The sequence below is a fragment of the Coffea arabica genome, chromosome 5e, assembly GCF_036785885.1.
Source record: "Coffea arabica cultivar ET-39 chromosome 5e, Coffea Arabica ET-39 HiFi, whole genome shotgun sequence".
NCBI lineage: Eukaryota > Viridiplantae > Streptophyta > Magnoliopsida > Gentianales > Rubiaceae > Coffea > Coffea arabica.
In genome coordinates this window covers 23,502,339-23,574,427 of record NC_092318.1, presented here as the reverse complement: position 1 = coordinate 23,574,427, position 72,089 = coordinate 23,502,339, and the positions used below count along the sequence as shown (strand labels likewise).

Sequence of the window (72,089 nt, the reverse complement as noted above, 5' to 3'; positions counted from 1 at the left end):
CTCATAAATTTGACCAAGAATCATGTAGAAGAATGTTGGCTAGGATGGGGATTAAAAATAAACTACATTTCAAATTTGTAAAAAATGAGGGTTTTTAGGATTTTGGTCAAGCTATGTAGTCACAATTTGAAGTCCCCTCACATAGAACTTTAATTAGAAACTGCCATAAGCTATTTTTTAAATGAGAAGAAAAGTTTGAAGAAATAAACTATATCCTTGCGTGTTTGTCTCACCACTGATGTTTGAACACCCATTCAAAATCTGAGTGATTTGAGTTTGACAGCACACTTTATTGATGATAAATGAAAATTACACAAAAAGATCTTAAGTTTTAATCTTATTACAAGTCCTGCAGGTGAAGTAATTGGTCAGATTGTAGAAAAATACTTACTTGATTGAAAAATTAGTAAAGTTCTTACTGTTACAGTAGATAATACTAGTTTAAATGACAATTGTTCACAATACTTGAGGAGAAGACTTGTTAATTGGAAAGGCATTGTCTTAACTGGGGAGTACTTGCATATGAGATGTGCTACCCATATCTTGAATTTGACTGTTAGGAAGAGATTGAAAGACTTGGAAGATTTTATTGTTAGGATCCAGTCTGTTGTGTGATATGTGAAGTCTTTACCTACTAAAGTTCAAAAATTCAAATCTTACATAGAAAAAGAAAGAATAGAGAGTAAAAGCCTTGTGTGCCTTGATGTTGAAACTAGGTAAAATTCCATTTTTTTTATGTTAGAGGCTGCTATAAAATTTTAGAAAGCATTTGAGTTATTAGAAACTGTGGAAAACAAATATGCGAAAGAATTAGCTCCAAAAAATGAGAATGAGTCTAATACTCATAAGGGTTCTAGGGTGATGGGTGTGCCAACTGAAACGGATTGGGAATAAGCGAAAATTTTGTTGCCTTAAATTTTTTTATGATTCTACTGTGAAATGTCAGGCTCACATTATGTGACAGAAAATGTATATATGAATGAAATCTATGGCATTGGTGGTCATCTTAATTCATTTCAAGAAAGTGATGGCATCAGTTTGTTAACCATGGTTGGTAATATGAAGAGAAAAAATATGACAAATATTAGGGTAATGTTGAAAGGATTAACATATTGATTTTGATTCTTGTTGTTCTTGATTCTTGACATAAACTAAATTATGTTTAATGGGCAATTGATGAGACATATGATTTTCAAAATGCTAAAATATTAAAAGTTAAGGTGGAAAAATGTGTCACATTCCCTATTTTTGATTTTTGACATTCCCTATTAAACGTTAGTTTTATATTTCATCACAAAAGCTTTACAGTAATTGGACAAAGGTCCAAACAAAAGAGACAACTGTCCCATGATGATCCTTGATGCGTTAGCATCTAAGATTGGGATTTACCCATTCTTCATCAAACCAGCTATTAAGAGCATGCAAGCTCAGTTTAATACTATCTAATTTTCCTGTATTAGCTAATGAAAAGGAGCACAGATGAAATAGGCTACTAATGGACTGAATATCCTCTATTAGTGTTGCCGACCGCCAGCTACTATGTCTTGAGTCCACAATGTATCCCTTCAGTTTGCTGTTGTCCAGCTCCACCTCTATGTTTCTCCAACCTTGATTAGCGACATTTATTAGAGCTAGTTTGATAGCTTCCACTTGATCTTGCAGTGAATCTCCTGACATTCTTTCTCTAAGTGCCCAAGCTGCATGTAGTTGGCCTGGGTATTCTGTAGTCGTAATTCCAATTCCCACTGTAGACTGACTTTTGTCTATTTGGGTATGGATCTTTAGCAGCATTCTCATGCACCCAGCTTCATGATTTTGTTCAGCCCGTTGTTGTACTCCTGTTTCCTGAATCATCCTTCTCTCATTCCTCCCTCTGTTAGCCTCTTCAAATTCCATCCACTCCATAGAAGCCTTTTCAATTATCTTGTGAGGTTCCTTATCCTTCTGATTGAACTCCCTATTGTTTCTGCCTTTCCATATTTGCCAGAGAATGTTGACTGTGAGGTTGATATGCTCATCGTTCCCTCTGATCATCTGAGCTTCTATCATAGCAGACCACCACTTTTGGAAGTTATTTGTTAGGTGCACTAAACCATCCCACTGAACTGGAGCCATCTCCCATATTTCCTTAGTTTTCTTACATTGAAGCAACATATGTTCTAAGGTTTCCACACTTTCTCCACAGCCTGCACGCATGGGATTTCCTTTGTTTGTTCTACTGAATATTAGCTCTCTACTGGGAGATCATCATGGAGACATTTCCAAATGAATACCTTCAGTTTTTGCTTCACATTCTGTTTCCATAGTGCTTTCCAGACAATAGTGGAGGTATCTTTGTTGCTTGGACCAGCCTCCTCTCCTGCATTTCCACCTTCCTATTCCCTTTCCTTCATCCATCTCTTGTATCCAGACCATTCTGAGCATGTATCCAGTAGTAGCTATCTTTTTTTCTTGTCACACTTATTGGTATGCTCATAATACTTTTAGCATCTTGAAGGCAGAATGTCTTAAAGATGAGAACTCTATTCCACCTGCTATTGGTGATCAATTCTGAGACCTGTTTCAGTTGGCATTCTTGTGGCTTAGCAGTTGTTGGTTTTCTATCTGGCCTGTTTGGGATCCAATTATCTTCCCAGATTCTTGTTCCTCTGCCATTACCAATCCTTCTCCTTATTCCTTCTAGTTTTTCCATTCTTATAGCTGAAATACTTTTCCAGACCCAAGAGGCATTATTGGGGACCTTACAATTGAAAAGAGACTGCTTGGGATAGTATTTCTCCTTCAACACCTTACTGACAAGCAAGTTTGGTTGAGTAATCAGCTTCCAAACTTGTTTTGCCAATATGGCTTTATTGAACATTTGCAGGTCTTTGAATCCCAATACCCCAGCTTCTTTATCCTTTGTCATCTTCTTCCACCCAATCCAGTGCATCTTTTCCTTTCCCTCTGCCTCCCCCCACCAATAATTAGCCATTTTGGAACTAATCTCTCTACATGGCTTGGAGTTCAGTCTAAAGCAAGACATGGTATATATAGGCATAGCCATTGCCTCTGCTTTGAGCATTATTTCCTTTCCTGCCTGACTCAATAATTTGTTCTTCCACCCTTGCAGTTTCTTGTCAATAGAATTCCTGATAAATCCAAACACTTGCTGTTTTGATTTGGTTATGATCATAGGCAGGCCTAAGTATTTACCCTGGCTAACTTGCTGCATTGATCCCATGACCTGACAGATTTCTTCCCTCACTATTTGGCTCGTGTTCTTGCTAAAGAAGACTGCTGATTTGTCTATGTTAATGAGCTGTCCTGTTGCCTCTTCGTACACCTTTAGGACTTTTCTAAGTTTATTAGCTTCCGGAGTACATGCTCTGCAAAACACTAGAGAATCGTCTGCAAAGAACAAGTGTGTAATTGCTGGAGCCCCTCTACCAATTTTACCTCTGTCAGCTTCTTTCCCTGCTTTGCTTTTTGTAGGAGATTTGAGAATCCCTCTGAACACAATATGAACAGATAGGGAGAGAGGGGATCATCTTGCCTTATGCCTCTGGTAGGGGTAATGTACTCCTTGTGTTCACCATTGATGTTGAAAGAGTATGTAACAGAACTAATGCAAGATAATATCCAACCTATCCAAGTGGAGCAAAATCCCATTTTTTCCATTATGGCTTTCAAGAATTTCCATTCCATCCTGTCATACGCTTTAGACATATCCAGTTTCACAGACATGAATCCAACTCTACCATGCCTTCTATTTTTGAGAAAATGCATTAACTCATGGGACAGGATGACATTATCTAGTATTTGTCTACCTGGAACAAATGCTGATTGATTTTTGCTGTTACAGTGACTGACGAAAGGCTTTAACCTGTTGACCAAAATTTTGGCTATAGCTTTATAGACCACTTGGCATAGGCTAATAGGTCTATATTGCTTAACTTCAATGGGACAATCAACTTTAGGGATCAAAGAAATGACTATATGGTTAATGGCTTTGAGCATGACACTGTGATGGAAAAAACCTTGGATTGCATTTACCAGATCCTATTTAATAATGCTCCAGAATTTTTGGAAAAACAAGGGAGACATACCCTCACTCCGAGAACCCTTATTAGGATCCATAGAGAAGAAGGCACCCTTGATTTCATCTTCTTTTACTTTTTTAGTCAATTCCTTGTTCATTTGGTTAGTTATGGTTATAGGAATCCCATCTAATATTTCTTCTAGATCCCTTAATTCTGAGGTCTTAAACAGATGATCATAGTAAGAAGTTGCCTCCTTTTCCACATCTTCTTCATTCACAGTCCATTCTCCATTAGACATTCTCAAATTCTATAGTCTATTCCTCTTCCTCCTACCCTTGACCATAGCATGGAAAAATTGAGTATTCTTATCCCCCTCTTTCAGCCATCTTAGTCTAGATTTCTGGTTCCAGTAAGCTTCTTCTTCATCATAGGCTGCTTTCAATTGTTTCTTAGCCTCCTGCATTTGTTGTTTCTTATTGTCAACATTTGGTGCCTTGATGTCCTCAATCTTCTTTTTTTTTGCATCCATTGATCCTTTCGAGTGAATTCCCTTTCTTGCTGCTGTTCCATTTCAATAGCTCGATTCTGTAGTTTTTGATCTTCTGAGTCACTTGATACCACCTTGTTCCTTCACTTGGAATGTTCCATGCATCCCTGACTACATTCTCCACCTTCTTGTGCTGAAGCCATCTTTTATCAAACTGAAATATTTTTTTCCTTTTCCTTTTTTCTTTTTGAGTTTCCAACATTAACATACTATGATCTGAGGCATTAGATTCAATGTGCTTGCAGCTAGCCTCATTAAAGCACTGGGACCATTCTAGTGTACATAATCCTTTATCAATTCTTTCTTTCACTTCTCCATCCCCGTACCAATTATTACACCATGTCTATGGCTTCCCCTCAAATCCAATGTCCAGAAGTTGATTATCATTTATGAGGCTCCTAAAATCCTGGAGACTCCTATCATCTCTAATCCTTCCACCCCATTTCTCATCATTAGATGGTATGTCATTAAAGTCTCCCATAATGATCCATTTTTTCCCCATACAACTTTTCTTCTACCTATGAGCTCCCATTGTCTCCTTCTTATCTGATAATCACTACTGGCATATATACTAATGAACCACCAACTCTCTTTCTTCTCCTCATCTTCAATCTTAGCCTCGATAATGAATGCAGTTCCTACTACTTCAGTTATTCTGGCTTCATTACTTCACAACAGTGCCATGCCCCCTGACCTGTTCATGGCCTCCACCACAAAAATGTTATCCATATTCAATTTTTTTTTACTTTTTCCATGTAATTTTTCCTATTTTTAGTTTCACTAAGAAAAATAATACTTGGGGAGAGGAGTTTGTTTTCCTCCTTCAAGTGGGGAACTGTCAAGGGGCTCCCAGCACCTTGGCAATTCCATACCAACACTCTCATTTTTAGTTGAGTGGCTAGATTGGGCTGGTCTCTTCCCCCCTAATACCACTAGCATTGCCCTCATCAGCACTATCAGTTTTGTTTCTCTTGGTTGGCTGATTAGTAGAGTCCAATTCAGACATGCTTTCATCCAGCATAAGAATCTTTCTTTTGGTATGGATACCAATCCCATTTTCCGAGTTCTGGATCTCTTTCAGTGGCCTCCTACCTCTTGCATACCTGTTGCTTAAGGTCCTTGTTTTCCTCTCCCTTTTTATTTCCACTTCTTTGGATTTGTTGGTTCCCTCATCCACCTACATATCTGTATTCATAGGTGAGACCTCATCCTATTTTTTACTATCCTCACCACTTCCCATGCTCCTTAGTTCTGAAGAGGTCCCCTCAGTTTTTGCCTCCTCTTCCTCTCTCTCTACTAGTCCAGTCATCTGATTTAACTCATTCCTCTCCACTTCTACTTCCCTAATCCTTTCAGTCATCTGAACATCCAAAGTGTCCCTATTAACCTGCTGAGCATCAAGGATACTCACACACGACAGTGATTTCTGGCCTTGCCTCAAGGTTCCCTCACTAGTACCCAGAGGTTTACCCCTGTTTGGTTCACTTATGGGAGAACTTGCCTCCTGCCCTATAGGTTTCCCTAGGCTTTTCTTGATCCACTCACCATTTTGGAACCCCCATACCTAGCTATCTGGGATGTAAGTACTGGAAGCATTGTATATTTTAGGTGAGCCTTTCCCAGATTGAGCTCTTAACCATGGCCCGTACTGATTTTCCTTTTGACCTTTGCTGATAATAACATTGTTCTTGCACTTCTTTTCACTGTGGCCAATAATCCCACACTTATAACAAAAGTTAGGGACTCTTTCATATCTGAAGCTTACCCATTTCAGAGCTCCATTCATCTTAACAGCTGTACCTCTTAACAATGGTTGGGTCATATCAGCTTTAACCAGGAGTTTAATGTGTTTCCCTTCCTTCCCCCCAAAATGAGATATCTGTGATAGCTCCACCTCTCCCTAGGGCGAACCCTAGGGTATCAGCGGGCTGCCTGCCCAACTCTCGCCAGGACTCAGTCGTTCAAAGAACTAATATCATCAATGAAACGAGGGAAACATCTTCCGATACAGGGAATTGAAACCCTAATTAACATATAATCACCAATCCAACGATCCAATTTAGTACATATATCATCACATGTCAACTTATCACTCCACACTCAAAATTACATAGCATAAGTCATACTTAAGAATTTAAGCTTACAAGTCTGCTTAAACAAGGTTACAACCTCAAAACGCAAGTACGATCAAAATAAAGCTAAGAAAGCTCTTGATCAAATCCCTTCCCGATCTGTTAAAGAAAACAAAGGGAGTGGGGTGAGCTAACGCCCAGTGAGGTTCCAAATAAGACAAGTAAACACATAGCCATGTAAGATCACAAAATAGCCAAATAAACACCATATAGTAAAATAACAGTTAAATCACAGTTCAATTCAAGGATACAGGTGGCTTCCAAAAGCCAAATCCACTTGAGCTTGATCATTACCGGTTCCGTTGACACTCCATCAACGTTTGCATTTACAGGATATAAAGTCCGTAGAACACCGCTTTCAGCAGTCTCCGTCCACCAATCAACCCCCCATCGGGCCGCACTCCATAAACAGTAGTTTGGTAATGCTCGAGTATACCAGGAATCCGAGTTTCCAATACTCAAGGATTCCAAAGAAACAGGATCAAATCGAGGATTTTACCACTGGTGGTGTTGGACAACACAACAAGCAAGCACAATGGCTATGCTTCACCAGGGACCTCCAAGCAACATTCGATTTCCAGTGTACAGTAAACAGTTCTCAAGGTTTATCGGTCTTCTCGACCAAGCCCTTGCTGGCTCGATACAACCAACTCACCTATGAGGTTGGGTACCCAAACAGTAGCAGTAGTTGATGGATATCACCCAAACAACTCAATCACAGGCATTCATGGAGATATCACATCTCATAATAATAGTATGTAGAGCTTCAGTGAAAAATAAGGGAGGACGGGTGCGATAAAGTACACACTCGCCTCCATTTTATAAAAACCGTATTTGGCTCCAACAGTTAACAATCAAGTATTTCAGATATTTCACATAATAGGTAGCAAGTAGTGGAACACTCACCTGTCCAGCAAAAGTAGTAATCAACGTTAAACATCTCAGTTACGGTTCCCCAAACCTAGGGCAACGAGTGAAATCGTTAACAATTAGATTCGTTCCTCACTAAATTATAGGTTCATTCAGAAACCAAGTGAGTAGTCTAATCTACTTAATCCGGCAAGCAAATGAGGTCTATACCATGATAAAAGTTCATGAGAAAACAAGTTTAGTGTGTACATGAAAGCTTAGCAAAAAAATGTTTCATTTAGGCTTAAGGTTTTCTTTTTCGGGTTGAATAGTCTTGCCCGGCAGTCTCGGGAAAATAGTTATAATTCACTGTAGGCAAGTCTGAATTAGATTCCGTTGATGGCATTGGAAACTAGATTTATATGGCTATATGTTTTTAGAAGAAACCATTTCCAAAATCCCAACGTAAGTGGTTCAAAATCAAGCAACCAAATGAATTTTCTGGACAGTCTCGGATGAACAGTAATAACCGGGCAGCCAACTTTCAAGACTCGCCACGAATCGCTCGGGACGAACCAGAAAATGAGCTTGGTACCATTTTAAAGCTCTAAGAGTCTTCTTTCAAATTCAACAAACGGCACTCAATTCTGATCATCGAGTAAATCGTTATGACCTTCACAAGATTGCTGGTCAGAAAATTTCTGGACCTAGTCCAGTTTTGCCTCCTTATTTATAACTCAAAATTCATCGAACCAAAATGGCTAATTTTTTGTAGACAACCTCCACACACATAACCCAACATATATCCCTCACATTTGTAGCCAAATTAAGCACAAAAATACCAAAACAAAACAGGGCAGCAAGCCCTTAAAATTATGGACAGCACCTTCACCAAAATCTTCTAACTTTCACCCCTTTTATGATTTTCACTCGTTTCACATAACAAGTATTAGATCTAACTCAAAAGAGGTTTAAAACATGTTAATACCTCATACACACACATGAACAAGGTGCAAACATGTCATCAAACACATGGTAGGCATACTTACTAACTCACTTACTACTTTTTTAGTTCGAGAGTTTTAACCACAATTCCTAGTTTAGGGCAACTTCTAGTTTGCCCTCACGGCATTAAGTACTTCATATAACACAATAAAACCAAAGATTAAGGATCACACACCTCATAAATAACCATGACCAAAGTGCAAACATTTCATCAAACACTTGGTAGGCATGCCACCTAACTCAACTACTCTTTGGTTTATTCCAAGAGATTACTCCAAATCTTAATCAAACAACTTGTAGTTTGCCATTAACACTTTGATGCACATGATATATTACCATAAAACTACCATTTAAAGTGTACTTACCTTTCTTGTAAGATGCTTGAGCCACCAAATCAATCCACCAAAAGTGAGAACTTCAAGCTTGAATCAAGCACTAGATTGGAGGAAAATTTCTCACTAACTCAAACTCTTTCTCTTTTGGTTTTTGCTCAAGTTTAAGCTAGGGTTAGAAAGCAAGATGTTGGAGCTCTCTCTCTTCCTTGCTAAGCCCTAAGAAATTCGGCCATAAGGAGTAGAAAATGGCCAAGTCCAACTTAAATTTGTCTCTTAACCCTTAGTCAACAAAATGCTTGGCTAGGATTTGGCCACACGGTCACTTCTTGTCCACAACTTCAATTAATCCTTTGACTAATTATGTTTCAACCCTTCCAAATGTACCAATACCTATTTAACACCACTAATATCTCACATAAAGTCCCAACCACAAATAAAAGCCACTTGGTACAATGTAAGTGGTGGAAAATAAAACTAACTAAAAATTGTTTTAGTTGAAGTGAAAGGATATGAAATGTAATGCATGGAAATTATTTTAATACATGTAGAATGCTATGCAAGGGTATATTATAAGTGGTGAAATAGTTAAAACTAACTCAAGAAAAATCGTTTTAATTTCTTAGAGTATACGATAACACATAGGGGATACAATGTTGGGGCTTATAATCCGTGGTTTCATTCTTAGAGTAAGGCATGTAGTTTAGAAAATTGTATTTTAAAGTGAGGGTTCTCACACTCTCTCCCCCTTTAAAGAATTTCGTCCTCGAAATTCTCTTCTTAGTTCAGGATATTTTGCACGAATGTCCTTTTTAATTTTTTTTTTCAGAGTATTGCATGATATCATTTGAAAAATCATATCTCAAGCTTCTTAAGTCCACAATTTATAAACTTTATACGGTCGAAAAAATAGATTCAAAGGGTTACAACTTTCTAGAAGGTTCCATTGTAAGATCCAATCCACAAGTCAGTCAAATTCCCACCTAAATTTTCAGTTCCACCCAGTAAAAGACAGAACATGTATGCGATTTTAGTCAATTTTGCAAAATCACAGATATTCATGGGAATTGAGAACAATACTGGACTTTTCACAGTTGATAGTACTCTGAATCTAGTTGAAAAAATAACAAACAAAACTCAATTCTTTTTTTTATCAAGATATAACAGGTTTCCTAAAACTGCCCAAGGTTTCCTGCGGACAAATTTTCAGCGGTACATCTTTTGTGTTTACTACTTTTTCAGCCAATTCAAGGCTTCATTCTTTCCAGAAAATAGCTTTAACTCAAGCGTATACATACCAAGCCAACATCTCACTACATCTCACTATATCAAGCATATAACCGTCGTCTACTCAAGTTTAGCAAAATGAAATTCGAAACTGAAATTCTTAATCACAAGCTAGAATTTTCTTTAGGCAAGTCATACCAAAGCTATCAGACGATGGTCAATACTTAAGCATGACGTGTGGTAGAAAATTCACCATAAAACTTTAAATTACCAAAACACTACTTCAACCCATGAAATTTTCCATAAAGCTGCCAAAAATACTACCTTAATCCACTAGTTTACCTATATTGGGAGTAGAGGAAAATTGCTAGCCAAAGTTATTTTGTAACCTCAAGAAAGATGGAAATTCAGGGCTTCTTCCTCAAAAATCACTCCACCAATACCTTGAAATCTTTCTTAGTTAACATTTCCATGGAGTAACTTTAGATTCAAGTACAAAATTGAGGTTGGAGTTGGAGGTCTCTCTTTGGTTTCTCTTCTCTCTTGGTTCGGCCAAGTAAGAGGGAAGATGAAGACAATTCGGTCAAATTGTTGATTTAATCAAGGTGAAAAATGTGACGCAAACCTTAATCTCGATAGAAAGAAGAGTTACAACATGGTTACTATTCTTGCTAGCTCTTTAACCCATACACTGTACATTAAATCATTTCTTCCCTTCGAGCGACAAACGATAAATTTTTAACTCAAAGACCAAAGTAGGGCAATAAACTCAGGGATAAGGATCCAATACTGCACCACCACCAATATTTCATAGCACTTATTAAAACAGCAGGTACCAAGTCCACTGTTCCTTAGGGAATACATCTTGCTATATAAAAATGTCACTATGCATAGTCCAATGATTATAACTTATCCAGGCAAAAACCTCATTAATGGCTATTCAACTAGGCAAATGTACTGGTACAAACTTATTCTGTACCTCTTCTGGAACCCCTTCATATTTCCTTTCAATCGTATGTTCTGATGCAATAGTTCAATGTTCTCTAGGTATTTTGGTTCCCATCATCTTTCCCAGTACTCGGTTCATCTCTTTTGAAACTCTATTTCTTTTTGAATAACCTCTATTTTCTTATGCAGATCAGTCACATTTGTCATCTCACTAATTCACTTATCTCGATAGTAGCTTGCCAGTAAATCAAAGGAGCAAAGTAAGTAACTAATTACAATTGGAAACTCTAGTCATATAACTTTTAAATTCATTCTCCTCCGATCATACCACAAGGAATTAAATGTAGCTATCCTCAAGTGAGATAAACAAGATAGTAGAATACAGGTAGGCTAATAGCTCAAAATACAATGCCACTCATTCTTATTCGGGAATTTCAATACGAGAGTATCCTTATCACTTATGCACATAGCAACCCTAAAGCGTACTTTATGTGTCGGAACTTCTACATCCTATCTCAAGCTCTTGCATACAGGTATAGAATCCAATTCTTTTCTCAAATTCCCATGCATAATTCCAAAACTCACGATCTCGCCATGATCATAATCGAGTCAAGTCCATACTTAGACATTAGTGGATAGGTATCAAGGAAGCATAGGAAAGAATGTCACAAGAGGAGTAGAAATATCCATATAGTTGTAATCAAACCGCCTCACATTCGAAATAAACACTTATCATGTCTTCACAGTCATGGGTGAAGGAAATAGGTCTTCAGTGCAAATTTCTTGACGTACAGTACAATCTAGCCACCGTCTATAGAAACCCTGTCAGACTATTTTGAGATTAGTCCATGATAGCTTCCGAGATTCATTCCCTCAATCAGTCCAATAACTAGGTCAAATATTAGGATCTTTCGTGCCTTGACTTTTGCCATTAAAACTTGTCTCAAGTGCAATCAAGATACAGACCCTTATTCTAGGGCTCTCCACTTTTTGTTATTCAAGTACAAGAATCCACAATAAGGTAATTCACAACTCGAGCCGGCCAGTCTCAAGAGTAAATCACACATATTAGAGATTCCTACCCGACGTACATATCTACCTTCCCCAAGTATCATGATAAAGGGTTTACGCTTATAACAGTCATGATTCATAGCTTACGCCCAAAAAGAGCACCTAGTCCTTTCCACTGACTCACATAATCAGAACAATAACACCACTTGGCCACAAGCTCACTTCGCGCAGAGACCACGCGAAGCAGCAAAATATCTTCCATTCTTTCAAACCAGTTCTCGGCAATTTCGGGATCTAGTTCTCCAAGAAATTTAGGAGGTGTGAACTTTTGAAACTGATTCAGGGCTGTATCTTCACTTACTTCAAGGTTCCTTTACTAGTTACCTGGTGTTTGACCTTGTTGGTCAACGAACGGGCCAGTAAACAGTAGATCAGTCATACGATTGATAGCTGTAGCTACCTGGTCTCCTACTCCACCTCCGGGTCTCTGGTTCTAATTGATTACAAATCTTTATTCCTCTTCTTGGTCCTGGACCTATTCTCCTTTATTACGCACTGGTCTAGAGTCCAAGTATTTTAACCAATGGGTAAGTACGTGTTGGTACATGACAGATGCTTATTCCTTTTCAAAAGTCAAATAAAATGAAATCGAAGTCACAATAAGCGAGTGAAAATATAAAGCAATTAAATGCCAATGCCGTAATAAAGTCGAGGTCAAAGTCACCATAACAGTCACAGTCCAATTCACAGTCACAGTCAAAGTCAAAGTATTATACATTCCAAGGCTCATAGTAGTTGTTTGTAAGATAACTAGACCAAAAGTATCAGGTACGAGACTCACAGATACAAATACAGTCATACAGTCATATCAAGCAAAAATCCAGTGCAAGTAGTCAAAAGAAAATTGTACAACCACCGAGTCACCACATCCCTTATCCTTTCTATGTATAGTAGTCAAAATCATCCAAAGTAGTAGCCTAGAGGTGTAGGCTTAGTTTGATGCGGGACTAGCTAACCCTTCTCCGGTCTGGGTAAGGTCAACACTTGCCTCGTCTCCAATGTTAGAGACTTCACCACTTAAGTCCACTGAAGTCCCCAAACAGGTCATCACAAACATTCAGGATTGACTCGGCTCTATTCCTCACTTTTATTGCCCCCTAAACGCGTTCCCGAGCTTCTCCAAGCTACAGACAAAGATTTACCAATCCTTTCATGGCCTTCAACCATATCATACCCGTGCTCCTTAATTCGATCGGCTTGCATTTTAGTAGTTTCCTTTAGTTGATTGACTTCAACTTTAAGCCTAGCATTGTCCCGGGCAAGCAACTTTCGCTCCTTCACAACGGCCAACACTACTCCATTAGAATAGGTAAAATTTGCAGACACTCACACCACTTGTAGTGATTAGATAAGCCCCAATAGGCTCTAGGCCTCCGTGCCTGATTTGATACTTAATCATCGGTAAGTCCCCACGGGATGGCTCGCCAACCGGTCTATTACTAGGGCCGCTAGATTCATCCAGGCAACACAAAGTGTAGATAAACTTAAGTACTCTTAAGGGAAAATAATCAAATATAATTCTCAAGTCGAAAATTCCTAACTCGCCCAAACCAATTCAAACCTAGGCTCAAAATTTTTTTTTTCCTTCCAGTGATCACTTAACTTTCAAACCAATCCCACAGTCCAACATCCTAAACTTTTATGTCTAGGATACTCTACAAAGATCTGAAGCCTAAGCTCTGATACCAACTGTGACAGCCCCACCTCTCCCTAGGGCGAACCCTAGGGTATCAGCTGGCTGCCTGCCCAGCTCTCGCCAGGACTAAGTCGTTCAAAGAACTAATATCATCAATGAAACGGAGGAAACATCTTCCGATGCAGGGAATTGAAACCCTAATTAACATATAATCACCAATCCAACGATCCAATTTAGTACATATATCATCACATTCAACTTACCACTCCACACTTAAAATTACATAGCATAAGTCATACTTAAGAATTTAAACTTACAAGTCTGCTTAAACAAGGTTACAACCTCAAAACGCAAGTACAATCAAAATAAAGCTAAGAAAGCTCTTGATCAAATCCCTTCCCGATCTGTTAAAGAAAACAAAGGGAGTGGGGTGAGCTAACGCCCAGTGAGGTTCTAAATAAGACAAGTAAACACATAGCCATGTAAGATCACAAAATAGCCAAATAAACACCATATAGTAAAATAACAGTTAAATCACAGTTCAATTCAAGGATACAGGTGGCTTCCAAAAGCCAAATCCACTTGAGCTTGATCATTACCGGTTCCGTTGACACTCCATCAACGTTTGCATTTACAGGATATAAAGTCCGTAGAACACCGCTTTCAGCAGTCTCCGTCCACCAATCAACCCCCCATCGGGCCGCACTCCATAAACAGTAGTTTGGTAATGCTCGAGTATACCAGGAATCCGAGTTTCCAATACTCAAGGATTCCAAAGAAACAGGATCAAATCGAGGATTTTACCACTGGTGGTGTTGGACAACACAACAAGCAAGCACAATGGCTATGCTTCACCAGGGACCTCCAAGCAACATTCGATTTCCAGTGTACAGTAAACAGTTCTCAAGGTTTATCGGTCTTCTCGACCAAGCCCTTGCTGGCTCGATACAACCAACTCACCTATGAGGTTGGGTACCCAAACAGTAGCAGTAGTTGATGGATATCACCCAAACAACTCAATCACAGGCATTCATGGAGATATCACATCTCATAATAATAGTATGTAGAGCTTCAGTGAAAAATAAGGGAGGACGGGTGCGATAAAGTACACACTCGCCTCCATTTTATAAAAACCGTATTTGGCTCCAACAGTTAACAATCAAGTATTTCAGATATTTCACATAATAGGTAGCAAGTAGTGGAACACTCACCTGTCCAGCAAAAGTAGTAATCAACGTTAAACATCTCAGTTACGGTTCCCCAAACCTAGGGCAACGAGTGAAATCGTTAACAATTAGATTCGTTCCTCACTAAATTATAGGTTCATTCAGAAACCAAGTGAGTAGTCTAATCTACTTAATCCGGCAAGCAAATGAGGTCTATACCATGATAAAAGTTCATGAGAAAACAAGTTTAGTGTGTACATGAAAGCTTAGCAAAAAAATGTTTCATTTAGGCTTAAGGTTTTCTTTTTCGGGTTGAATAGTCTTGCCCGGCAGTCTCGGGAAAATAGTTATAATTCACTGTAGGCAAGTCTGAATTAGATTCCGTTGATGGCATTGGAAACTAGATTTATATGGCTATATGTTTTTAGAAGAAACCATTTCCAAAATCCCAACGTAAGTGGTTCAAAATCAAGCAACCAAATGAATTTTCTGGACAGTCTCGGATGAACAGTAATAACCGGGCAGCCAACTTTCAAGACTCGCCACGAATCGCTCGGGACGAACCAGAAAATGAGCTTGGTACCATTTTAAAGCTCTAAGAGTCTTCTTTCAAATTCAACAAACGGCACTCAATTCTGATCATCGAGTAAATCGTTATGACCTTCACAAGATTGCTGGTCAGAAAATTTCTGGACCTAGTCCAGTTTTGCCTCCTTATTTATAACTCAAAATTCATCGAACCAAAATGGCTAATTTTTTGTAGACAACCTCCACACACATAACCCAACATATATCCCTCACATTTGTAGCCAAATTAAGCACAAAAATACCAAAACAAAACAGGGCAGCAAGCCCTTAAAATTATGGACAGCACCTTCACCAAAATCTTCTAACTTTCACCCCTTTTATGATTTTCACTCGTTTCACATAACAAGTATTAGATCTAACTCAAAAGAGGTTTAAAACATGTTAATACCTCATACACACACATGAACAAGGTGCAAACATGTCATCAAACACATGGTAGGCATACTTACTAACTCACTTACTACTTTTTTAGTTCGAGAGTTTTAACCACAATTCCTAGTTTAGGGCAACTTCTAGTTTGCCCTCACGGCATTAAGTACTTCATATAACACAATAAAACCAAAGATTAAGGATCACACACCTCATAAATAACCATGACCAAAGTGCAAACATTTCATCAAACACTTGGTAGGCATGCCACCTAACTCAACTACTCTTTGGTTTATTCCAAGAGATTACTCCAAATCTTAATCAAACAACTTGTAGTTTGCCATTAACACTTTGATGCACATGATATATTACCATAAAACTACCATTTAAAGTGTACTTACCTTTCTTGTAAGATGCTTGAGCCACCAAATCAATCCACCAAAAGTGAGAACTTCAAGCTTGAATCAAGCACTAGATTGGAGGAAAATTTCTCACTAACTCAAACTCTTTCTCTTTTGGTTTTTGCTCAAGTTTAAGCTAGGGTTAGAAAGCAAGATGTTGGAGCTCTCTCTCTTCCTTGCTAAGCCCTAAGAAATTCGGCCATAAGGAGTAGAAAATGGCCAAGTCCAACTTAAATTTGTCTCTTAACCCTTAGTCAACAAAATGCTTGGCTAGGATTTGGCCACACGGTCACTTCTTGTCCACAACTTCAATTAATCCTTTGACTAATTATGTTTCAACCCTTCCAAATGTACCAATACCTATTTAACACCACTAATATCTCACATAAAGTCCCAACCACAAATAAAAGCCACTTGGTACAATGTAAGTGGTGGAAAATAAAACTAACTAAAAATTGTTTTAGTTGAAGTGAAAGGATATGAAATGTAATGCATGGAAATTATTTTAATACATGTAGAATGCTATGCAAGGGTATATTATAAGTGGTGAAATAGTTAAAACTAACTCAAGAAAAATCGTTTTAATTTCTTAGAGTATACGATAACACATAGGGGATACAATGTTGGGGCTTATAATCCGTGGTTTCATTCTTAGAGTAAGGCATGTAGTTTAGAAAATTGTATTTTAAAGTGAGGGTTCTCACACTCTCTCCCCCTTTAAAGAATTTCGTCCTCGAAATTCTCTTCTTAGTTCAGGATATTTTGCACGAATGTCCTTTTTAATTTTTTTTTTCAGAGTATTGCATGATATCATTTGAAAAATCATATCTCAAGCTTCTTAAGTCCACAATTTATAAACTTTATACGGTCGAAAAAATAGATTCAAAGGGTTACAACTTTCTAGAAGGTTCCATTGTAAGATCCAATCCACAAGTCAGTCAAATTCCCACCTAAATTTTCAGTTCCACCCAGTAAAAGACAGAACATGTATGCGATTTTAGTCAATTTTGCAAAATCACAGATATTCATGGGAATTGAGAACAATACTGGACTTTTCACAGTACTGGGCAACTCCCTCCAGTTGGAACACGGCAAAAGTGACCTGCCTTTCGTCAGGGTAGTGTAGGGCCGCGAATATATCAACCATTTTCTCAAGCCACTTCTCAGCAACGTCGGGGTCGGGTCCCCCAATAAACGTTGGCGGGGAAAACTTTTGAAAACGTTCGAGAGCTCTATCCTCGCTCTCGACGTGGTTACCAGGGTTCCCGGGGTTAGGGTTTGGGTTTTGGCCCTGTTGTTGTACTACTTGTGCTAGTAGGTTTGTCATTTGCTGCATAGCGGCAGCTATCTGCACATTGGGGTCTATTTGGGATTCAGGATTGGGTCCAGTAGAGGTTTCCCCCGTTTCCCTAACCGGCGTGGGTTGTCTAGTTCCGCGCCCACGTCCCCGACCACTTCGTGTTCCTTCCATAAGTTTCACTCGGTCTAGGCAAGAATGCTAAACCAAAATAAGCACGATACATGTAAGTAACACTCAAAACTTTTATGATAACACACATTTATACATTCCAAACAAGATCAACGCATATATACAAGTCGGTCAAAATTAGGCCGCACACATACATACAGCCAGTTAAGTCAAGTACAAACATAGACGATCCACCGAGGAATGGCCTTTCTAGTTCACCAAATCCTTTCTAACCTAGGCCCTCATATCTTTCGTATCCGGGCGCAAGAATCCCATCTAAGATAATTCACAACTCGAGCCGGCCGGTCCCAAAAGTAAACCATCCTTATTAAAGATTCCTACCCGACATACATACCTAGCTTCCTCGAGTCCTATGATAATGATTCGTACACTTATCACATGCCCGGTTCATAACTTACGCTCAAACGAGCACTTAGACATATTCATGAAATTAGGACCACAACACCACTTGGCCCAGTCTCACTCCGCGCAGAGACCACGCGAAGTGGCTCTGATACCAATTGTAACAGCCCCACTTTCCCCTAAGGCGAACCAAAGGGGTTAGCGGACTGCCTGCCCAGCTCTCGCCAGGACTACGGATCAGATTAGAGCTATCTATTGCGATCCGGAACTTACAAAGGAGCGTAAACAGGTCAAAATGGTAAAATAACCCAAAATTAAAAAATGAAATCCGGAGTCGGTCATGAATAGTGACCGACCCGTCAGAACCCAACCGAAATAGCCAACAAACATTCACATCTGAACTTTAGCGTTTTCAAATCAAAATGACATACAAAAGTTTTCAAAAGTTAATATATACACACGGTTTGCCAAATCAAAAGAGAAAACGCCCCAAAAGTACACTTAGGGTTTTAATACATGAGCTATACAAAAGATATGTTCAACTAGCTCAATTTGGCAGCCATTTGTCAAATCCAGACCAAAAGGGTTTATTTTCCTGTAAGGAAAACAAAAGGAACGGAAAGGGGTGAGCTTGCGCTCAATGAGGTACCAAACAGATAGCATTAAAATCATGGCATTTCACATTTAACAAATCAGATACACATGTCAGATGTAAAGCAAAGGAACCAATGATTCAAATCAGAAGGATACGGGTGGCTCTCAGGAGCCAAATTTCCAGCACAATACTTGATCCAAACCGGTTGACTCTCCGTCAACGTATATAGAACCAATGCGTCCGTAGACCCCTCTTATCACCGAATTCCGTCCACCAAACACCCCTTTACCGGGCCCGCTCACCTCAAACGAACAAAATGGTAATACTCGAGTATACCCGGAATCAAGGGTCTCAATACCCAAAATCCCCGAACAGACTACCGTGGTTCGTTATCTAATCGTCCAGGCCCTTGCCGGCCCGACTCGAATAACTTAGCCACAGGATTGAGCTCATAGGTCATAGAAATCCGAACAGAAATCCGAACAGATGCAGACACAGATAACAGATTCAAATTTTTGCATAGTAAATTGGCATATGAGCAGACTAGAGAACGAGTGTGATAAAGTACACACTCGTCTCGAACAAATAAACAGATTGCAGAGCAGAAATCAAGTTAAATAGCAATGGAGGGGAGTGGTACACTCACCGGCTCAACTTCAAAAGTTTTCACTTCAGATTGGCCTTAATCGCCAAGAAACCCTAAAATAACCAAAATAAACCAATTGAAGGTTTTACTTCCAGAATCGAGTAAACAGAATGCACATGTGAGGCTCGACTACACGTCGTACGCCTTGCCAAATAAATACTAGTGCAAGAATGCAAAAAAAAACACGATTCCCTTGGAAACGAAACGGTAGCATGAAGACCTAGGCGCAAACAACCCAAAAGCCCTTTCATTTCTACCAAAAGGCAAATCCAACTTAAAAGAACCAAACGGCCTAGAAAATCGGGCAGCACTTCCCCTAAATTTCTTACTTTTCCAGCCATTAAGGCTTCATTATTTCCTCAAATTAGCCCCAACATTTCACACCAAAGGTCATCTCATTTCCCAAAAGCCGTACAGGGCTCAAAGTGGTACAAGTACAAAAGTTAGCTAGGAAACAACCAAAATGAAAGCAAGCCCTAAGAGAGACTCGACGACGAGTCATAAAACAATGCTGAACACAACCCCAATAGGGTCTCATATGCATAAATAAACATGGTAGCAAACCAGCAATTAATATATGACCTTAACTTAAGCCTTAATAGAAAAACCGTGTTTGATCTTATAATGCGGTAATGGCGTCAATTTCACTACGGTTATCGGTTGGGGGTGTAAGACCCACCGATTCGAAGCTATGAAACAGGGCTACAACAATGTAGAAGGGCACTCAATCCAGTTCCTAGCTTAACTAGGTCGAAAGTGCCAAATACTATACCAGAATTACCAAAACAGGTTTGCAAAACACAGAAAACTGTAATTACTATAACTCAGTCTATACAAGTCCAAATGCCAAAATTCCAAAGGCATATGATAGCTAAGACATCCAGTAACATTTCATCAGAAGACACCAACTTCAAAATCCAAACCAAATCCAGTCAAAATAGGCAATTACTATCGCAGTTCCGCACATTCTGTTCACCAAAAATAGCAACAGTAAAAACGGCATAACTCTCTCTATACTACTCCAAATTCCCTGAAATTTTGCAGGCACTTCTTACTCACCAATACCTACAACTTTCATGTTTTGAGCAAAGTCCAATTCGGCCTCTAGCTATGACCTAAAATTTCGGACAGAATAGGGGATTTAAGAACCCTAACTTTTCAATTTTCACACCAAATCCAAAATTGATTGCATTTAACCACAATTCACACTCACTAGAGTCATTTCCAACCATTACAATCCATCATACAAGCACCCAACATCAAGATCATATTAAACCAGAAAAATCATCAATAAAATGAAAAACTTCACCAAATCACTTCAAACCAAGATAAAACCAGAAATTTCAGCACTTCAAGCACTACTAAGCATAATTTAAGCTTCATAGGGTGTAAGAGGGTGTTCAAGCTTCACTTACCAAGAAACAAGAGAGAAGAGGCTGTTGAACACCTTAAACCTTCAACCAAGCTTCAATAAACAACTTACTAGCACTAGAAGGTAAGATTGTATGGAATGGAATTGGATGTAACCAATGTTTTTGGTTGATTTGCAACAAGTAGAAGCTTGAATGGTGAAGAAAGTTTCTTCCTTCCTTGCTCAAGGTGGCCGGCCAACAAGAGAAGAAAAATGGTGATTTTTTGTGCATTTTTTTGATATATAATCCTTTGGTCAAAAAAGTCAAAATTGGGAATAGTAATTCTTAAAAAAACTTCCAATGAGGAGGTGACACTTGTCACCTCCATAAATGCATTCTTATCTTTCTTTCCTCTCTCACATCAATCACTTCACACATTCTACTTATCACTTAACACCCGATAAATTTTAAACAGTATCCGAAACTTAACCTTATTGGCCGAATTTTTCCGAACTTTTCGCACTAGTGGGTCCCACGTCCACTATTTACTCTTAATTTTCTAAAAATTCTCCAATGCTAGAAAAATCATCTTAAAACTATAATTGCTCATAAAATCCACTAAGAAAATATTTCTAAACCAGAAAATGCAGAAAACATGCAATTAAAGGGAACTAAACCCTAAGAAAATAATTAGGGTTTTACGGGTTCTCACAAGTAACTTCAGATTCAAGTACAAAATTGAGGTTGGAGTTGGAGGTCTCTCTTTGGTTTCTCTTCTCTCTTGGTTCGGCCAAGTAAGAGGGAAGATGAAGACAATTCGGTCAAATTGTTGATTTAATCAAGGTGAAAAATGTGACGCAAACCTTAATCTCGATAGAAAGAAGAGTTACAACATGGTTACTATTCTTGCTAGCTCTTTAACCCATACACTGTAAATTAAATCATTTCTTCCCTTCGAGCGACAAACGATAAATTTTTAACTCAAAGACCAAAGTAGGGCAATAAACTCAGGGATAAGGATCCAATACTGCACCACCACCAATATTTCATAGCACTTATTAAAACAGCAGGTACCAAGTCCACTGTTCCTTAGGGAATACATCTTGCTATATAAAAATGTCACTATGCATAGTCCAATGATTATAACTTATCCAGGCAAAAACCTCATTAATGGCTATTCAACTAGGCAAATGTACTGGTACAAACTTATTCTGTACCTCTTCTGGAACCCCTTCATATTTCCTTTCAATCGTATGTTCTGATGCAATAGTTCAATGTTCTCTAGGTATTTTGGTTCCCATCATCTTTCCCAGTACTCAGTTCATCTCTTTTGAAACTCTATTTCTTTTTGAATAACCTCTATTTTCTTATGCAGATCAGTCACATTTGTCATCTCACTAATTCACTTATCTCGATAGTAGCTTGCCAGTAAATCAAAGGAGCAAAGTAAGTAACTAATTACAATTGGAAACTCTAGTCATATAACTTTTAAATTCATTCTCCTCCGATCATACCACAAGGAATTAAACGTAGCTATCCTCAAGTGAGATAAACAAGATAGTAGAATACAGGTAGGCTAATAGCTCAAAATACAATGCCACTCATTCTTATTCGGGAATTTCAATACGAGAGTATCCTTATCACTTATGCACATAGCAACCCTAAAGCGTACTTTATGTGTCGGAACTTCTACATCCTATCTCAAGCTCTTGCATACAGGTATAGAATCCAATTCTTTTCTCAAATTCCCATGCATAATTCCAAAACTCACGATCTCGCCATGATCATAATCGAGTCAAGTCCATACTTAGACATTAGTGGATAGGTATCAAGGAAGCATAGGAAAGAATGTCACAAGAGGAGTAGAAATATCCATATAGTTGTAATCAAACCGCCTCACATTCGAAATAAACACTTATCATGTCTTCACAGTCATGGGTGAAGGAAATAGGTCTTCAGTGCAAATTTCTTGACGTACAGTACAATCTAGCCACCGTCTATAGAAACCCTGTCAGACTATTTTGAGATTAGTCCATGATAGCTTCCGAGATTCATTCCCTCAATCAGTCCAATAACTAGGTCAAATATTAGGATCTTTCGTGCCTTGACTTTTGCCATTAAAACTTGTCTCAAGTGCAATCAAGATACAGACCCTTATTCTAGGGCTCTCCACTTTTTGTTATTCAAGTACAAGAATCCACAATAAGGTAATTCACAACTCGAGCCGGCCAGTCTCAAGAGTAAATCACACATATTAGAGATTCCTACCCGACGTACATATCTACCTTCCCCAAGTATCATGATAAAGGGTTTACGCTTATAACAGTCATGATTCATAGCTTACGCCCAAAAAGAGCACCTAGTCCTTTCCACTGACTCACATAATCAGAACAATAACACCACTTGGCCACAAGCTCACTTCGCGCAGAGACCACGCGAAGCAGCAAAATATCTTCCATTCTTTCAAACCAGTTCTCGGCAATTTCGGATCTAGTTCTCCAAGAAATTTAGGAGGTGTGAACTTTTGAAACTGATTCAGGGCTGTATCTTCACTTACTTCAAGGTTCCTTTACTAGTTACCTGGTGTTTGACCTTGTTGGTCAACGAACGGGCCAGTAAACAGTAGATCAGTCATACGATTGATAGCTGTAGCTACCTGGTCTCCTACTCCACCTCCGGGTCTCTGGTTCTAATTGATTACAAATCTTTATTCCTCTTCTTGGTCCTGGACCTATTCTCCTTTATTACGCACTGGTCTAGAGTCCAAGTATTTTAACCAATGGGTAAGTACGTGTTGGTACATGACAGATGCTTATTCCTTTTCAAAAGTCAAATAAAATGAAATCGAAGTCACAATAAGCGAGTGAAAATATAAAGCAATTAAATGCCAATGCCGTAATAAAGTCGAGGTCAAAGTCACCATAACAGTCACAGTCCAATTCACAGTCACAGTCAAAGTCAAAGTATTATACATTCCAAGGCTCATAGTAGTTGTTTGTAAGATAACTAGACCAAAAGTATCAGGTACGAGACTCACAGATACAAATACAGTCATACAGTCATATCAAGCAAAAATCCAGTGCAAGTAGTCAAAAGAAAATTGTACAACCACCGAGTCACCACATCCCTTATCCTTTCTATGTATAGTAGTCAAAATCATCCAAAGTAGTAGCCTAGAGGTGTAGGCTTAGTTTGATGCGGGACTAGCTAACCCTTCTCCGGTCTGGGTAAGGTCAACACTTGCCTCGTCTCCAATGTTAGAGACTTCACCACTTAAGTCCACTGAAGTCCCCAAACAGGTCATCACAAACATTCAGGATTGACTCGGCTCTATTCCTCACTTTTATTGCCCCCTAAACGCGTTCCCGAGCTTCTCCAAGCTACAGACAAAGATTTACCAATCCTTTCATGGCCTTCAACCATATCATACCCGTGCTCCTTAATTCGATCGGCTTGCATTTTAGTAGTTTCCTTTAGTTGATTGACTTCAACTTTAAGCCTAGCATTGTCCCGGGCAAGCAACTTTCGCTCCTTCACAACGGCCAACACTACTCCATTAGAATAGGTAAAATTTGCAGACACTCACACCACTTGTAGTGATTAGATAAGCCCCAATAGGCTCTAGGCCTCCGTGTCTGATTTGATACTTAATCATCGGTAAGTCCCCACGGGATGGCTCGCCAACCGGTCTATTACTAGGGCCGCTAGATTCATCCAGGCAACACAAAGTGTAGATAAACTTAAGTACTCTTAAGGGAAAATAATCAAATATAATTCTCAAGTCGAAAATTCCTAACTCGCCCAAACCAATTCAAACCTAGGCTCAAAAATTTTTTTTTCCTTCCAGTGATCACTTAACTTTCAAACCAATCCCACAGTCCAACATCCTAAACTTTTATGTCTAGGATACTCTACAAAGATCTGAAGCCTAAGCTCTGATACCAACTGTGACAGCCCCACCTCTCCCTAGGGCGAACCCTAGGGTATCAGCTGGCTGCCTGCCCAGCTCTCGCCAGGACTAAGTCGTTCAAAGAACTAATATCATCAATGAAACGGAGGAAACATCTTCCGATGCAGGGAATTGAAACCCTAATTAATATATAATCACCAATCCAACGATCCAATTTAGTACATATATCATCACATTCAACTTACCACTCCACACTCAAAATTACATAGCATAAGTCATACTTAAGAATTTAAACTTACAAGTCTGCTTAAACAAGGTTACAACCTCAAAACGCAAGTACAATCAAAATAAAGCTAAGAAAGCTCTTGATCAAATCCCTTCCCGATCTGTTAAAGAAAACAAAGGGAGTGGGGTGAGCTAACGCCCAGTGAGGTTCTAAATAAGACAAGTAAACACATAGCCATGTAAGATCACAAAATAGCCAAATAAACACCATATAGTAAAATAACAGTTAAATCACAGTTCAATTCAAGGATACAGGTGGCTTCCAAAAGCCAAATCCACTTGAGCTTGATCATTACCGGTTCCGTTGACACTCCATCAACGTTTGCATTTACAGGATATAAAGTCCGTAGAACACCGCTTTCAGCAGTCTCCGTCCACCAATCAACCCCCCATCGGGCCGCACTCCATAAACAGTAGTTTGGTAATGCTCGAGTATACCAGGAATCCGAGTTTCCAATACTCAAGGATTCCAAAGAAACAGGATCAAATCGAGGATTTTACCACTGGTGGTGTTGGACAACACAACAAGCAAGCACAATGGCTATGCTTCACCAGGGACCTCCAAGCAACATTCGATTTCCAGTGTACAGTAAACAGTCCTCAAGGTTTATCGGTCTTCTCGACCAAGCCCTTGCTGGCTCGATACAACCAACTCACCTATGAGGTTGGGTACCCAAACAGTAGCAGTAGTTGATGGATATCACCCAAACAACTCAATCACAGGCATTCATGGAGATATCACATCTCATAATAATAGTATGTAGAGCTTCAGTGAAAAATAAGGGAGGACGGGTGCGATAAAGTACACACTCGCCTCCATTTTATAAAAACCGTATTTGGCTCCAACAGTTAACAATCAAGTATTTCAGATATTTCACATAATAGGTAGCAAGTAGTGGAACACTCACCTGTCCAGCAAAAGTAGTAATCAACGTTAAACATCTCAGTTACGGTTCCCCAAACCTAGGGCAACGAGTGAAATCGTTAACAATTAGATTCGTTCCTCACTAAATTATAGGTTCATTCAGAAACCAAGTGAGTAGTCTAATCTACTTAATCCGGCAAGCAAATGAGGTCTATACCATGATAAAAGTTCATGAGAAAACAAGTTTAGTGTGTACATGAAAGCTTAGCAAAAAAATGTTTCATTTAGGCTTAAGGTTTTCTTTTTCGGGTTGAATAGTCTTGCCCGGCAGTCTCGGGAAAATAGTTATAATTCACTGTAGGCAAGTCTGAATTAGATTCCGTTGATGGCATTGGAAACTAGATTTATATGGCTATATGTTTTTAGAAGAAACCATTTCCAAAATCCCAACGTAAGTGGTTCAAAATCAAGCAACCAAATGAATTTTCTGGACAGTCTCGGATGAACAGTAATAACCGGGCAGCCAACTTTCAAGACTCGCCACGAATCGCTCGGGACGAACCAGAAAATGAGCTTGGTACCATTTTAAAGCTCTAAGAGTCTTCTTTCAAATTCAACAAACGGCACTCAATTCTGATCATCGAGTAAATCGTTATGACCTTCACAAGATTGCTGGTCAGAAAATTTCTGGACCTAGTCCAGTTTTGCCTCCTTATTTATAACTCAAAATTCATCGAACCAAAATGGCTAATTTTTTGTAGACAACCTCCACACACATAACCCAACATATATCCCTCACATTTGTAGCCAAATTAAGCACAAAAATACCAAAACAAAACAGGGCAGCAAGCCCTTAAAATTATGGACAGCACCTTCACCAAAATCTTCTAACTTTCACCCCTTTTATGATTTTCACTCGTTTCACATAACAAGTATTAGATCTAACTCAAAAGAGGTTTAAAACATGTTAATACCTCATACACACACATGAACAAGGTGCAAACATGTCATCAAACACATGGTAGGCATACTTACTAACTCACTTACTACTTTTTTAGTTCGAGAGTTTTAACCACAATTCCTAGTTTAGGGCAACTTCTAGTTTGCCCTCACGGCATTAAGTACTTCATATAACACAATAAAACCAAAGATTAAGGATCACACACCTCATAAATAACCATGACCAAAGTGCAAACATTTCATCAAACACTTGGTAGGCATGCCACCTAACTCAACTACTCTTTGGTTTATTCCAAGAGATTACTCCAAATCTTAATCAAACAACTTGTAGTTTGCCATTAACACTTTGATGCACATGATATATTACCATAAAACTACCATTTAAAGTGTACTTACCTTTCTTGTAAGATGCTTGAGCCACCAAATCAATCCACCAAAAGTGAGAACTTCAAGCTTGAATCAAGCACTAGATTGGAGGAAAATTTCTCACTAACTCAAACTCTTTCTCTTTTGGTTTTTGCTCAAGTTTAAGCTAGGGTTAGAAAGCAAGATGTTGGAGCTCTCTCTCTTCCTTGCTAAGCCCTAAGAAATTCGGCCATAAGGAGTAGAAAATGGCCAAGTCCAACTTAAATTTGTCTCTTAACCCTTAGTCAACAAAATGCTTGGCTAGGATTTGGCCACACGGTCACTTCTTGTCCACAACTTCAATTAATCCTTTGACTAATTATGTTTCAACCCTTCCAAATGTACCAATACCTATTTAACACCACTAATATCTCACATAAAGTCCCAACCACAAATAAAAGCCACTTGGTACAATGTAAGTGGTGGAAAATAAAACTAACTAAAAATTGTTTTAGTTGAAGTGAAAGGATATGAAATGTAATGCATGGAAATTATTTTAATACATGTAGAATGCTATGCAAGGGTATATTATAAGTGGTGAAATAGTTAAAACTAACTCAAGAAAAATCGTTTTAATTTCTTAGAGTATACGATAACACATAGGGGATACAATGTTGGGGCTTATAATCCGTGGTTTCATTCTTAGAGTAAGGCATGTAGTTTAGAAAATTGTATTTTAAAGTGAGGGTTCTCACACTCTCTCCCCCTTTAAAGAATTTCGTCCTCGAAATTCTCTTCTTAGTTCAGGATATTTTGCACGAATGTCCTTTTTAATTTTTTTTTTCAGAGTATTGCATGATATCATTTGAAAAATCATATCTCAAGCTTCTTAAGTCCACAATTTATAAACTTTATACGGTCGAAAAAATAGATTCAAAGGGTTACAACTTTCTAGAAGGTTCCATTGTAAGATCCAATCCACAAGTCAGTCAAATTCCCACCTAAATTTTCAGTTCCACCCAGTAAAAGACAGAACATGTATGCGATTTTAGTCAATTTTGCAAAATCACAGATATTCATGGGAATTGAGAACAATACTGGACTTTTCACAGTTGATAGTACTCTGAATCTAGTTGAAAAAATAACAAACAAAACTCAATTCTTTTTTTTATCAAGATATAACAGGTTTCCTAAAACTGCCCAAGGTTTCCTGCGGACAAATTTTCAGCGGTACATCTTTTGTGTTTACTACTTTTTCAGCCAATTCAAGGCTTCATTCTTTCCAGAAAATAGCTTTAACTCAAGCGTATACATACCAAGCCAACATCTCACTACATCTCACTATATCAAGCATATAACCGTCGTCTACTCAAGTTTAGCAAAATGAAATTCGAAACTGAAATTCTTAATCACAAGCTAGAATTTTCTTTAGGCAAGTCATACCAAAGCTATCAGACGATGGTCAATACTTAAGCATGACGTGTGGTAGAAAATTCACCATAAAACTTTAAATTACCAAAACACTACTTCAACCCATGAAATTTTCCATAAAGCTGCCAAAAATACTACCTTAATCCACTAGTTTACCTATATTGGGAGTAGAGGAAAATTGCTAGCCAAAGTTATTTTGTAACCTCAAGAAAGATGGAAATTCAGGGCTTCTTCCTCAAAAATCACTCCACCAATACCTTGAAATCTTTCTTAGTTAACATTTCCATGGAGTAACTTTAGATTCAAGTACAAAATTGAGGTTGGAGTTGGAGGTCTCTCTTTGGTTTCTCTTCTCTCTTGGTTCGGCCAAGTAAGAGGGAAGATGAAGACAATTCGGTCAAATTGTTGATTTAATCAAGGTGAAAAATGTGACGCAAACCTTAATCTCGATAGAAAGAAGAGTTACAACATGGTTACTATTCTTGCTAGCTCTTTAACCCATACACTGTACATTAAATCATTTCTTCCCTTCGAGCGACAAACGATAAATTTTTAACTCAAAGACCAAAGTAGGGCAATAAACTCAGGGATAAGGATCCAATACTGCACCACCACCAATATTTCATAGCACTTATTAAAACAGCAGGTACCAAGTCCACTGTTCCTTAGGGAATACATCTTGCTATATAAAAATGTCACTATGCATAGTCCAATGATTATAACTTATCCAGGCAAAAACCTCATTAATGGCTATTCAACTAGGCAAATGTACTGGTACAAACTTATTCTGTACCTCTTCTGGAACCCCTTCATATTTCCTTTCAATCGTATGTTCTGATGCAATAGTTCAATGTTCTCTAGGTATTTTGGTTCCCATCATCTTTCCCAGTACTCGGTTCATCTCTTTTGAAACTCTATTTCTTTTTGAATAACCTCTATTTTCTTATGCAGATCAGTCACATTTGTCATCTCACTAATTCACTTATCTCGATAGTAGCTTGCCAGTAAATCAAAGGAGCAAAGTAAGTAACTAATTACAATTGGAAACTCTAGTCATATAACTTTTAAATTCATTCTCCTCCGATCATACCACAAGGAATTAAATGTAGCTATCCTCAAGTGAGATAAACAAGATAGTAGAATACAGGTAGGCTAATAGCTCAAAATACAATGCCACTCATTCTTATTCGGGAATTTCAATACGAGAGTATCCTTATCACTTATGCACATAGCAACCCTAAAGCGTACTTTATGTGTCGGAACTTCTACATCCTATCTCAAGCTCTTGCATACAGGTATAGAATCCAATTCTTTTCTCAAATTCCCATGCATAATTCCAAAACTCACGATCTCGCCATGATCATAATCGAGTCAAGTCCATACTTAGACATTAGTGGATAGGTATCAAGGAAGCATAGGAAAGAATGTCACAAGAGGAGTAGAAATATCCATATAGTTGTAATCAAACCGCCTCACATTCGAAATAAACACTTATCATGTCTTCACAGTCATGGGTGAAGGAAATAGGTCTTCAGTGCAAATTTCTTGACGTACAGTACAATCTAGCCACCGTCTATAGAAACCCTGTCAGACTATTTTGAGATTAGTCCATGATAGCTTCCGAGATTCATTCCCTCAATCAGTCCAATAACTAGGTCAAATATTAGGATCTTTCGTGCCTTGACTTTTGCCATTAAAACTTGTCTCAAGTGCAATCAAGATACAGACCCTTATTCTAGGGCTCTCCACTTTTTGTTATTCAAGTACAAGAATCCACAATAAGGTAATTCACAACTCGAGCCGGCCAGTCTCAAGAGTAAATCACACATATTAGAGATTCCTACCCGACGTACATATCTACCTTCCCCAAGTATCATGATAAAGGGTTTACGCTTATAACAGTCATGATTCATAGCTTACGCCCAAAAAGAGCACCTAGTCCTTTCCACTGACTCACATAATCAGAACAATAACACCACTTGGCCACAAGCTCACTTCGCGCAGAGACCACGCGAAGCAGCAAAATATCTTCCATTCTTTCAAACCAGTTCTCGGCAATTTCGGGATCTAGTTCTCCAAGAAATTTAGGAGGTGTGAACTTTTGAAACTGATTCAGGGCTGTATCTTCACTTACTTCAAGGTTCCTTTACTAGTTACCTGGTGTTTGACCTTGTTGGTCAACGAACGGGCCAGTAAACAGTAGATCAGTCATACGATTGATAGCTGTAGCTACCTGGTCTCCTACTCCACCTCCGGGTCTCTGGTTCTAATTGATTACAAATCTTTATTCCTCTTCTTGGTCCTGGACCTATTCTCCTTTATTACGCACTGGTCTAGAGTCCAAGTATTTTAACCAATGGGTAAGTACGTGTTGGTACATGACAGATGCTTATTCCTTTTCAAAAGTCAAATAAAATGAAATCGAAGTCACAATAAGCGAGTGAAAATATAAAGCAATTAAATGCCAATGCCGTAATAAAGTCGAGGTCAAAGTCACCATAACAGTCACAGTCCAATTCACAGTCACAGTCAAAGTCAAAGTATTATACATTCCAAGGCTCATAGTAGTTGTTTGTAAGATAACTAGACCAAAAGTATCAGGTACGAGACTCACAGATACAAATACAGTCATACAGTCATATCAAGCAAAAATCCAGTGCAAGTAGTCAAAAGAAAATTGTACAACCACCGAGTCACCACATCCCTTATCCTTTCTATGTATAGTAGTCAAAATCATCCAAAGTAGTAGCCTAGAGGTGTAGGCTTAGTTTGATGCGGGACTAGCTAACCCTTCTCCGGTCTGGGTAAGGTCAACACTTGCCTCGTCTCCAATGTTAGAGACTTCACCACTTAAGTCCACTGAAGTCCCCAAACAGGTCATCACAAACATTCAGGATTGACTCGGCTCTATTCCTCACTTTTATTGCCCCCTAAACGCGTTCCCGAGCTTCTCCAAGCTACAGACAAAGATTTACCAATCCTTTCATGGCCTTCAACCATATCATACCCGTGCTCCTTAATTCGATCGGCTTGCATTTTAGTAGTTTCCTTTAGTTGATTGACTTCAACTTTAAGCCTAGCATTGTCCCGGGCAAGCAACTTTCGCTCCTTCACAACGGCCAACACTACTCCATTAGAATAGGTAAAATTTGCAGACACTCACACCACTTGTAGTGATTAGATAAGCCCCAATAGGCTCTAGGCCTCCGTGCCTGATTTGATACTTAATCATCGGTAAGTCCCCACGGGATGGCTCGCCAACCGGTCTATTACTAGGGCCGCTAGATTCATCCAGGCAACACAAAGTGTAGATAAACTTAAGTACTCTTAAGGGAAAATAATCAAATATAATTCTCAAGTCGAAAATTCCTAACTCGCCCAAACCAATTCAAACCTAGGCTCAAAATTTTTTTTTTCCTTCCAGTGATCACTTAACTTTCAAACCAATCCCACAGTCCAACATCCTAAACTTTTATGTCTAGGATACTCTACAAAGATCTGAAGCCTAAGCTCTGATACCAACTGTGACAGCCCCACCTCTCCCTAGGGCGAACCCTAGGGTATCAGCTGGCTGCCTGCCCAGCTCTCGCCAGGACTAAGTCGTTCAAAGAACTAATATCATCAATGAAACGGAGGAAACATCTTCCGATGCAGGGAATTGAAACCCTAATTAACATATAATCACCAATCCAACGATCCAATTTAGTACATATATCATCACATTCAACTTACCACTCCACACTTAAAATTACATAGCATAAGTCATACTTAAGAATTTAAACTTACAAGTCTGCTTAAACAAGGTTACAACCTCAAAACGCAAGTACAATCAAAATAAAGCTAAGAAAGCTCTTGATCAAATCCCTTCCCGATCTGTTAAAGAAAACAAAGGGAGTGGGGTGAGCTAACGCCCAGTGAGGTTCTAAATAAGACAAGTAAACACATAGCCATGTAAGATCACAAAATAGCCAAATAAACACCATATAGTAAAATAACAGTTAAATCACAGTTCAATTCAAGGATACAGGTGGCTTCCAAAAGCCAAATCCACTTGAGCTTGATCATTACCGGTTCCGTTGACACTCCATCAACGTTTGCATTTACAGGATATAAAGTCCGTAGAACACCGCTTTCAGCAGTCTCCGTCCACCAATCAACCCCCCATCGGGCCGCACTCCATAAACAGTAGTTTGGTAATGCTCGAGTATACCAGGAATCCGAGTTTCCAATACTCAAGGATTCCAAAGAAACAGGATCAAATCGAGGATTTTACCACTGGTGGTGTTGGACAACACAACAAGCAAGCACAATGGCTATGCTTCACCAGGGACCTCCAAGCAACATTCGATTTCCAGTGTACAGTAAACAGTCCTCAAGGTTTATCGGTCTTCTCGACCAAGCCCTTGCTGGCTCGATACAACCAACTCACCTATGAGGTTGGGTACCCAAACAGTAGCAGTAGTTGATGGATATCACCCAAACAACTCAATCACAGGCATTCATGGAGATATCACATCTCATAATAATAGTATGTAGAGCTTCAGTGAAAAATAAGGGAGGACGGGTGCGATAAAGTACACACTCGCCTCCATTTTATAAAAACCGTATTTGGCTCCAACAGTTAACAATCAAGTATTTCAGATATTTCACATAATAGGTAGCAAGTAGTGGAACACTCACCTGTCCAGCAAAAGTAGTAATCAACGTTAAACATCTCAGTTACGGTTCCCCAAACCTAGGGCAACGAGTGAAATCGTTAACAATTAGATTCGTTCCTCACTAAATTATAGGTTCATTCAGAAACCAAGTGAGTAGTCTAATCTACTTAATCCGGCAAGCAAATGAGGTCTATACCATGATAAAAGTTCATGAGAAAACAAGTTTAGTGTGTACATGAAAGCTTAGCAAAAAAATGTTTCATTTAGGCTTAAGGTTTTCTTTTTCGGGTTGAATAGTCTTGCCCGGCAGTCTCGGGAAAATAGTTATAATTCACTGTAGGCAAGTCTGAATTAGATTCCGTTGATGGCATTGGAAACTAGATTTATATGGCTATATGTTTTTAGAAGAAACCATTTCCAAAATCCCAACGTAAGTGGTTCAAAATCAAGCAACCAAATGAATTTTCTGGACAGTCTCGGATGAACAGTAATAACCGGGCAGCCAACTTTCAAGACTCGCCACGAATCGCTCGGGACGAACCAGAAAATGAGCTTGGTACCATTTTAAAGCTCTAAGAGTCTTCTTTCAAATTCAACAAACGGCACTCAATTCTGATCATCGAGTAAATCGTTATGACCTTCACAAGATTGCTGGTCAGAAAATTTCTGGACCTAGTCCAGTTTTGCCTCCTTATTTATAACTCAAAATTCATCGAACCAAAATGGCTAATTTTTTGTAGACAACCTCCACACACATAACCCAACATATATCCCTCACATTTGTAACCAAATTAAGCACAAAAATACCAAAACAAAACAGGGCAGCAAGCCCTTAAAATTATGGACAGCACCTTCACCAAAATCTTCTAACTTTCACCCCTTTTATGATTTTCACTCGCTTCACATAACAAGTATTAGATCTAACTCAAAAGAGGTTTAAAACATGTTAATACCTCATACACACACATGAACAAGGTGCAAACATGTCATCAAACACATGGTAGGCATACTTACTAACTCACTTACTACTTTTTTAGTTCGAGAGTTTTAACCACAATTCCTAGTTTAGGGCAACTTCTAGTTTGCCCTCACGGCATTAAGTACTTCATATAACACAATAAAACCAAAGATTAAGGATCACACACCTCATAAATAACCATGACCAAAGTGCAAACATTTCATCAAACACTTGGTAGGCATGCCACCTAACTCAACTACTCTTTGGTTTATTCCAAGAGATTACTCCAAATCTTAATCAAACAACTTGTAGTTTGCCATTAACACTTTGATGCACATGATATATTACCATAAAACTACCATTTAAAGTGTACTTACCTTTCTTGTAAGATGCTTGAGCCACCAAATCAATCCACCAAAAGTGAGAACTTCAAGCTTGAATCAAGCACTAGATTGGAGGAAAATTTCTCACTAACTCAAACTCTTTCTCTTTTGGTTTTTGCTCAAGTTTAAGCTAGGGTTAGAAAGCAAGATGTTGGAGCTCTCTCTCTTCCTTGCTAAGCCCTAAGAAATTCGGCCATAAGGAGTAGAAAATGGCCAAGTCCAACTTAAATTTGTCTCTTAACCCTTAGTCAACAAAATGCTTGGCTAGGATTTGGCCACACGGTCACTTCTTGTCCACAACTTCAATTAATCCTTTGACTAATTATGTTTCAACCCTTCCAAAGGTACCAATACCTATTTAACACCACTAATATCTCACATAAAGTCCCAACCACAAATAAAAGCCACTTGGTACAATGTAAGTGGTGGAAAATAAAACTAACTAAAAATTGTTTTAGTTGAAGTGAAAGGATATGAAATGTAATGCATGGAAATTGTTTTAATACATGTAGAATGTTATGCAAGGGTATATTATAAGTGGTGAAATAGTTAAAACTAACTCAAGAAAAATCGTTTTAATTTCTTAGAGTATACGATAACACATAGGGGATACAATGTTAGGGCTTATAATCCGTGGTTTCATTCTTAGAGTAAGGCATGTAGTTTAGAAAATTGTATTTTAAAGTGAGGGTTCTCACAATATCAGCACCTCCTTGACCTACTTCAATACCATCCCAATTTTCCTTCCTACTTCCTTAGAGATCCAATGAATTGGAAGATTCCACACTTGTACCCATTGTGGGGCAATTTTAAAAGCTTCCGTATTTTCTTTAATTCCTTCCTCGCAACTACTGAGCACAAGTACTTGGCTATCAATCACCCATGGCCCTCCATTGAGGATTCTTAACCTGTCATTTTGTTTAGGGATAAAGAACTAGAATAAATTAGGCCCCAACTCTGTTATTGATAATTCTTTTGGGTACCCCCAAGCTGCTGTGATGAAGTTCTTAACCCCAGTAAAGTTTACCATTTTTTCTCCTCTTATCTTCCCAATAATACTATTAGAGCACTCAGACACTCCTGCATCAATGTCATCCAGCTCTATCCATGTCCCATTTTGTTCTAAACCGGACAAGGCAAATTTTTTTAACACTTCCTCTAGTTCCTCCGCCATGAGATCTAAAGAAATCTAGCAGGATTCCTCTAGCTATTACCAACCAATGAAAAGAAGTTGAAAAACTAGTGAAGAAAATGACCCAAGCTACTATCTTTTCTATGTAAATACACTACCAGATAGGCACAATACAACCCTAGCCATGCAAAAAAATGCAGAATTTAAGGCATGGTAGAGTGATACATAACTGTTATACCTGAATTTCTTGCTTTCCACAAAGGTCCACTAGCATTTAAAACCTTCCTTCCTCTCGCCTTTTTGCCTCTAATAGTGGAGCTGGTCAGCCAATCTGAGACATCATAAATGTGGAACTATTAATTACACCATGGAATTCAATGAGTGTCGGTCCTCTGCTTTCTGAATTCGAGCCTTCCAATGTTCTCTGCCTTTACATTTGTTTGGATTTTTTGGTAAGGATCTGTTGTTGTTTGTGGTTGCACTGTTGTTTGTTTGGAAGAAGTTTGTATTTTGAGTTTTGAAACTGTGAATTTTGAATTTTGCCGGGCTCTTACTCCCACCCAGTGGAAAGGAAGCTCTCACTTAGAGAGAGGAACTATATATATATTTTTTCTCTCAAAGGGACTTGGTAAGTCAAACTCAGCTTAGGGAAATGAATAAAATGGATATTGATACAATTACAGCTAATGGGGCATCAAATTATATGTATGCAAGGTACTTTCAGAAAGCTGATACATTGGATAGCACTCATAATAAAATAGAATTGGACATCTACTTGATGGAAATGAAGGAAGGTCCTTCACTATCCAAAATTTCACATATTGGATTGGTGGAGAGATAATGCTTGTAGGTTCCTAATTTTTGCTGCAATTGCTAGAGATGTATTAGCTATTTTGGTGCCTACAGTTGCTTCAGAGTCTGTTTTAGTATTGAAGGGCTTGTGTTGGATTTTTTTCAAATCTCTTTAACTCCAAGAATGGTGGAGGTTATAATTTGTGGACAAGAATGGATTCACAAGGGTAATCAACCCATTGATTTGGAAGAAAGCCTAGCTGAACTTGAAGATATGGAAATAGGTAATACTTTTCATATTCTTGTTTTCTTTGTTTTAAAAATTATCTTATTGATTTGAGTTTCAACTTATGCCAATTTCATTTTTGGATGCTTTTGTTTTGTTAAAATTTCAAGTTTGACAGAGGAGCATTCTATTATTAACATTGAAGATTGAAAATTTGAAGAATTACTCGTTCTTCTTAATGTGTTGTAGTGTGTTGTAGATGCATACACTTTTTTCATTGATGTTTAATGTTTTGATTTATGTTCTTAGTTGAAAAATTGGTTCTGTTTAATGTGATGTACTGTGTACTAATGAAAATTAAATTTATCTATTAGATATTGTAATTCTAATTTGTATTGGATATTTGAGAATGACTTGTAATGGATTGTTGGATGAAATGTTTGAGAAAATTGAGATTTGGATTTGGGTTACATTTTAGTATTAATATTGGAATTATGGACTAGCTAATGAAGTTCTTACTTCTTGCATTAGAGTTGGATACCCTATGACCCACCCCTTTTTTATTCTTGGGTATCCGAAGACAGATTAGTGTCGAAAAATTGCTAACTCGATAAATTAGGGTTGAATAAACCAAATCACATTTGATATAGGTATCCAATCGTGCTGCCCCTAGTGGATGATTGTGGTAGGAAGGATTCAACAAATATGAGTAAAAGAAGAAGAGAGAAGAGAGGAGGTGAGTGATGCTACTAATGGATGGTTGTAGTAGGAAGGATTCAGCAAATCTTTAAAAATATCATAATAAAATTTTAAATTTTAAAAACATCTCAAAATATAACTAGAGTGAAAAGTGAAAAGTTATTGAGATAAAATACTAGAGTATAGTTTTTGATACATATTCCAAAAAATATCTTATCCATATAGACCAACAAGTTTTTCATAATGTTTTTATAATAATTTACAATAAAAATTTAACAAATATCTTCAAAAATACTTAATCCTATAAAAATTCAGTACGTATCCTGAAAAATATCTAATCTGTAAAGATCCAAATGCTTCTTGTAAAATTTTTACAGTGTATTATAGTAAAATTTTAACAAATATCTTCAAAAATAATTGATCCCGTAAAAATTCAACGGTAAGCTCTGTTGCAAAATTTTAGGCAAATTCTCATAAAACACACCATCCAGAAGATGAGAATAGGAATAATGCATTTTTTTGGGCGGTCATAAATTGTAGAATGCAGGCACATGCCTCAGTTTCGAGCACTGGCTGTAGCACGGGTCAAAACGCTCTCCTCTTGAAATGGCGACTGAGGGTTTCGAAGTTGAAGAATGGGACGCCGATTTCCTGGACCAGCTCGTGCAAGCCGAAGAGTTAGCATTATTAACAACCTCCGCCACTCAACAACCACAACAACAACAACAATCACCACCACCACAACAGCGGCAGCAGCAACTCCTTTACCACCACCCACAACCTCCTCTTCAGCCTTCACCGCATCCTGTTCCGCCGTACGGAAACATTAGCTACTCTCCTCCTCGGGAGTTGTCTCAGAGAGTCCATGACACTTCAGCGGTAGGTGGCCGTGGACACCGGTCTCTCGCTTCCTCCTCTATTTCTGTTTCCATCCCCGGTGGCCCCGAAAGCGCCACAGAACGAGAAATCGATGGCTTAAAGGTTAGGATTTTACTGATGCTTAGAAATGTTTCCAATCTACTGATTCTTTGTCGTAGATAGTGTCCAAAGTAAAGATTTTTTTGCTTTGTTAGATGATGTTCGGCAATCATATAGGATGTTCCTTTTGTATGCTCATCACTTTTGGAGGCATTTAGACAGTTTGGGTAAGAGCACTATTATTTGCTTAAGTGGATTATTCTTTTTGTGATTTTCATAGTATTTCTTTTAGTATCTTGCAAGTCATAATGGAGCAAAAGGAACAAATAGGAAAATGTGGAAGGAAATGTGTTTTCTATGTTTCTCCCATGGTATTTTAGATTTTGAAAGGTTTTGGAGAAACTGAAAAGGGCTTGTTTTGGATCCCTAATTTATAAAGAGCATAATCTTCGGCTAGCTTTTATCGAGGATATTTGTACAGACTTTTCTAATAGCAAAAAAAAAGTGTATATTTGCAAATGGCCTTTAATAGATATCTTAAAAGTATGGCCTCATTACCAATTAGGCATCCAAGCAAGGAGAAATCACCACCGGATTCTACTTTTTGTCCTTTATGCTGGTGGTCAAGATTGATGTTTTTCCTAATTTTTCTTGGCAGTTATGATGTTCCTAGATTTCATTTTGATCAGTTTAAAGTTCAACTCTCAACTTAAACCTGGCTACTATAAAAGTTTTCACAATTGATAGACTTTAATTTAGAGCGTATTTGTTACATGCTTCCCTACATACACATACTATCGTAGCGGAATACATGTTTCCATACATGCACACACACTGTTGTAACGAAATAGTGGGACAATATTGGAACATGTACAAGTATTTGTAGATAAGATGTATAGTTTTTTATGTAACATGTTGTGTATGCCTATAGCTAAAAAGTGCATGTGTACTCTGTTCAAGCATTTGGGTGGTTAAAGTTTTCAAAACAATCAATAACATATGCTTCTCATAGTTTATCAAAAATTATGAATGTCGACAAGCTTCATTCTTGCAGCTTTTGTAGCATTTACTAGAAGTAGTTTTATTTACCAAATTAAGAAGTTAAGTCAAAGGGAAAAGTTCTGTTTGTTTGTTCTGTTTCTTAAAGCAGTCAAGAATCAGTTTGTTGGAAGAAAACATGGGGTAGACAAAAATCTCCGCAAATTATGTGTAAACATTTTGACTTGTTCAAAGATACACATTCTGGTAATAACTTTGATGAGAGGCAAAACTAAATGAACTTTTTATGCTTTTGTTAACATAGAAAGTTTGCCTTTGATGTCTTTGACTCAAAAACTTGAATTTTGTCAATTTTCACCTGATATTGTGTGCATTGTGGGAATTGCATTACAGAGAGAGCTTGGTCATGTCTCGGAGCAGCTTAAAGTTCTGGTATGTACGTTCTGTGAATATATCAATTGATGTGGGTAATCATTGAAGTAATTCTTCTTGTATACTGTATTCAGAAGGAACTTCAAATTCAACTCTCTTTTGATGTAGTGCAAAGAAAGAAAAGAAGAATTGGCATAAGTTGGAAGGATCTTATTTAGTGCAGGAAGTATTTCGGAATGCTTAAAAATTTATAAGATTTTTTATGTTTTGAATTAATCTTTCCTACACTGAAGTGTATACACTGTCAGTGCTGGATGAATGACAACTATGCAAAATTTGGATTTGAAATCCAACTTTTGCACATGTCATGGATCCAATGGTGATAAGTGTTATACAGTGTCAATGTATATAAGATATACTCTCTTGTTTTTGGTTCAATAAAAGGACTTACTTGATTAAAAGGTAATTTCCAATGGACAGATGCACCTATACTCACATAGCTTGTTCCAGACTGAAATTTAGATTTGAAAACTATGCAAGAATTGGAGCCAAAAAGTCTAAATTACTAGATTTTCATTTTCTTTGGCTTGATTTTTAGTTTCTGTTTTAATTGGTGACTATTCTGTCTGCTGTTAGTTGTCTACTTTAGTTTTTCTTAATATCCATCAACTCATAGTCAGCCAGTGAATATGAAATTGTGCTATCTTGGAGGCTGACTTCATTCTAAGCTCTCCCTCTCTCTCTCTCTCTCTCTCTCTCTCTCTCTCTCTCAGAGTTACGACCTAGCCGTTGGATAAGTCCATTGACGTTTATGTCTCTTCCTAATTCAAGATTAGAATATTTTTGGTATATGGTTATGGTAGTGACAGTCCATATGTTGTTCATGCTAATTTGTATTGCAGGTATTCCAAAAGCTGAAAACCATCATATTATGTTATTTTTTATTTAAACACTAATCTAGCAAAGGCTGAAGTATGATCCATTACTGTGTTTGATATTGTTGAAAATCATGGCTGGTGAGTGCTTTCATAGGTAATGAATCATTGTGCCACTCTAGGAGGAGGAGTGCATAGACCTAAAAAAACAAAGAGACAAGAAAGAAGAGCAACTGAAATTCATATCTGCAAGGATTGAAGCCAGAGAAGCGGAGGACTGCCCTGCAAATAGTATTTCCTTGTGAGTGCATCTGTCCTTTGATGCTTGTTCTGTCCTTTGTCTGTAGAATTGCAGGTCACTTTTCCCATTGCACTGAGGGTCCATTTCTTTAGGTGTAAGATATTTTGTATGGAAAAATTTTTCCAAAGAAAATAACCTCATGGAAAAAAATTGCTTTTGTCTTCATGTTCCTGTGTTTGTTGACTTAGTGAATTTGATCTCCTAGAAATCAAAGACCCGTCATTGCTGTTGGATGCCCAATTCCCCAACCCATCACTCCTTCCAACCCATGGTACCATATGCTGACCACCAAAGCTACCATCCAATTGATGTGCTTTCCCATCTTGTCACTTTCAGAGTCAAAAACCTCCTCCCAATAGCACCACCAACACCACCTCCCTGCCCATTTCATCCCCATCCTCACCCCATGGCAAGAAAAAGTAATCATTAATCAGTAGAAAAATCTCATGAAATTGTTTTCAGATTAATCAAATTATTTTCTAAAGAAAGAGAGAGTATCTTCTTTCAGGGAATCCATACCCCAGTATTAAAGGTACAATTAGATCAAATAAGCTCCTCATCCAATCCAGAGTCTGTTTATGATCTATAGAAGTGAACCCTCAAAGAAGGAACCAAGAACTTTGAGTCTTTTTAGTTTTCATGAGGTTTTTGGAAGTTGCATTGGAAAATTGCAGGCAAGATCCACCAAGTGAGATGGGTGAAGATTATTTGAGAGCCTAGTACTGTTGCTAGTGCAGTTGTATCATATGAAAGAGCAAGTGAAAGCGTAAAAAGAAATGGCGAACATGTGGGAGGAAAATAACTTCAGTTAATAAGTTGTTTTGTGCCCAATGATGTAACATATTTTTCATCCGAAATTTTTTTTCTCCGCACTTATGCAACCGAACACCAGAAGTTGGTAAAAATAATTCAGTCCCATCAAACATAACCTGAAATTGGTAACTTTTTCTATTCTTGTCAACTGTTCAGTATTTGGACCTTTTGTTTTACATTTTTTATAACTTTTTTGAAAGTCTCATATTGTCATTAGAACTTTCAGTAGTTAATTGTTATTCACATTGAGAATTGAGTTAATCAAAATTTTTGATAAAATAAGGTATAGGTACTTCTGGAAGAAAACCCATAAAAGCTGACACTTTTAGGGTGGTGGACAGAATAGCATTTTTGGTAAAGTAGCTGGAAATATCTATTTTTCAAGATTTTGCTTTTGTTGAACCATCAATGTCTCATTTAATGAGTGTAAGGCTATAAAACTGTTTTTTCATAGGAATATGTCATAGAGAGGAAACCAAGGAACAATACAAGGGTTTTTCACAATAACAATGGTTTTGAGGCTTGAAATAACTATTTCCTCACTGTGATACTGTCTCCAGGATATAGTATAGTCAGACTTGAGCTTCAATCATTTTAAATACATCAAAATTATGGAACCCCATAAAGCATTACTATGGGTATTATTTAGACTTTTTCTTTGTCCTCTAACAGTATATGTGACCAACTCGTTTTTTATAGATTCTTGGGATCTGTTCATGTAAAGGCATCCTCTTTCTCCTAATACTTGAACTGTTGTCTCTTAGTTTTAACTCATATGTCCTTTAATTAATACCAAATCTCTTATATTTGACACCTTTTTCTGAACGTTGCTTTTTTTTTTTTTTTTTATTGACTAAAAGATGACTTTTGTAACTGTCACTATGTGAGACAGCAGAAACCACTCCAAAAAAAAAAAAAAAAAAAACCATTTGTTTACTTTAAAATTAAACATTACAGACTACACTAACAGGTAATCCCAGATAATAGTGGTGGAGCAAGCATCTTTGAGTTGTCCATTACAAAATCCAGATTTTTATGGGGGGCAGTGAGGAGCAGCCAGCAGGTGACTATCAGTCTATAGTAGTGTTACCCATAGGTGCTACCAGTCTGTTAAATTATTACTTAAAATAATGAGTAAAATTTTCAGCATCTTTGTGAAGGCGGTACTATGAGTTGGAAGACTATGATAGACCCAGAAAAAGGATGTTCAGTTTCTTAATTCAAAAGTTAGGTCATCTCTCTCTCCACAACATCAAAAACCAAATGGTGCAGCAGCAGCTTCCACTATATTATGTTTCATGTTATGTCCAATTCTTGGGAACTTATCCTTAAAGATCTAAGCTCTTTAAAGTGCATAAAAATTGCATGGGTCATGTTATCCAAACTTTTTAGGGTGCAAAGCTTACTAAAAGTTTTTCAAATTTGTGAACAAATAGAATCCAAAGGTAGGCAACTGTCCTCTAAATCTTTAGAATCTGAAAGAAATAAAGCTTTAATTACTAACCTTCCATCCTGGACACGTTTTCCAACTTGTTTTCCATTGGCATTCTAGGATTGCCTTTCAGTGAGGAGTGTTGGGTCTGTCAAGGTGAGATAGGCATGCACTAGTGATACATCATTGCTTGGACTTGAAGGGATGTTTGACATTACCCTTTAGTCAAATACTGCTTAATACTCAAATTAGTGGAACATTATGTTTTTCTATTTACATTGTGCTCTACTTTGTTGTAGTCATTTCTAAATGACATTATTCCCATTGGCAGGTGTCATTCTGTTGGAAAGGATCATGATGATGATGGAGTCCTGCCAGAATGTCAAAAGAATAATTCGTCAAATGAATTGTTTGGCATCAGTGTTCATCCACGTGAGTATATATCTAGAGATGGGACAAGTTAGGTCTTATGCAGCTTTATTATTTCTTATGCATGTTTCATCTCTGCATTGTTGTTTGGTATATTAGGTACATCACCTAGTAAAGCGGTTGGAGTTCAGACAGAGGATGCTGGTGACTGTGATAATTCGTGCTGTAGAAATGATGTAGTTGTTGGTTGTCATCATCACAAGAAGTTGCTAGATGTATGGGATTTATCAGATGACAGATTAGGAAAAAATTTAGCTTTAAATTTATTTGGGAGTTGTGAAGCAGATTTAAAAGTCCTTTTTGGGTACTTGTACTTGAGTTTACATTCCAATACAATGATGGAACACCCTATGCATAAATCCAATGTCCCTTTGAAGGATCACCACCATTTATCTCATTCCACTGATGCTGCAATAATCTTACATCTTTACCTCATGTTGACCAAGGTAAAATGACTAGTTTTTTTAATATTTATTTCTGATATTTCATTTGAAAAAGATCTTGTGACCAACTTAGAGAACCTATTACAAAAGGTTTGAGATGGCTAAGATTTTTGTGGATTATGTAGAACTATGTTAGTAAATAGTGTTCCCTCCTTGAAAATTAAATATTCAGTTGATATCTATTTATGACTCGTATTTTTATTTTTTAAGTTGAAAGGTGAATCATATATGTTGTTAAATACTGATAATAGCATAACAAGAGTTATAACTATTTTCAAATCGCTATGACGAAATTGGAGGGGATCATGCTAACAGGGCTAACATGTTTAATTGGTTAGGTATTGAAAATTTTCTCAAAGTTTATCTGCTTAAAGATAATACCAAACTCTTTCTGGAGCATGTACCATCTGTGTTCTCGGCTCCTTCTTCTTCTTTTTTTTTTTTTTAAATATCCTGGTCTTCTGTACCATTTTATAGTTAAAATCTTAGATAAAGTATTAATCTTTTTGTTTAACACACGAATGGAGGAGTAAATCTATGCTACTTTTGATGTGGGACCATGGCAGGAAAGTCAGATAATTCAGTAACAGTTAACGGCTTCTTGTAATTGAGCTGTAATTGGGACCATGTGAGAAAGTCAGGTTTATTATATAAAGAAAGATAATTTTCTCACTTTAGGATGACTTTTTTCTCCTTTTACACACCCGTGAAGGAGAACTGTATGCTGCTTTTGATGTGGGATCATATTCAGAAAGTTTATATAAATCACTTAACAGTTTAAGGCTCTTCTAATTGAGGTTTAGTCTGGTTTGTTTTATATAAATTAAATGCTCACTTTAATAAACTTCATGGCTGTTATTTTCAGAGTTACTTTCAAATAAATACTCAGTTTTGAACATTTCTATGCCATTGCAGATTGGTAATCAAATGGTAAGATTGGAAGATTTGCTGGAAGCTTTGGTTGATTGTTGCAGGCTGAAAAATGTAAGCTTTGGTAGTGTGAATTTCTTGAGTGATTTATTTATTTTTTAATCCCTCAAGCTCCCTGTTTACAAAAAGTTTATGATACACTTTTAACCCCCCAATTCTGAGGAACATCCTTGATATGTATTGTCTAGTCTTATGGCAGAGTGAAAAAGCAAAGCTGGTTACTAGTTTTGTGAGAAGATAGGTAGAGCTGTAGGAGCTTTTGTATATGCTTGGTCATGGATGATAATGTGGATGGCAAGATTGTGATTTTTTTTTAGTTCTTCTCTAAAGAGTTGAAGCATAGTATAGGCTAAGACTGCATGAATGAATGTCTTCCACTTTTCAGGCATTGACTGATCCCAAGTATGTCATTTAGTTCATACAGCTGCGTGTTCTACTATTTTGTGCAGATTGTAGTGGGTCTCATTCTAGATCTATTGATGCATAATTTGTGGATGACATTTTGTGGGATTTGGGACGCCCGAAATGGTGGATTTTTATGCTTCAGTTATCTATGATTAACTTCCAAAAATTTTGTGCTAGTATTACTATTTTCGTTGTATTAAAGTATCAGTGCCACATTGGAGGGTCCTCTGGACTATAGAGACTGCATTGACTATGTAAGATTAGGAATATCAAATTCATTTTTTTATATTTATAAGTTCGTTGATAACAAACTTGCTTCCTTTTCTTGTTTGTGGTCAGATTTAGTGCAGGTGGCCTTCGAGCAGTACTAATTGCTAATTTCTTGCCCCACAATCGGGCAGTGTGCTGGGGAAATAAATAAATTCTATTACAAACTACTGAACTCTACTCAAATCAAAATGTGTTCTTTAACAAAAAGAATAATGGATTTTTAATGGAGTGAGCAGAAGCACATTCTAAGGGATAAGAAAAATTATTAAGTTGTGAATTGAACATCTACAAGGGCAATACTCACCTTGTTGCTTCGGGTCTTGTCATTGAAATTCTTTTGCTGGTGTCTCTTTGAATTTGGACTTCTTTAAGCTTATATAAAACATAAAGTGGATTACTAGAAACTTCAATTTGCTTCTTCAATCTTCATTTGATTGCTTGTCTTATTATGATTCATGCATTTTTTGTAGTACTATTTACTTTACCATCCTATTTCTGTTATAGTTTTAGAAAAGAAGCAACATTTAAAGGGGGTGAGCTTTGTCTTGTGAACTTGGATTATACAAGTGAACTAAGCATTTCTGGTATAAACTCTGGGTATATTTGTCTTGCTTCAACCTGGTAGTCACAAATATAACTTTTTGTGCTTGGACATGCATTCTTGTTCTAACTAGGAAGTCATTTGTAGATTTTAGATACCAATTTTAAGCATCAAATAATTTATGCTTACTGCTAATGTTTGCTTTTGAAATGATCTGGTTGCAGGGTGTCATTGTTTATAGATCTTTGCGTGTCTTACATGTGGTTATAAAGCATGCTTCCCATATGCAAAAGAAAATTGGTAGGAGGTATATTTCCCTTTGCCTCTCTCCCCCCTTCTGCCCTCCTCTCTGTCATGCCTGTCTCTCTGCATTGATCTGATTTTGTACATTGTAACATTCTTGCAATGCCATTTGATGGAACACCTTTGTTTTCTTTGCTTGATAACTCTCCTAATGTGGATATCTTTGGAGAAAAGCCATCCGGTGGCTGGTGAAAGTTTTTAGTTTGTCAAATTGGTCTTGCCTTTTCTGTGGATGTTCACTTCTCCATGTTGAGTTTAATTAGCATAACAGAAGGTAAACATGTGGAAAACGTGTACTTGGAATGTTGGAGATCAATAGTGTTTCACTCCCCAATACTTGACCACTATATAGATCCCAAAAAAGTAAGACATGAAAGAAAGAGAGGAAAAATTACTAACATATTCTTAATTTTTGCCAAATGTGGTTTTGCTGACAAGTGCGATGGGGTGCCTAATAATTAGGAATTAAATTGATCCATAAGATACTAATCAGTAACTTGATGTAGCCTACTTTGCTACATTTCATTTAAGAATTTTTGGAAGGACTTATGGAACTCACCTCTAGCATAATTGATTAGGCAATGCTTGTATAGAAAATTTTGGTGTAGAGATCACAATAGATAAATTGCTGATATCTCTGTCTCTCTCTCTCTCAATTTCTTAAATCTAACTAGTTGTTTATGACCTTACGTGCATTTCTGAAGAGGATTCTTGAAGAGATCTCCGGAGTAGTTGTATATAACAAGCGATAATACTCTTATTTACTTTTTAACGGTAATAGTATTGTTTACTAATTCTCTTTTTGAGGTTTTTTATTCTTGAGATTTTAGCTGTAGGGTACTCCTAGTACATCTTCTGAGCAATTTATGATGCCATATAACACTCAAATTTTTTTGTGTAGTAGGGGGTATCAATTATACCCAAACTTTGGTACAGCAGAACTATTGAGTATCAAATCTTTTGAAATTGTTTTCAATAGGTTCAATGGAACTATTCCAGTGGAAATTGGTACTCGCTGCTTGTCGTGTGAAAAAATGGTTAGCACTTAACTTTTAAAAATTAATAATAATAATAATAATAATAATAATGGCAAATGATAAAAAAAAGAATATCAAAATTTTTAAGGGATCTGCTCAAATTCAGCCTCAACATCATCATTATCTGGTACATCATTGACTCCAATCATCAACATGATAACAATATTCATCATTTCATCATTGTCAATCATCTAACCCACGTCATTGACATTGATAGAAAACTTCATCCATCCACACCAACCTTTTCTAAATTCCATTCTTCTTCTTTATTTAACTCCCAGTTGAGATGAATTCTTTTGGGGTTAATTTCTTTTCTACAACCCATTGGAATATTTGCAATGTTGTAATGAGTTCAATCTAGAATTTAAAAACATAAAATAAAAGGGATGGTTAAGATGATTAATGTCCCTTGTAAATCAATGTATTGATATCTTGAGTGCTCATATTGCCCTTATTTTTTGGGTTTGGTTTATTTAGTTTAACTGATGATTTTTTTTTTTTTATTAAAACCTGCTTTGAATTTGATTTGTTGGTATCTTAACTGCTAATATGAGTTTAAGGGTTTGACTTTTGGGATTTTGGAAGAAATCCATTGAGAATTGTTTGAGAATAGAAGAAACTATGGAAATTTTTTGGAGTGGGATCATGGGAGAGGACGAGAAGGATATGCTGCTGACTTTCTTTCATCCCTTCGTTTTATTTTTGTATTTTTCGTTTGGCTTAATTATTGACTGCTAAACTTTTTATTCTGAAGTTGACCCTACTTTGGGCACATGTGGCTGGGACTTGATCAAGTTCGGCTACCAATTTCTACATAAATTTATGTGCTGAACCTATCAGTTACAATGGTTAAAGATTAGTTACTCAAATAAACACTTGAAAGATGGAGTACCAAAGTGCCACTCACTAAAAAGTTAGGTACTATTGGTGCCATGTACTCTTCATTTCTCAATTGAAATAGCTCTTTCCTTTTGTATTTTTGTATCATTTTTCTGTAAGTGTGAATATACATTTCCTGGGTTTTTCCACATCACCTACTCTTTTATGTCTCTTGGAAATTAAAAGAAATAAAGACAGGAAAAAAATGCATTGACATTCTGAGATTGCGGCATTCATCTTCTTCTGTTATATGTTTGATTTTTCCAGTGTACTGTACCAGGGAGAACATAATCGTTACTGGCCCTTCTGCTGAGCACATTCTGGCAGGCATTGGCGAAGAGCAATCACTCAAGCAAGGAAGTTCTCTCTATCGTAATGCCAAGAATGTATTGAACCAATGGGATTCTCACCCGGGGGTAAAATGGTTAAATGCCAAAAGAAAATTTTCCATTCCTTGCCTAACAAATTTTGAATGGGTCTCATTGTTTGAGCTCATGAGCCAAATTGCCATGACAAATAGTGAAGAACATGTGAAACTCGAAGCGGTTTCTATTATGAATATGATTCTTATAAGCTCTACTGTGTACTCAGAGAGGGAGAAGTAAGTTTTGAATGGTTTTTCTTATCTGTCTCTTGCACATCTTCTGATTTCTATAAGGTTCATATAGCTTGCCCTGCTATAGATTTGCAGCAGATCCAGTATTTCAATGCATATCACAGCTATTGAGGAAGGAAACTGGTCTTTGTTTGCGAAAGGAAGCTGTAAATCTTCTTTACCAGCTACTTAACTGTGAGCACCGACACCATATCTAGACTTAAATTTTGAGTTTTTTGTGAATTTGTGTATGCCATCTACTTTTAGTTCAAAGTTTGGTAATGTTTATTGCTTTCATCTCTAGATGTGCTGATTAATCTGGATGCAGCTATGCTTGTATTTCTGGAGAAGCAAGTATTGTACTTTTCTATTTTTCTGCAAAAGGACACTGCAAAAGAATATTGATTCTTAAGGTTTTGGTCAAAAACAGATTGCTTCATCATTACTTGTCAAATGAAAAGAGCTTCTTCACCTCTGACTCACTGGAAAATTTTCCTTTCATATTGTTTTTTAGCAGCAACCTTGATTTGCTTGATGGCTATATAAACTGATGTGTGTTTCTTGTTTTACTTTCGATGTCTCGATAAGCCTGACAGAAATTTTATATCCCTTTCTTTTATTATAAAATGTCTTTAGAGTTTATTATTGATGAAATACCAAGGCATCCACATATTATGCTAGATAATGAGTTTTTTTTCTGGATTTATTTATATACTTGATTACACAACTTGGGCAATAGTTATGTATTTTCTGGGACGTTACACAACTTGGGCAACATGCTATTGAGGTTTGCCATTTTCTTTTTCACATTATGCAATTTTATTTTTTCACATGATACATCATGCATCTGGCCATATCCTTTTTTTGGGTCTCTTCCCGTCGTAAGTGGTGTGTTGTGGCTAATACTTTATCTGGCTGTCTTGAACAAAGGTCCCAAAGTAACAGCTGCATTTTGTATGGAGAATGGTGAGGCTGCAGTAAGTGCTGAGCTTGATGCTAAAACTCATCCATCTTTTCGAGAGTTCAATGCAATAATGGATGGTTTGGTAGAATGCGTCACTTGCACTGGAAATAGCACGAAGGTAATTATGCTAGGCAAGGCTTATTCACATATTTCTATGAGTGATTTATTGTCTTCTCAACATCTCTGTTTATTCTTGAACAACATCAAAATTTGCCTGCTCTTATAGGTGCCTTTCCTTTTCATATGAGACTTCCAACAAGTTATATCTTGAAATTCATATGGCCACTTGAGTAGTCTAGGTGCTCCTAAGAAACTAATAAGTTCATCAAAATTCATTTTGCTTGAAATTTTTAGAAACCTTTAATAATTTTCTGGAAATAAATCTATTGCCAGAAGATTATATGGATATGTGGATTTAGAGCTATCCAAATATTGGTTGAGTTACACCAATGTTAAATGAGATTTCTTTGATTTAGCATTGAGAAATTAATGCTGGAAAGATTGTACAAGGGGTAAAAAGTTTCATTTGATCTGGCTTTTATTTGAGAACCGTAGGAAATACTTGAGGGGCTGTTTTTCTACCGCAAATCTTTGTGCTCTTAATATGCTGTACGCAAAGCTACTGCTCTCTCTTTTAAGATTAGTCCAAAACCTGATCATGTACCCTAAACTTGACTCCCTGAAACAAGTAAGTATTCAGCTTTTCCTGGGGAATGCTTTCACTAATGAAATACTATTACACCCGAGTGCTTAAGTTGCTGCCTGCCTATTTGGAGTTTTGGGAAAGAAATCATGGTACTGGACAGAGAATTTGTCGATGTCTTCACATTGAATTTGCTCATCTTTCAGGAATTGAAGCTTCGAAGATGTGCTGTAACTGTGCTAGCTTTCATAGCATCACTTGGAAAAGCTGGCCTTGGGATTATTTTGAATCATAGGCTTCCAGAAAGGACTAATATCCTTGCAAGTATTTTGGAAAGCTTGGCGTCCGATGTGAACCTTGAACCTCTGGATTCTGCTCAGTCTGTTGAAGTCTTCAGAGAAAGGTTTGTTAATCTGTGATTTTATAGGTGCTTTTGTGTACTACAGAAATATCAACTGCATTCATAATTGTACTTGTACCTGCATAAAATGTAGCGACGTATTTGTGATTAAAAGCATAAACATGTACTAGACAAAGACCATATATTTGTATATATGCTATGTTTCTGGACGAATAGATAATCTAAGAGAGGAAGATGGATGTATTTTTACATCTGGGACCAAGTTAACACTTATTTCCATATCTGCATATGTATTACTATAATGTGTTTGGATGAATAGATAAATAAGAGAGAAAAATTAATCTATTTCTAAATTTGGAGCCAATAACTCTTTTCTTTACTGCTCTTGTTCTTTTGGTTCTGTAATTTCCCAGGTGATATGTGACCTCCATTGTTTTAGCTCATACATGTTTTTTACTTTTTTTTTAATGATATGTAATCTATCCCTAAACAAAGCTTACTGTTAAAAAGAGAAAAAATTCTCGGAGTTAGTTGTCATAAACTTCTTGTTACCAGGTGTCCTGTGTCTTAGAGCTGCTTTTAGACTGAACTGTAGGTTTTGCATAATATAGGCACCGGAGAAACTCTCTCTGATCTTTTACTTTCTATTTTTCTTTTTGCAGAACCTTGGTAATACGTGAGGCTCTTATACTTTTAAATAGACTTGTTTCGCATCCTCAATTCTCCACTGCTGTTTTGCAAGCATTAACCAGCGGTAGAGAGGTAACCAGCTTGACAATTGATGTTGCAAAAAGATTATCCCACAAGGGCAAGTTCTTGTGGCAGGATGACAGCATAACAAAGCAGATCAGGGAATCTGAAATTGTGGAACTAGCTCGGGTGTTCAAGAGAAGAGTTTTTACATTCTTGGGAGATGGTGTATCATGATATGCTTCAACAGTTGAACAAAGAGTTCGGACTTTATGAAAGCAACTTCATTTTGTTAGGACCTATTTGTTGCAAAGCTCAAAACGTTTACGAGTTCTTTAGTTCCCATTTGTTGTGTTGTTTGTTATATGATAAAGGCTTATATACACCTTTTTGTTCAGTCTCGTATTGGATCTGTAATAAAGCATCGCATATTGGTTTTATAATTCATTATTATACAGGACTAATTGTTGAAGGAAAATTCTACAGTTCCTTTAGTGATTTTAATGGAATCATTCCCTCAAACAAATCTAACGCATCGATGTCATGTCGTTTAGTCATGGTAGAGTTTGCTGCATTACTATATTTCCTTTCAAGTACTTAGCAACCTATTATAGGTTACGGTTATCATTTTGTATGGGATTTGGGGCAGGGACGGTCATCAGTATGACCGTCCCTGCACGGTTGAGGGCCAAGATTGGCCCTCAAAATTTTGTGCGGCTGAGATTACACCATGTAATTCGATTTCCGCGCCAAGTGTGGGACCCACCACTATCTGTTGTGAAAATACATCCTGTGAAAAAAAAGTTACACGATGTACAAAGAAAGTTACATGGTGTTGATAATGACCAAAATTGGCAGGGACGGTTGCAGGTGCAACCGTCCGTGCCCCGAGTCCTTTTGTATGAGAGATTTATATCTTATTCTCTAAAATATCAAATTAATAAAATAACTATTAATTTATTTGTTTAAAAAATAATTATATTTTTTAATGTCATAATATCCTTGACTACAAAGAAAATCCTATAAATCGAAATTCGTTTGATATTATCCCAGATATACAAGGTACTAGCAGTTCTATTTTGCATTAATGAAAATAAAAACTAAAAGCATACAATATTATTAAACATTTATATTACAAGTTATTGATTATATTAGTACAAACCAAATCGTAATAGACAATTAAAGACTTATACGTAAGATGGGATATACTTCTGTGTCAAAAGATTTGATAATTATATGGCCGGAAGCGCCTCATTTCGTTTTAGGAAAATTTGTCAAATTGCTCCCCAACATTTAAAAAAAAAAAATTTTAGTCCTTAACATTTAAAATCAGCCAGAATAGCTCCTAACATATAAATTATGAGCCAGTTTGGTTATAATGTTTGTATTTGCTTATTTCTTTGGCTAAAAATAGCACGCCTCTCTCACGTGGCATAATTTCAAGGGTGAAATCGGAAAACACACTTCTCTCCCTCGGATGAACACGAGAATGTTTAGAAAGCTTACTCCATAATTTGGGCAGTCATCGAATCTTCTCCCTGGATTTACAGGTTTCTAAGAAGTCATAATGATGGGTTCCTTTCCATAAAGACATTGCTCGTTGTTTGGATCCATTGTACTTTTCAATAGGTTAGTTTCTTCTTTGCATTTTCTTGCTATTCTTCCTCAATTGCACAGCCATCCAATTGCAGCTGCATTTTTCCTCTTCAATTTTGGTTTTGATGTGAGGCAATTAGGGTTTAATTGGGGAAATATGAAGGAAAGATAGAAAAACTCAACTGAAAATGAAGTGTGTTTTTCGGTTTTGCCCTTAAAATTATGCCCACGTAAGAGATGCGTACTATTTTTAGTCGGAGAAATGAGTAAATATAAGCATTATGACTAAACTGGCTCTAAATTTATATGCTAGGGACTAAAAAAGTTTGAATAATAATAAAGTAATAGATAAAATTAAAAATATTAGGGACTAAAAAAGTTTGAATAAGGAAATGTTAGGGACTAAAAAAGATTAATACACTTTTGTATAGAAATAACTACGCATCTATACTTCATTATTTTCATAGGTCAAAATAAAAAAAATTAAAATGAAATTGTTAATATGTTGGGTCTTCACTCATCATGACTAAAACTCTCCTTTTCTACTTCCTTCTAGGAGGAGTATTAAAACTCTTTTCTTATGCTCAAAAGGAAAAATTTGAATACGAAAAGTAATAGATGAAATTGTACATTCACATATATCACAAATACTAGATGAATGGAAATTGATAATAAGGGAGATCTAATTTTGAAATGATGAGGGGAGGTATCTAACTTTTAGTATGAACTAGAGGCAAGGTTAGTGTATTTTACCCCTTTTTATGTTTTTTTTTTATTCATGGAAACAGAGCATTGCTTTGTAATTTTATGAAGGTTTTGTTTTTGTATAAAGGAGTACCCATATGAATTGAGTAATAAGATATGCCTAACTGAGTTGTCCTGCTAGCATTTGTGGAAATAAAGATTGGGAATCAGAGCAAGACTATGTACGTGTTTGTGTAGTATATAAATGGAAAATGATATGAAAACATATGTAAGTATGATTTAGGTAATTTGTACAACAACTACATCATTAGTGTGTCATCAATGCTCTTCAAGTTTTCCATGAGTACCACATCCTCTGCGTTTATGTATTCTTTGTGTTCGACATGGTTGGTTCGGCACTACTGTACTGACTTGAGTAATCTGTGACTCCAGTGTAGCGTCATGATTTTCAGTACTCTGGTCTTCATCTGTACTTTCTGCATGCTATTCAGAAGTATCGAGATGTCATGATTTTTTGGTGCTCTGAACTTCATCTATACCTTCTGCATGCTATTCAGAAGTATCAAGATGTAAGTTTCCACTAGATGTAAATTTTGGAAAAATCACTGGCGACCTGGAATTCCCAATGGATGTAGTTTGCTATTGCATGACTTGGGCTTGAGATGTGTTTAGAGTAGATGCACCAACATGGTGCTCAATGGTCTGTAACCCTCCATTGAAACTAGCCTGGATGGTAGGCCCTCATGATCGGAATCTACAGTGCCGTCCATCTCCATGCTGACCTCTATGGACATTTTGAGGAGCTCGCTGGCACGGCGTTGGTTCGCATGTTATGGAATGTCCTATGGTACTAGTGGAGAGCAAAATGCAAGTCGTCATGACTCCCTAACATGCTGCAATGTTGTAGATGCAAAGTCTTTCATTGCACCAAAATAACTCCTATGTTGCTTGTCACTAAGTGTCATAGAGTCCGGTGCCATGTGTGCGACATTGCATCCATCTAAAGAGTAAATACAAATGAATAAGGATTAATAAAGCCAACCATAAAAAATAAATCAAATAAGATGTGTCTCACGAACATCATGTAATTTTGAACTTACAAGATATTCTACTCTAGCACTATCACCCTAAAAGCCTTTTGGGAAAATGGGGTGCCTACTTGGGTTTGAAACGTAAAGTACTGTCTGCTTTCAATTCCACTGAAGATACTCATCTGATGGAAATGTAGGATCTTCAACTACATTACCATCTTGTACATGCGCATGTCAATCAATCCAGACATCAATATAAGTTCTATGTGTGGTAGTCCAGTCTTGATTCCCTTTATCATGACAATCTAGAGAATACAGTGCTGATCGGTTTTTCGACAATCTAAGGTCAGGTAAGGGCTGATGAAACCCAAATTATCACACAACCCGATGAGAAAGGTAGGGTTTAATGACTTCCCGATAGATAAAATACGTGACAGACATCCAAATATCATGCCCTGCAATACATTACTTAGGTAGAGAAGTGAGAACATTCTTCGAATATGGTTGCCATATGAATTGTGAAAATAGAAAAACAAATATGAAATGACCCATAATTTGAAAGGTTCTCCATATGCAAATTACCATATGCATCACTCAACTTTGTCAAATGAAATAAAGATAACAAATTTAGGGTGAAGTTCAAATATTTTATAAATTTTTTAAAAAAAATCTTGACAAAATCTCCCCTATAATAGGAGCAAAACTCCCAACCAATAAACCCAATTTTTGAAGAATCAAAGACCATCTAGCTATTCAAACAAGTCTGTATATTCTATTAGCTTGGTGAGTACATAGGCAAAGTTTAAGAACAAAGTCATGGCATAAGTAAAATATCACTTTGAGATGTAGACCTGTCAATTGATCTTGAAATATGGGTAGGACATGTCATGCAATCCTATGTAGATTGAACTCAACATTCCACCTACATAGAACAAATGAGGAGGCAAGTAATTAGTACATATGATTCTCGTTTGAATTAAAGATTAGGAATACAAGTTTAAATGGTAGGTGCGTGTTGAGCTCCATATGGACCAGGATAGTGCTCCAATGGCTACACTCGATTAGGGTGCATAGTAGGTTTACATTTCCATGCCCATAGCTATGAAAACTTCAGTCATTATGACATTGCAATAATATAATAGTAAAATCACCTCATTTTTATTGAGTGTAATGTACTTGTAGCAACACTAAAGGGCTTGTAATTGCCAATTTAGAGGGAGATGTGGTTGTGCACAAGGATTGATAGAAGGTGGCCAAAATCACACTGTCCCAACTACACTATCCAATGGTGTCTAGGTCACATAGCAATAGAAGATACAGTGATCCTTATTTCCAGACTTATCAAATAGCAAGTGGCCGCCTAATAGTAGAAGGAGGTAGATGCATGCCTACTACCTACATAGGTCATTGGAAGCATTGGCCAACAGCTATGGACTATATCTAGTGTTCTGGATAAACACCCTAAGTTTAGATTTTGCCTATCAAAGTCTGTTACTATGGGAGAAAAATCGAAAAGCTCCTTGCATAAGAGTCCCTAATCTTGCACACTACAGGATGTATCTACTCTTGTAACTAGAGAACCATCATTGTATAGTCCCCAAAATGATCTCTACATCCTGTAAGGTCATCGTAGCCTCTACCAAACTAGTGATTAGGGCATGATCCACCACCATATATCCGCATTCAAGCACCCTCTCGAGGATAGCTGTATGATTCCAACAACCCTTATCGCATCTCCTAGCATTGAGTTGATCGCCTACAGTATGCCCATGAAATATGGGATGTCCTTGGTGCACTCTTCCTGTCGAAATAATGTCTTGTACATATGGACTGGAATGCAGATATGGACATGAGGAAATGCCGGCCATAATGATAGAAATATCTGTATATGAAATTAAAGTAATATTTGTCAATACAAATTTTCATAAGCTTACATACAAGTAGAAAATGTTGAACAGGTTACAATATGCAAAAGCAAAAAAAATCTATATTCGAATGCCCAAAATACATTACGTGAATCCATACTAACTTGACAATGTAAGAATTATGCAATAGCACAAAGGGATGTATCAATAAATTGTACATTACGATGGCGTATCTGTCGCGCCCCACTTTTCGATTGAGTGAATGTGTGATGGTGAAAATAAAAAGGCCATGGGACTTTAGAATGCGACGATTTTGGCCAAACAAAGTTCAAAAGGGTTTCTTGAAAAATGGAGTCGCCACTTGGTATAGAGTTAGGGTGTACCAAGTCACCCAAAAAATGGTTTTTTGTTTTTGAATAAAAAAAGTAAATAAACCCTTTTAAAGAACTTTTGGGTCTACGTAACCAAAAAGAGGGATCGGGGGTCACATTTGACGAAGGGGAAGGCAAGGATAAAAAATCCAAGGCACCCCTTCGACCTAGCCAAGGCTAGTTGCGTGACTTAAACCAATTTTTCCTAATTTTTCTACCCAAGGTATGTATCGCGTGTTGGATATGTCTATATGAATGCAAAACCCTACACCTAGGGGTATTGGGGGAAATTTCTCTTCAAAGGTTGAGTGGTGCCAATCACATTAATTGTGAAGCCCAATAATGATCCTTTGGAGAGGTCACACGTAATCCTAAATGACGTAAAAATGAATGGGGTGCATGTCATGTGAAAATGTAAGTTTATGTGAAGTGAGAAAAGTGGAGGTGTGCAAATGTATTTACAAGGTAAGGTGAGTAAAGAATGATAATGTGAAAATAATATAAAGTGCATGTGTGCGAGTGATATGGTATAGAGTGTGAGTAGTTAAATGAAAACGTGTAAAAGTAGTGTGAAGTGAGAATGTGGAAAAAGGGTTAGAATATAAAGTAAGTGTATGTGATAGTGAATGAATAGAATGCATGAATCCTATAGGAATGCATCAAGACGGGAACGGGGAGTCCTAACTTTGTGACTTAATCTTCCCTTTGATTAGAAGGCGAAACTAGTGTGCTAAGCCTATCGAGTAGCCACACTCGCTCGTTTCCCTTATCAGAAGGGGACTCTTCAGGCAAATGAACCCTATAACTAGCATGAAATGCAAAAATCCTAAAATGAGGGGAAAGGGGAATCGAGGAGCATGCCAGATGATAAAACTAAGGAAAAATGCATGATATGTAGTGAACAGGCAAATAATGCATTAATGAAAAACAAAGGAAAAATCCTATTGGGTCTAGCGTTGGACTAGCCCTTTCTATGAATTCCTAATGAAATAATGAGCCACAACTAGCATTGGACTAGTGTGGTGACGTACATTCATCCATCACATTTATTCAGGCTATGGAAAGCGAGTAGACATGCCAAACACTTATAAACACATAGCACATAACATTTTGCATGCTCGACTAGATGCAAGGCCCTAACAAAGCAAATTAACACGTAGCAACTAAGCATGCAAGGCACATGAGACAATTAAAGCCCTAACTATTACATTTGCTAGCTAGGCACAAGTCTTCGATAGGTCTTCATTGAATGCTCCTCCAAGCCTTATCTATTACATTAGGGGGACCCTACTACAATCTAAAAGGGGGAAAGAGAATAAAATAATTGAATCCCTAACTATTACAAGCCAAGAGGTGTACACATACCCCATAAAGAATAATTTAAATAAAAAGCAAAAGTAAATGAAATAAATGAAAGGAGTTAAAGGAATGGCAAGGAAAGCAACGTAGACATGCAATTCACACTTAGCACGTTGGATCACATAGGAGAAATAAAAATCAAGGAGATATAGGTTACCTCCCTTGTAATTGGGCCCCACTGAAGTGAAATCACTTATTTATCCTCCAAAATAAAAGAAATGGTCAAGGCACCAATTTATTTGGCAAATAATCACAAAGGATAAAAATAAACATGAATTTGAATCAATTAAATCATGTCAACAAACCACATTTAAGAAGTCAAGAGAAGAGAGGACTTGATTGCAAAGATTGAAAAAATTTTGGGGCCAAAATTAAAGAAAAATAAAGTTCAAGGGCCTATTTGCAATTAAACCAGGGACTCAATTGAAAGGAATGGAAATGTCTAGGGCCACAGTAAAAATATCCAAAAGTCAGGGGACTGGAATGAAATTTCGTCATTGGGCTACTGGACTTAACAGGCCATTGGGCCCTTCTCTCTATTTGTTTGGGCCAAGACTCCTTAGCCTGCCACAAAGCCCAGAGGCTACATGTGGGCTGGCCTCTACTTATCAATAAAACAAACCCAACAAAAGAGTGGGCTTTAGCCCCCCTTAAGCCCAAGCCAAAAATCCAAACAAAATAAACTAAACCCACTTTCATAAATCCAAACAAATTATTATTACCCACAACCCAAATCATAATATCAAACCTAACAAGATTAGCAAATCAACTAAAATTATTAGGCCATAATTATAATCCAAATCCCAGAATTAATCTATCCAACAAATCACATAAAATATGCAAACAGAGGAATAAGCTTAAAAGGGCAAAATTAGTTTGATTTTTCCAGATTTTGGGCCGTAATGAAATGAGACAGAAAATGAGGGATTAAATTGCAATTTTAGACATTTCTTCACTCATGTTTCGCAGAGGCTTTCCTCTTCATTGCTGATACCAGTTAAGCATTTCAGCTTTCTTTTCGATTAGCAAAACCAGAAATTTGGTTTCGATTCCAATCATTCCAGCAAACAATGAAACTCACAACAATTCTCCCTCTCAACATCGATTCGGATTCAAGCATAGAGATAAAAAAACAGAAAAAAAAAAACAACGAACCAACACAGCTTCTATCATGGAGAATCGTTCATTATGTTCGGACAAGCAAAAACCATCCGAATGTTCCATTTTCTTCGTACGTAAAGCAAACGAAATCATCTTCAAGTAGAAGGTTCATTCGGGCATTTTAGCAAACAGCAAATGGGCATGAAAAAACTCAACGGATTTCTGCTTAAATTACATTACAACCGGCCCCAAAATTATCAGAAAAGCAAGGAATTCAGTCCAACACACGCAGAAAACATATGCGAACAAAATTACCGACCCTCAACAGAAAAAAAAATCATGATGACAGACCCACGGCAGCCATGCTTCTGAAATTCATTCTTGAAGAAAAAAAAACTGAAATGTAAAAGGGAAAGAATAGCTTACATCGTTTCTCACGGTGAAGATTCACGAGCGGCAGCGGTGAATTCCGATGATGCGGTGGCGAGCAATGGTGATTCCAGTGAACGGCAGCAGCTACAAGCTTTTCGAATTTGCCCTTTATTTTTGCTGAAGCTTTCTTCCTCTGCTTCCGTTCGCGGCCGGGGACTTTTCCTCTATTCTTCATGTCGCTCTGTTCTTTTTGGCCAAAACCTCCCCTATTTTCCCTTTTGCTGTTTTTCGTTGATTGTTTCTTCCATTTATGCTCAGCCCGCCGCCCGGTTCCTCTTTTTTCCTGCTTTCCTTTCTTTTGCTCTCGGACGAAATTTTTCTGTTTTTGTTCTTTTGCCCCTGCTCGGCAATTCCGCCGCCCCTGCCCTCTCAGCTCTCAAGCCTTTTTGCTTTTTGCTCTCCCTTTTAGCCGCCACCCTTCTCGGCCTTTTCTCCGTGTTTTTTCCCTTTTTTCCTCAGATTCTTAGCCCCCAGCTTCCCCTTGTTTTGTCTAGCCTCTGTTTTTTCCCCTTGCCCGCTGCTTGGCCCCTCTGTTTTTAGCTCTTTTCTCTTCCCCCTGTTTTCAAGCCTCTTCGAGGGTTTTTTCTTCCTTTTTTTCCGATGCCCCCCAAAAAAACCCCCCAAGTGTCCTTGACAGCTACCCCCTATACACTTGTCCTACCATTCCTCAACCACTTGTCTAATGCTTATTTGCACACTTGTTCAACATGCAATTGACACACTTGTTTAACATGCTTAATTTTTAAAAATTACCTTGCAAAATGCCTTAGCAAGAAAAAATCAAATTTTAAAAAGATAAAATGGATCTTTATTCGGGATTTTCCTAAAATTTAGTGTAAAATTGCTTTAAAAAGAAAATGATGAATTTTAATGCATTTAAAATAAGAATGAACATCAATTACCATTTGCAACCTCCAATCAATTAAAAATAATAAATATGAGACAAGAATAAATAATAATAATAAAACTAAAAATTGAATCAAAGGAAGTCAAAATTGAATGAATAAAGCTAAAACTGAATCGATGAAATTTTTGGTGTCTACAGTATCAATAAATTGTACATTACTAACTTGATAATGTCAATTTACTACACTACATGGGTCCCTATCTCTAAACTATTTCATTCAAGACCTATAATTCGGACAGTTTCTTCTATCATATCCCGGTTGATGACAATTTGCACATCTTTTTGGTTCCTCTAGGTTTCTGTTATCTATCTGGTTCCGAATTCTTCTAGCTCAAACTAGTTTTGCCCGACGTGCAACACATTTGCTTTTGTCTGCCTATAGCTCGATCTAGCCAAGTTTCCGAATGCGATTAAGGGTTGAACCTTCCTTAATACTGCACTGACCACCTCCTTTTTGTATGCTAGGGATACACATGCATTCCTGAATTATCTCGCCTATACCCGCAAGTAACAAATTGACTCATCCTCACATTGTATTTTACCTCCCCAATAAAAAGACACTCATAGAAGTCTTTTTACAGACATATGCATGAAATGAATCCCTATTTTGGAAAAAAATAGAATGACTAGTACAAGTGATATGAACCAGATCCCTCACTCTAGTCCATGAAGATTTCACATGCTCAAGTTATTCGAGTTTCAAATTGTGTCATTTATTTGGTGTTGTTAAGCAAGGGTTTTTAATGTTAATTACCTTGCTAATTTAGTTGTTTATCTGCTTTAGTTAATTCGGCTAGATTGTGTCTCAAGAAGGGCCGACTTCTTGTTATTAATTTTAGAAAAATAAGTGATTCCAAATCACATTAGGATTTCTAGACAATTCCAAAGCACATTAGGTTTTGAGTCTATGTAAGGCTATAAATAGCCTAGTCTTCTCCAATATTTTTTAGTTAATTAGATTTTATAATAACAATGGTGAGTTAATCATTTTCTCTTGTCCAAGAGAGTTTCCTTTGAATACTTGAGAATCTTCTCAAGTTATTCATTCGAACTTATCAATCAAGTACCTCCTTGATTGTGGCATTCTACTACCTACAATTTGGTTCGCTAATACGTTAAGTCACGGGTTGAGATTGTATCAATATTGTTCGCCGCTTAGAGGGTTAGATTGGGTCAAATTCTTCGTTGCCAAACCGTTAGTGTCGTTGTCTAGATCGTGTCCAAGTGCGTATCACATCAGTTGGTAATCAGAGTTAGTCGACAACCACCAGGTTATATCCTTCTTTTCTTTTGTGTTTCAAGTCATATACTCTTGTTTCCAATTCAAATTCTTGTGTCAACAAAAAAAAAATTGAATCGCTAGGGTTTCTTTGTTTCTTCTTGTTGTTTACGTCTTGTTGCTTGCTGTCCGTGATTGATTCTTGGTTGCGTTGTGTTTCTTGATCTTGTTGGTGTCTTGTGATCTTGTTTTTGAGTCTTGAAATCGTTGAGAGTCACCAAAAAAAAAAAGGTACTGTTCATCAGGTACTGTTCTCCGTTACTGTTCATCCGTGGGTCCTGTTCATCCGAACACAAAAATCTATTTGGGTGTTATCTTTTTGTGTTTTGTGTCTAGTTCAATAAAAAAAAAAAATTCTGGTCGCTATTTTTGTTCTTGAAAGCCGAAATCAAAGTAGGGTTTTTTGAACAAAGGGGGTTGGGAATTTTGTCGTGTCTTGCACTAAAAGAGGCTGTTACATTATTTCTTGAAGTTCTTGGCAAATTTACCTTGTTTCTTGGAATTCTTGACATCTATCTTGAAGTAGTGGTTTGGTTCTTGAAATTCTTGAAATTCTTGAAGCCAAGATTGACCATATCTTGAACAAATCAAAACCTAATTCTTGTTTCTTGAATTGGGCTGATCTTGTGCAAATATCCAAACGAAATTCTTGTTTCTTGTTGTGATTAGAATTGAAAAAGAAGAAAAAGAAATCTAATTGCGTTACAAAAAAAAAAAGAGAGAAAAGAAAACGCAAGAACAAAAAGGAAACCAACTTGAATTTGAAAACCAAGTTAACTTGGGTTTGCAAAACAAATCCTTGTTGCACTCAAATTACCAAATTCTGATTGGTCACCTTTGTAGCCGTGAAGAACTAGAAAATCAGCCACTAAACTTAATACAAACCAAGATATGCCATCGGACAAGATTCGAGTTCCTATAGGACCGTGACGCGAGCTCGAGCTAAGAAGATGCGAGAGGAACTCCAAGGGCTTGTTTGTGAGGTGCAAATCCAAGAAATTGTCCCCAAGGTCATTGAGGGACTTGAGCATGAAGGATTGAAGGTTCCATGATGTTCAACTCAAGGAAGTCCATGATTTGACCTCTTCCTAGTCGAGTATTGGTCTAGCCGTTTATTTAGTCATTTTGAGTCTTGTTTAGTCATTTTAATTCAAAGAATAAATTGGCCAAGCTTGCAAGCTAAGTGAGCCGACTCTAGGACTCCTACAATGTAGGAACCTTGCCATGTCACCCTTTTCCGTTTCGCTTTAGGTCTAGCCTTTTCCTTTGCACTTTAGGTCTTCTACTTGTATGGCTATAAATAGCCTACCTTGGGTCATGTTTTATTGATTCAATCAATAAATCAGATTTGAGAGTTTTCTTGGTTTCTCCAAGGCTTATTGAACAACTTAGAATTTCTTTAGATGTTCGTGACTTATCAATCTAGAATCGCACTAGATTGTGGCGTCTACTACCTTTATACCAAGGTTCGTTAACCACGTGATTAACGGGTTGAGGTCATCCACTCCAAGGTTTGTATCCTCTTGTCGATCCTGAGTCTAATCTCTTACGGGTTTCGTCACAAGGCTGACGACGTTTGTATCAGTTGGTAATCAGAGCTAGTGAAAAGGCATCACGTTATATCCCTTTATTTTTCCCTTTTTGAGTAAAGTTGTCCGAAATTCTGTTTGTGTTTTGTGTTGTCCGAAAATTCTGTTTTGGTGCTTTGCCGAAATTCTGTTTGGTGTTTTACATTAATTTTTTCCAGATTTGTTCATTGTTTGTTTGTGTCTAGTTGTTGTTAGTCGTGGGGTCTTTCTTGTGTTGTCCAGAAAACAAACGAAAAAAAGAAAAAAAAAAAACCAGCCGCTAGGGTTCTTCCTTGTCTTTCCATATCGTGTATTGTGTCCTTGTGCAATCTGTCCAGGAATTTTAGCCGTTAGTTTGCTACTGATTTTATCCAAATTATAGCCTATTCCTTGTGCTTTTTGTGTCACTTTAGTTGTGCAAACAACCCAGAAAAAGTGTCACATACCATTGTTCTTGAGTCAAGTTGCTGGAATTTTTTTTTCTTGGACTGCCGAACCTGATTTCACCATTAAACCTTGAATATTTGTGTTGTTTCTTGCAAATCTTGGATACCAAAACCTAATTTGGGAAGTTCTTGAGCTTCTTGATCGAAATCTTGAAGTTCTTGAATCAACCAAAACTGATTTGGTAATTCTTGATTACACCTCACGGGTTTCTTGAAACTTGGGAAGAAAACTTCAACTTTCTTGGCAAACTTGAACCTTGATCCGAATCTAAGTTGTTGGGACAGAAAATCTGAGATCTTGAAAAAATAAATTAGAGAGAGCTGCAAAGAAAAAAAAAAGAGAAAAAAAAGAGAAGAAAGCATCGGCTCTAGTTTCCTACTTGGAAAACAAGTCCCATTCTTGATCCACTTCTAATCCTAAAGCTGTTGGGATTGAAGTCAGCCAAGAAACCCAAGAAACCGAATTCAAACCTTCCTAAAACACCCTCACCCTTTCCATATCAGACCCAAACAACTTTCCCAAACCCTTGTCTTCCAAAAAAAAACCCAACCAGATTCATAAACCGCCCCCCCTTGGTACGCTTTCCTACTTCGGTTGCAAGACCTTTGTGGACCGAATTAGTTGACCTTCAAGGGCTGGAAAACCACCCCACTTGGGCATTCCAAATACCACAAACTCCATAAACAACCTGCCCGAAACAACAAGAAAGCAACGAACCAAATTTCCAGCAATAACAAGAGTCTTTCCTTCGATAGAGTCTTGTCTAGGATCCTTAGAATTTCAGCTTTGAGTCGTGTATTGGTCAGTCTCTTCATTTTTTCCTTTCAATTGCTACAATATTGTGATCTTGGTTGGTAAGTTGAACAACTCTAGAAAGGAGTTCTAACTTCTTCAAGGAGTTGACCGAGGAGCCTTGAAAACACATTGTGAGATCATTAGAGCGATTAGACATGAGAGCGAGAGCATACACGTGAGGGAGTGTGCGAGGTAAACTTTGCTTCTCTTCATTATTTGATTCATACCCTATACTTCACCATGACTAACGAGGGAGGAACGAGCTCCCAAGCTTTCAAATTTAAACTTTTTCCAGATGCAATAAGGGGAGAATTCAAGCAGATTTTGGATGAAACTTTCGAGCCTCTTCATAGACGCCTTGACTAAATGGTGAATAAGGATGTCAAGCATAGGGGTTCTACACAACTTCATCCCAATGTCCAATCTACCTCTTTAATCCTAAGGGAGTCAAAGAAGTGGTATTACGTGGTGTAGATGAGCAGTTGGACATCGTCAAATCTCAATTGCATGGTTGGTTTTATACTCGTTGTGGTGTCAAAGATAAAACCTGCAGCTTGGCCATTGAAAGGAGTTGTGAAGTCAATCTTACAAGCGCTATCATGTTTAACAAATTAAATCTTCCAACCATTGATCATCTTCAACCGTATAAGTTGCCGAGTGCTCATGGTGATGTTTGGGTTACTAAGCACACACTTGTACCTATTCAAATTGGCAAGTATGTGGATGAGGTGTTGTGTGATGTAGTCCCAATTCAAGTGACACATGTATTGTTGGGTAAAGCGTGGATGTTAAGGCGAGAAGTTAAGTATGATGGACATACTAATAAGTATTCCTTCTTATTCGATAGTCGTCGTTTTGCACTTGTATCACTTATTTATGACCAATTTTGTATGATCTAGCATATATGAAAAGTGAGCATGAGCGTTATAGTATGAAGAAAGAGCTAGATGAGGGAATTGTGATTGATGAGGTAAAATTTGAGGGAGTTGAAAAGGAGAAAGAGGTTGAGAATAATGAGAGGAAAAAGTCAGCTATTGAGCATGAGAAAGAGATTAAAAATTCTAAGAGTGAGCTGATTGTGAGAAAGGATGTGAGATAATACGTTGTTTCTAACGATCTTAACTCTACTTTGTTTAGTGTTTCTACTTTTATGCAGGTTAAGCAAGGAAAAATTGAGTTGATCTTGGTATGTTCTATTCCTAAATCCATTGGTGAATATCAAACTTTTCATGGAGTTTGTGTGAGAACCCAGAAAAAAAAAATTTAGGCATTATTTTATTCCTGTGCACCTGTTTTTTTTATATTTTCTTTATTATATTACTTTTATCAATATTTTATCAGTAAAAATAGGTTTTAAATCATTTTTCTAGTATAAGTTAGTTTTTGAGAAATTTGGAGTGTATATTGGACGTGGGGCCCGGTAGTGCATTAAGTGAGAGAAATTCGGCCAATTAGGTTAAATTGTGCATAAAGGGATTTAATTCCTAAGTGTTAGGAGATAATTGGAGGTTACCTAGATGGATTAACCATGGGGAGACAAGAAAATAACTTCAAGCAACAACAAAGTGCCAAGTGTCACTACCTAGTCAAACTTGACTTGCCTAACTTTTCTTTAACTTTACTAAAACTCCAATTTTGACCCAAATCATCTTCATTTCATCACCTCCTTGGCCGAGCTTCACCTTGAGAGAAAAGAAAAGAAAGCTTCAACTATATCTTCCATTTCTTGCACAAATCTTGAAATCTAACCGATTAAACCTTGAATTAGTCCACAAAATAGACTTGCTAAGGGAGTTTGAAGGTCTTGGTGGAGTTGTTTTGGAAGAAAAATCTCTAAGCTACTACCTTTCTTGAGGAGTTAAGGTATTTTGCTTGGAACTCACTCTTTGTTCCTAATAATGATCAATTGGTGACTTATGGTAGCTTATTAGGTGATTTTATGGAAGATTTTATGGATTAAAGTGAAGTTAGCTAAATTTCTGATTTTTTTTGAGAATTTTTCTGTTTTCATATGATGGTTATGGTTAGCCTTGAATTGATGGCTCTAAATGATGTTAAATGGATCTCTTGTGCGTTAATTGCGGTTATTTGCGGAAAATTTCCGCTTGTGCGGAAAATTTCAAATTTAGGGTTTCTAATTGGGGCTTTTCTATGGTTGGTTGTTGAGCTTCTAATTGGCTATGATTAAAGAGTATTGTGACCCTAATGAAGTGTATTGAATGGCCTATGAATTGTTTGGGTGCTTGTGGTTGTTTTGGATGCATTTTAATGGTTGTTTTGTAGGATGGAAAAGCTGAAATTTTAGGGGAAATGCTGTCCAAATGTTTAGGATATTGGATTCTTGTGAGTTGGATAGAAATGAAAGGTTTTGGGGTTTGTTTCTACTTTTAACCCTAAATGTTGTGTATTTTCCATTTCCAAGCTATACTTGGTGTTTGCCTTAATAGTTCATTTAAGAGGTATTCGACTCGTGTCCGAGTCTCAATTGTGCTTTCTTTATTGTTATAGGGCGTGCCGGTGATCCGAGGATCACGTCGGGCGAAAACTTGTGAAATTGCTTTGTGTGACTTGGTGAGTGTACTACTCACATGTTTGTTATTCCGTGGCTTTATTGTACTTGGAATCTGTGATTGGATTACGTGTGATTATTGTTTATGCTAGATGGGACGAGAGTGTACTTTACCACTCTCGTACTCTATGGCTTACTTGACCGTTTACTGTATCACGTGAAATTCTCTTGATTGTACTTGATTTGGTGTCGTTTGGACGTATATCCAACGACCTTTATTGTTCACTCTGAGCTCAACCTCACTGGTAGTCAATTGACTCGAGCCAGCAAGGGCTTGGTCGAGGAAAATTGACAAGCCATGGGGACTATTTTGGGATCTTTGGGTATGAGACCCTTGGTTCCAGTATACTTGAGTATTACCAATTCTGTACTGCTTGGTGTTCGGGCCCGGTAAGAGGAATGTGTGGTGGACGGAAAATCGGAGTAAAGAGGAGTCTACGGTTATGATTACCCTATTTACATTGACGGAGAGTCAATGAGATGAGATCAAGTATGGCAAAAGAGGAAAAGGGCTCTTGAGAGCCGTCCGTATCCTTTTATTCTCTATCGTTGTGTGGTATTGATTTTGCTCACTTGATGAACGTATTTGGATTGAATATTCTTGTGTTTATGTGATCCTGGTATATTTACGTGATGGTACCTCATTGGGCGAAAGCTCACTCCGTTAATTTTATTTTCCTTACAGGGAACTATCTTTTGGACTTTTGATGTTTGAAGAATGAGTTGAGCTAGTTTAGATATTTTTGTGTAGCTCCTCAGTGGTTGGAAACCCTAATTGTACTTGGATTCAAATATTGCCTTTTGATGTGTAAATATACGAATGTGGTTTATCAAAGTGTGTATTCATGTTCATGTGTTATAGTTGGTTTGTATATATCCATTTCAAGGATTATATGAAGTTACTTATATTCGCTTGGGTCTTGGTCGGATTGTGACGTGGCAGTCACTATTCACTTCCGTTTCGATTTTCGTTTTCCGTTTCATGATTGTTGGATTGGTTAAGCGCGCTAATATTTTCTGGAACGATTTGAGTTTGTGTATTACCGTCTTAGTAGTCCTGGTGAGAGTTGGGCAGGCAGTCCGCTAACCCCTTTGGTCCGCCTTAGGGGAAGGTGGGGCTGTCACAGTTTGCATCTTAAGTGTTGTATCTCTTTGTTATCCATTGATGTTCAACTTCAACCATGAGCTTGATTTGCTTGTTGGGAGGAATAATGAAGTTTCAAAGGGAGTTTCTACACTTGAAACTTGTTATAAACTTCCTTCTTATTTAGTTGGTGATAATTCTTTCCTCATTGTTCCAAATTCTGATTCCTTACAACCTGATTTTATTCTTCAATTTGAACGTACAAAAGTTGCCTATCTCGATCTTGCTCTATTTGTGCAAGATAGGCCATACCAACAACAACTTACAATGAATTTTGTAACTTTGCACAATCATATTCGAGACTTTTCTAACCTGATTGAGCATCACTATGAAGATCCTTATCTTGTGAATGTGAATGGTAAGCTGTCAAGTGATTTTATACCTACAAATGCTAATTGTGTGATTTATTGTATAGGTCCAAATTCGACCGTTCATGACAAAAGGCTGATTAGAGAGCTTTGGAGTGGAACCTGGAATTTTTACAAGCTTTATACAAGAGTCTTGGAGAATGTCTTTGTTCAAAAGCATCATAAGGTTGACCAAATGACATGCAACATGGCTCGTAGTCATTCATCTATTTCCAACATTACTGTCCTTTAAGCGTACCGTCGATTTGTGGACAAATCACTTCCAAGAGGAGGGGAATGATATGATCCGAATCCCCCACTCTAGTCCATGAAGATTTCACATGCTCAAGTTATTTGAGTTTCAAGTTGTGTCATTTATTTGGTGTTGTTAAGCAAGGGTTTTTAATGTTAATTACCTTGCTAATTTAGTTGTTTATTTGCTTTATTTAATTCGGCTAGATTGTGTCTCAAGATGGGCCGACTTCTTGTTATTAATTTTAGAAAAATAAGTGATTCCAAATCACATTAGGATTTCTAGACAATTCCAAAGCACATTAGGTTTTGAGTCTATGTAAGGCTATAAATAGCCTAGTCTTCTCCAATATTGTTTAGTTAATCAGATTTTATAATAACAATAGTAAATTAATTACTTTCTCTTGTCCAAGAGAGTTTCCTTTGAATACTTGAGAATCTGCTCAAGTTATTCATCCGAACTTATCAATCAAGTACCTCCTTGATTGTGGCGTTCTACTACCTACAATTTGGTTCGTGTGACACCCCAACTTTTAAGATGCTATTGTTTTACGGTTTCTTTAGTTCATTTTATTTTAAAACATTATTTTGTTTCAGGGAAGATACTAAAGTTATTTCTTTGGGTTTGATTTAAAATCTTATTTTTTTTAAAAGACTAGAAACCCTAAAATTTTAATCAAAAACCCTAGTTTACTTGTGACTATGTTTAAATCCCTCATATTTGACTCAAAACCCTAATTTTATTTTATGGAATTGTAAAATTCATCACACTTTTCTTAAAATTCCTTTTATTTGGAAATTATTTATTTAATATGATCCTCCTACTCAAGTACTCCACAATAAGTGTAAATAAACCTAGAAAGTAGGGTTTCACTCTTCGTTTTCAAGATTGGAGCAAATTAGGGTTTTCGCGATTTTTTCGCCGGATGAAATTTCAGTATGGAGCAAGGATCAAATTTGGTGATTAAAAATGACTTTTAAGTAAGAAATAATATGTGATTAGAAGCAATGATACAAGGTTAGTGAATAGGAAGTAAAAACCCTAGTACGTGTGTTTTTAAGAAAAACGGCGCGAACCGGAGGGTCCCGCGCACTACCGATTGAACGCACCACCTGACCACCACTTTCTTCCCATACAAGTCTATTGATATTTGAGTAAAATATCTCCTAATTTACAGCTAAGCTTGACCGAAATTTGTGGCTCAAATGCAAGGAAGGAAAGAGAAAATTTTTGTGGTTGAGGTTAAGCCAAGTGTTAGCCAAACTTGTGGTTAGAATTAATTCTTATCTTTCTACCTTCTTATAAGACAAACTTAGCTTAATCTCCTTCATTATTTTCTGCATCTTGGCCGAGTAAGGAGAGAGAGAAAGGGAGAGCAAGAGTTGCACCATTTTCTTCTTGATTTACACCAACCAAGTGCTAAAATCGAATTCTAAACCGATTGATTGTAAGTTTGAAAGCTTGGGAAGCTAAGGGAATCAAAAATTTCAAGAAATAGTGGAGGATCACTCTTGCAAGCCTTCTTTTTGAGGTATAAAATCTGATCTATGGCTTTGATCCTTTTATTCTTGTTTAAGATGTTAAATAGTTCATGTTTTGGGTTTGATTACAAGTTATGCAAGTTGATGTGATGATTTTGGATGAGATAGGTAAGTTAGGGTTTGATTAATTTCTGCCTATAATTGATGTATGATTGATATATGTTGTATCCAAAGTTATATAGGGGGTTTTGGTAGCAAGTGTAGCAAGAAATTAAGAAAACTATCATTGAAACCAAAAGATTCCAGATTTCTGGAAAATTTTTTCCCCTTTCTGTCCGTTTTTGTTGCACCATGTTATAGGCCGAATTGGGCTTGGCATAAAACATGAAAGTTGTAGAGAATGGTATTTTAGAGGTGCCTACAAAATTTCAGGACAATCAGAGTAGAGTAGAATGAGAAAAGTCAAAATTACCCTTGCTGTCCTGTTTCTACCCGAACCTGAGAACTGCAATTGTAATTGGTTATTTTGGTTTGGACTGTTTCAGAATTGGTTGTTGAGGCCTTCTGATAGAATTTATCCCTGTTTCTTAGCTTTCAGCTGGTTTTGGAATTTCTGGATTTGGACTTATGTAGGCTGTTTTATGATGTTTGTACTAGATTACGGTTTGTGAACCTGTTTTGCGATTCTGGTGTAGTATGTTACATTTTTGACGTAGTTACACTCGAAATTTGACTGAGTTTCCTTCTTCAACATTGTAGCCTCTTAAGTCCTGAATATGCCTGTAAAATTTCGGGTCAAACGGATTAGTGTATCATGAGTTATAGATGAAATACTCAAGTCTATTTTGAACATCAGGTTCTGTGCGTTTTTAGTTTAGCTTCTGTCCGTGACTTTTTCGGTTTTGATCCCGTACGATCTGGGTTTTAACTCCTTCAAAAGAAATGTAGATCTTGGTTTTGGCTTCGAAACGGTATAAAGTGAATCGAAATCCGAGTTCCGTAGCTCCTGTTATGACCAAAACAAAATCGATCATCAGAACTGCCTTGAATCTGGACAGTTCTGACGAGTACTTTGACACTCAAATTTCGTTCTGTTCTGAGTGGATTCAGGTCTTGGCCAAAACATCAAAGTTTTATCCTTATGTCTCAGCTTTCTAATGCCTTTGGAATTTCCTGATTTGGATTTGTGAACTGGGAGTTATAGTCCAGCAAACATACCCTGTCCGTTACTCTGGAGTGCAAATTCCTGGAACGGTTTTCTGCACTTTCGACCTATTT

The 72,089-nt window shown here is 37.3% G+C and overlaps 1 protein-coding gene across 1 annotated transcript; it reads left to right on the top strand.

Moving 5' to 3' along the window:
- Positions 1-37,868: 37,868 nt before the first annotated feature.
- LOC113687985 (protein SENSITIVE TO UV 2-like) lies at positions 37,869-52,039 on the top strand. Its single transcript, XM_027205561.2, has 12 exons — positions 37,869-38,342; positions 39,672-39,710; positions 40,708-40,826; positions 43,403-43,503; positions 43,600-43,946; positions 44,859-44,927; positions 46,314-46,396; positions 48,589-48,909; positions 48,992-49,098; positions 49,834-49,985; positions 50,717-50,913; positions 51,534-52,039. The coding sequence occupies exons 1-12, from the start codon at positions 37,968-37,970 to the stop codon at positions 51,796-51,798; spliced, it is 2,175 nt and encodes a 724-aa protein (XP_027061362.1). The 5' UTR covers positions 37,869-37,967; the 3' UTR covers positions 51,799-52,039.
- Positions 52,040-72,089: the final 20,050 nt, after the last annotated feature.

Coding starts and splice junctions, on each gene's coding strand:
- LOC113687985 (XM_027205561.2), top strand. CDS start 37,968: ATGGCGACTGAGGGTTTCGAAGTTGAAGAATGGGACGCCGATTTCCTG. Junction 38,343..39,671: donor GAGAAATCGATGGCTTAAAG/GTTAGGATTTTA, acceptor ATTGCATTACAG/AGAGAGCTTGGTCATGTCTC. Junction 49,986..50,716: donor GCACTGGAAATAGCACGAAG/GTAATTATGCTA, acceptor CTCATCTTTCAG/GAATTGAAGCTTCGAAGATG.